Source organism: Magnolia sinica, chromosome 19 (genome assembly GCF_029962835.1).
Source record: "Magnolia sinica isolate HGM2019 chromosome 19, MsV1, whole genome shotgun sequence".
NCBI lineage: Eukaryota > Viridiplantae > Streptophyta > Magnoliopsida > Magnoliales > Magnoliaceae > Magnolia > Magnolia sinica.
The window spans coordinates 17,172,452-17,233,399 of NC_080591.1; the positions used below are offsets into that span (position 1 = coordinate 17,172,452).

A 60,948-nucleotide genomic window follows, 5' to 3' on the forward strand; every position below is an offset into this window, starting at 1 on the left:
GAAACTAGGTGACTCAAAAAGAGAAAAGAAAAGCAAAATGGAGCATTAATGGTTCTTCATTGCGATAATCAGACAATGACACACATAGCCAACAACCAAGTTTTCCATGAAAAAACCAAGCACCTAGAGGTGGACTGTTACTTCAATTTCGTTTTTACTATTTATTGTAATTTTTAATTCGATTATAACTCTTGATCCTTTGAGCTTTAGGAGTCATGCCCAATATCAAAAAGGATTTTTAAAATGAGGAGAATAACGTGGTTAGGCCAAATTGGACACTTAATATTTTTGGCCGAAAACCATGAAAGAGTAGAAATCATGACCGTCTATAAATAGTTAGTTTACCATTTATAGTAAGCCACGTTTTTAGGGAGTTTGAGTTGGAGTTTGATTATGAAACTTCTTCCTAAGTTTGATATTATTATTTAAAGGTTTGTAATTTCGTTTTTATCATCAATCCATCTAGTTTCGAATTTATTAGAATTTATTTCTATATTCCTATTTTCCCTCGTGGATTTGAGGAATCTCTGTGAGGAGTGCGGAGAAGTTCCGTGGATTCGGAGTAGTTATCACTGAGGAAGATGGTGATCGACCTCATCACGTTTATCCCTGCGGCAATATCTCATCCATATTATCAATGGATAAGACTTATATTGGTTTTCTAGGCATAACTCCACGCACCACCTCTTCTATTTGCATGGGATTTTTAAGCAAGAGTTTTCTAGGCATAACTCCACACACCACCTCTTCTACTTGCATGGGATTTTTAGGCAACAGTAGATGCCACTGACAATTGATGAATGTGGATCCATTTGGATGCATGAGATAGACGAATTAACGTTTATAGACTTTTTATATGTAGAGCATACCAAAGTCCAGGGTGCTAAGACCACCATACATTGCTTCTCAAGTGAAGCCCCAATTTCCTCCTATATATGATCTTATCACCATGGGGAAATAACATTACAGTCACATGCCCCTCCTTCCTTGAATTTTCCATTGAGGCGAGAGAGGAAAAGAGAGAAAATAGAGAGAAAAGAAGAGGGAGAAGAGAGATCTGATCCCTTCCCTCTGGTTCCATCATCACTGTGGTCCATTGAGAGAACAGTTTTGGATTTCTTCTCTCTACCAGTCCTATAGTTTTGCAAGAAGAGGACTGTGAGCTCATCCCTTTTATTGGTGATAGAACAAACAGAAACTTTCTTCATCAAAGAAGGAACAACAATGAATCAGTGCAAGCTAGTGGACTTATAATCTCAACCATCCATTTTTCTTGTTTTTAGAAACTTGGTAACATATGCATGCAAGAAAATCTATGGGTTTAAATCTGATTCGTAGAATTTTAATGTTTATGCGTCCACCTTTCAAACAGACTTCATCGTGTGAGACTTACCATGTGGCGATCCGAAATGCTATTAACCTTGTGGCAAGCATAGGAGAATACCTATTCAGGATGTCATATCTATTCCTGAGAAGTATTCTTGATGTCTGTAAGTTTTCTTAGTTATAAAAGGTTTACAGGTAACTTACAGGTGGTGTTTGGATAGAAAATTTCGCCTATAAGTGAGTTTCAAGCTGTAAGTCACTTCCAACATTTTGGTGCATTTGAAATCCTGAGTAAAAGAAGCGATTTCACTTGCCTGTAAATAACTCAACCTCAAATTCACTTTCAGGTGTAACTTGTTTCCAACTTCAAAGTTACAGGCATCCAAATGACTCCTTGGGAAGGGAGATGGCTCAGTCTGCTTTTTCCGCTAACTAAAAAGAGAATTGTAGATGAGATAGAGCTGTTCTAAAATTCTTACTCTTTGAAAGGGCCACAGCTTCTTCTTCAAAGTCCTTCCGGTCTTTTTCTCCCAAAGTGAGATCAAATCCAGCTGACTAACGATGTTTTGTGCAGGCTTGCAGTTGACAATATGATTTTGGCACCTTGGATCATTAATGGCCATGATAGTGTAGGCAGCAGTATCTTCCCCAAAATTCAGCACCGCTGAGTCAGTTTGTGCAATCATTAATTAGTAAAAATAGAATATAAAGGCCATTATTTTCAATTTTCAAGATCTTAATGAGAATGTTACTCTTGGAAATGTTCATTAGCTGTTGGGAAAGTATCAAGGCGATTAGTTTTGTGCCATTGGCACAAAACAATGTACATTCATGGTGAGCTTGGTGACTTGATTTAGTTTTGTGCCAATGGCATATTCTGGTGGACCCCACCCAGTATACAGGCTGGATATTGCATTATTTGTGCTTGATTTCCTTTTCTATACATGTTTGCCTTGATCACCTTGGCATTTCTCATTGGGAATGTTTGTAAATACCTTTTGTTTCGCCAGTGCCATAGACAAGAACATCTCTTTTCTCAAGGGGATGTAATAGAACATCAACAAAGTATGCCCCAAAGCAGTTTGCATATATGAAGGTGTACGGGATCCCAGATGCTTCAGTGGCTCCTCGTACCTTCTTCCGTTTATCGAGGACAGCTTGGAAGGGAGGGAGCGCAGATGCTCGATCGGTTTCACAACCAAATTCTGATGGGACAAACCTCTATCAGGCAATAGTCAGGAAAAAAGAAATGAGAGGGAAATATTTTAGTTTAAGTGATAAACGTAGTGAGAAATTTACAGTGCACTTGGATGCACTTAACAGATGAATTATTAGTTTAAAAAAGTGTAATTTCCTTAGAATCTTCCAAAATGGGATTATGTTTCTTTCAAGTTGGACATGGAAGATATGTAATTGGAGTTCGAAGGCTACTTCCTCATTATGAATAGAAAACATAATCACAGTTTTTTCTTGATTTCCTCTTGATTAATTCTAACCTAGTCCTAACCTGAACCACAATCCACTGTAAGCAATACTTGTAGTAGAAGTGTTACACCAAAACATCCAATTACAGTCTTAAGGTCAAAATTATACCATAGATGTTCGTTTTGGGTTATGGTCAGCCAGTTTAGGTCATCTGGCCTGGCCCATTGACCCAAGCTCAATCCATTTATCTAAATGGGCTCATTTTCTAGCCTTGAGCCTGAATTAAATGTAGCCCAAACCCAGCTAAGAAGCAGGTTAGGTGACGTGGGACAATTAGCCACTTTCTCTAAAAGCTCGAACTGATAGAGCATGGCGAATCAATCACTTTATCTCGTAGCCCAGGCCCTACATCTCATGGGTTAGGAATTCGGCCAACCCCCCCTCGTGTGCCCCACATCACATGGGTACCACCTCACATAAGTCATTCACTTCACACGGGTGAGACCTGACTCCCACATGCCGCCCACCCCGAGTGTGCCCTTGTATCCCGTAGGCAACTCCACTCGAGCCCAATGTGAAAATACTCTTGCATTATTGGGCCATGGGTTGACCCAACCTTGCCATAAGAGGTAATCCACAACAAATGTGCCAACATGGAACAACATGGCAACAAAATCAAAGCCTGTTGCCCATAGTTTCATGTGCCTAGTTCCAAAAGTCAGGCCAGTCCACTCATTAGATGATCTGTACGCAGGCGAAAGATGTAACAGCAAGAGTCAAGTTAAGGGTGGGGGGGTTCATGATTTAATGACTGGGCGTGATATTGCCAACACGTGACATATTCACATGTGTTGCCTCTTAAAAATCTCATTGTTTGCCCATGTAGCTCTCTAGACATCATGAGTTACCTTAATGTTACCAGCCTCCTTGATGGCATCTATGATTTTAAGTTGTTCTTCATGCTGAGGAATTGCAAGCGCAGAGATCACGATATCTACTTCTTGAATCACAGAGACAAGCTTATCGTGCTCATCCAAATATCCCTATTCCAGAAAAAAACAGACGAACAAAAAGTTCTTAGAGAAAATATGATGGAAAAACTAAATAACATACATATGGGTATGTCAACATCGAATGGTAGATATAGCTTAAAGGTATTTCTTCTAGGGTGCGTTTGGCTGCAGCAAATATCACGAAAGTTCAGGATACCATGCACAAATTAGACTATATAATCATTGAAAATATCATGAAATCTCATAATATTCGGTGAAACCAAATGCACCCTTGAACAGTTTCCATACAGGTACAAGTCATTATTTGAATTCCTCTTAACCTGAAAATTGTGCTCTTGGCACATATGATCAGTTAGTCCAGTTCTCTACGGTGCTTGTAGAATAAGCTTATTCCACAACGTTGTGTATTGGTCCCACTTTGGTGTGTGTATCCTACACTCCACCCATCAAGTGTACCTGATCTTTAGTCTGCGTCACCGACATCAGGCCGTTTGGGTGGGCCTATAAAATTATGCCTAAAATCCATAATCACGTGTGGACCACCTGTATGAATCCTAGATTTTTAAAACGTACATTCATCCCAATGGATTGGATGGCGTATACATAACACAGTGGGCCCTACATACATTCTTGATGGTTTTTAATATTTGGCCTCCTCTCCCAATGTTCCCTGTGGGGTGGCCCATCCGTGTTTTGGATTGGATTGATTTTTTAAGACACCCTAGGAACATGAAGGGCACACCTAGTGGAGAGCGGATGTGGGCCCGACGCATGATGTTGTGCAATTAGCTTAGTGCAAGGAAAGGTTTACTTCTTTTATGGGGCTACTAGCTATGTTTATGCCAAAACTAGCATAGTTGGGCCACACCATTTTGTAAACTAATCTATATGCAAAGAAATCACTTGATGAAGGCAGTTCGATCGTATTGTTCAAAACAACAAGCACAATTTTCAACCATGATGAGAAGATCAATGATGATGATTGAGGATTGATAAATGATACAATGATTTGGTGAGTAACTGAGCAACATATCACAATAATAAAGTGAGATGGTTACCTTTCTCATCAATAGAAAACCCAAGAGTCTAAAATTGTTGGTCATAGGTAGGGGTGTACATCGAGTCCAACCGAGTCGAGCTGGCCTCAGCTCGACTCGGCTTGAATATTGGCTGACCTCAGCTCAAACTCGGCTCGACTCGGTCCTCAAGCCTGACTGGCCAGCTCGGCTCGGTTCGGTCAGCAGCTCGGGCTAGCTCGGGCTAAGTTCGAGCCAAGATCAAGTTGAGTTCGCCATTGAGGCATTTCCACAAACACCTAAACTGCAACTTAAAAAACCCACTGTTTTACAAACAGAGGCAATGGTTTTACAAGTGTTTTATCAAACACCTTCTAAGTAACATAAAAACAAAAAAAAAAAAAAAGAAGAGAAAAAGGTATTTGTTTAATGTACATACCTTGCTTGCCACCGGCCAAACCGTCCTTGCCACCAACCAAACCTTCCTTGCCACCAGCCACATTCGTTGAGTCATTTTATCAAATAGTTGGTGAGCAACATCAATGGCAAAGTAACCAAGTCACCAAACTAGTTCAATCCGAGTTCGATTCAAGTTGGATTCGATTTGAGTCGAGTCGAGCTGGGGCCTGCTCGAACTCATTTTTGAGCTTAAAAAATCAGCTCGAGCTCAGCTTCGAACCGAGTTGATCGAGCTTTTTCGAGTTGAGTCGAGTGAGCTAACCGAGCTAGCTTGGTTCATGTACACCCCTAGTTATAGGCATATAGGGCCCACTGGTGGGCAATCACTAGAGTGGGTGGGTCCCATGATTTTAGGCCTCTTTTGGCCTCTTCCGTTAAGAGATAATTTTTGAATTCAAGTTTGAATAAGATGAGGAGATAGGGATAAGACCGAATAACTTCTGGTCTCATCCAATCTCTCATCCCTTCTTATAAATAGGATGAGTGTCTCTCGTGAAAAAATCATTAAGGAATAACGAGAGTAAAAGCATAGGAAAAGTGGTATACTGAAATTTGTACATTTAGTTTGTCCATGGGATGATCTAAGCCATAGATCGTAATTCGGGGCCATATATACCGTAGAATCAGAGAGATGATTAGAGCCATCTGCTCCAGTAGTGAATAGGTGGGCCACTGGATCTGGACCGTTCATCTTCAGTTTTGTGGAGGTTTCATATCATGTAGACCATCAAATCTTGAGGGCTACAACTTCCGCACATACTAACAGTGGTATTAAAGCATAGTATACATTAAGCTCCCTACTGCGCTTGCATAAGGTACTGAGGACACAGCAAATTTCTCGGCTTTAGTTTGGGGACATGATTTTTTGTCTAACTTAGTAGCTTTATTCATGTGGGTTTCAACAGCTTTTGAATTTTTCATCCTGAACTGCTCTAAAATCTTTTGTATATAGGTGGCTTGAAACAAGCCTAAAAATTTCTTACGGCGATCCTTGATGATTTTTACCCTAAGAATATAGTTGGCTTCAGAAAGATCTTTCATCTCAAAGTTCGAGAATAGTTAATCTTTAGTCAATATCAACAATTGCAGGTCATTACCAGCTAGCAAGATATCGTCTATATATAGAGATAGTATCAGAAAAGATTTTCCAGACCATTTCATGTATATACAATGATCTTCTTCACTCATTGTGAATCCAAAAGTAGTGATGGCTAAGTGGAACCTCATGTACCACTATCTTGAAGATTGCTTCAGCCCATAGATAGATTTCAAGAATTTGTAGACTTTCTTTGGATGCCTTTTGTCCACATAACCCATGGGTTGTTATATGTATATATTTTCATCTAAGTCACCATTTAAGAATGCGGTCTTTACATCCATTTGATATAACTCTAAGTTTAAACTTGCGATAATGGACAAGATTATGCAGATTGAGGAGAACTTTACAACAGGTGAAAATGTCTCCTCGTAATCAATGCATTCTTTTTGTATAAAACCTTTAGTAACTAATCATGCTTTATACTTGTCCCCTATACTATTTGTCTTTCTTTAGATCTTTAGTACCCACTTATTACCTATTATTTTATGATTGGAAGGCAAATCAACCAGTTCCCAGACTTTATTCTTCTCCATTGAAGTAATCTCTTCGTCCATAGCAGTCATCCAATCGGCCAACTTAGAAGATAATAATGCATCTTGATAAGAATCGGGTTCATCACCATCAACCGCAATACAAGAGAATGTTTGCCCCTTAATATCGAAGTATTTTCGGGGAATCAATTCTCTTTTGCTTCAACGTAACTCAGGAGCCTGCTGAGATGCCCTCCCACTGTCGTGATGAACTATAGGAGCATCATTATTTTAAGAAGCAGAACTCCTACTCTCCTGAGATACATCAGATATTTCAAAGAGTTCTATTGAAACTTTTTGCTTCATTCGGATGGGGTATCTATATTCAATGAAGGTCACGTCATGAGATTCTATTTTAATCCATCGTCCATGGTCCTCATAAACTAGAACGTATCTCTTTAAATGCATATTGTACATTATGAACACGCATTCAATGGTTTTATTATCAAGTTTACCTCTATGCGGAGTAGGTAGCAAAACATATCCCAAAGATCCCAAAGGGCGTAGGTTGGCTAGAGAAGGAATCCTCCCAGACCACATCTCATATGAGATCTTATGAATAGATTTAAATGAGACTCTATTAAGGACGTAGATGGCTGTTAACAATGCGTCTTCCCTGAATGTGGTAGAGAGATTGACTTGTGCCATCATCGCTCTAACCATGCCCAATAGTGTCCTATTCCTTCTCTCTGCATCACCATTTTATTGTAGAATGTAAGCCATTGTGTACTGCTTAAAAATGTCAATGTTTTCACAATACGATTTAAACGTTTCAGATATATACTCGTCACCTCTATCAGATCAAAGGATTTTAATATTTTTCTCAAGTCGATTTTTCACCTCAGCTTTATATTTAAGAAAACAATATAAAGTCTCAGATTTATATAAGATGAGATACACATATCCATAGCGCGAGTAATCATTAATGAAAGTGACAAAGTATCGACATTCATTTCGGGCATGTACATTGAAGGGTTCGTAGATTTTTACTAAGTTTGGGTGTTGTACCGAGCGTTCGTCAGCCTATATCGCTGAAGATAAACAATACTTCTGCCATTGACTTGGCAAAGGACCCTAAACACCACCAGAAGTCCAAGCACATTGATATCAAGTATCATTACGTCCGTAATCAAGTGAGAGATAAGAAGGTCGTCCTCAGCTACATTCGTACTAAGGAGATGATGGCTGATCTCATGACGAAACCTATAGCCAGAGATCTATTTCAGGTTCACGTCAGGTAGATGGGATTGAGGAACGCTTGAGTGATATGCTTGTACTTAGTACCTTTTATCTTTCATTAATGAATAACACATTCCATTTATTCAGTATTGAGTACTAATATAAACTAGGCATGTAGATCATCAGCATTTACCTTGAGATCATGTAGGATTTCTATTTTTATCGGCAGGCCGGTCACCCACTCGCATAGGTTGACCAACCTTGAATATACAAGAGAAGTACATTTGGGGTTATGTTCATGCATTGAGGTATGAACTTCTCTTTATTATGAATAATAAAGGATAAGGATATGAGTGAGTCATATCCACCTGCAATCTTTTAAGATTGAAGATGAGACTGATTAAGTCGAATAACATAGTTGCACCATTCTTTTTTTTTTTTTTTAATGCAATCAATGTTATGTCCTAAATTTATAGCCAGGTTATGAGATGAATCGTACCTCATGTAGAATGACCTGCATATTGTAGACTTAACATACACCCAGTATTATCTACTTTACGACGTGAATTGTAGCCACGTGCTGAGACCTTTTACCTACATATTGCTTTGATTCGATCTAATCATTGCAACATGTGAGTAGCCAGTCCCGTAGGTGATTCTTTGTGTCCTTAGCTACCCTCTTCTTGTGTATAAGAGGATAAAAATGAGTGTCACTACTTTAGTGTACTATGATGAAATGTTCTTGATTGGCCAGACTCAGTTACACTAGGAAAGCGGATTGATTGATTCCAAATTACACATTTGTGTGGGGAAGATCTCGTGATAGCTACACTAAGTTTCTAGAACTATAAATACTCACTTGAGGACTTATCCACCGGCAGTATCGAGTTATTTTTATTAGACTTTTGCAAACAATATTTTTTCTTAAAAATATATACATAAGTATTGCTTTAAATTGGTTTTAGTCAAAGTTTGTGAAAAATCAAGTTTTCAGAATAACTCCATAAGTTGGATAAGTGCATATGTTGGCTGAGTACTCTAGATCGGGAGTTAACTCCATCCATTATGGTCATGCAGACTAGGACAAGCATTGCAAAGCTTGAGTTATTGAGTACTAGTTCGGTGGTCACTTAGTACTTTAACACCTGCGAGAAGATTACAGTGATCCAGCTAGTCCCACGCCTCTGATTCTTTTGATTGTGATATTTGGTTTTGATTATTATTAGGCGAGTTAAATGGATAGATTTTTTTTTGCTTATCCCACAATGTAATTAAGTGGAAGATGTTGGTCATAGGTCTGTGGGGCCTACTGGTGGGCAATCACTAGTGGGTGGGTCCCATGAGTTTAGGCCTCTTCCGACCTCTTCCATTAAGAGATAGTTTTCAAATTCAAGTTTGAATAAGATGAGGAGATAGACCGAATAACTTCTGGTCTCATCCAAACTCTCATCCCTTCCTATAAATAGGATGAGGGTCTCTTGTGAAAAAATCATTAAGGAATAACGAGAGTAAAAGAATAGGAAAAGTGGTATACTGAAATTTGTCCATTTAGTTTGTCATTGGGACGATCTAAACCATAGATCGTAATCCAAGGCCATCTATACCGTAGAATCAGAGGGGTGATTAGATCAATTTGCTCCAGTAGTGAATCGGCGGGCTGCTGGATCTGGCCCGTTCATCTTCAGCTTTGTGGAGGTTCCATATCGTGTAGACTGTCAGATCTTGAGGGCTCACACTTCTACACATACTAACAAAAATCCAAGGGATATAAAGCCTTATCTGTTCGTTTCACAAAAATGAATGAAAATGAAATTTTATGAAATCAATTAATCATAGGTTACCTGCATATGATAGTCCTTTTTATTCACAACAACGAACATTTTAAATAAACAGTTAATAACGCTTAACTAATGAGTAATAATTTTTAAATCTCTCAACTAATCAAAATAAAGCTAACTACTAAGAAAAGAGGTAAAAACTATAAAAGACAAAATTTTCATATCTTTTGCCTATTTATGTAGCTTTTTAATAGCTTTTCGCTACAATAGTTGTAACTTGCTGATCATAAGCACTGAAGGAAGACCAATTCATGTCATTTCCGTGGGATTTGATCCCTCCAAAAGTAGGTTACATGTTTCCTAATGGGATTTGGATATATAGTTGCATTGTGGGTCCACAAGCATAATGTGGGATCTGCATGGGTTGAAATTTAATCTCAAGGTGCATGAGATGGCAGCACACCTTGTGAAAATGTTCGTTGTTATGTTTAATGCTCCAGGCAAGCCAAAGCAAATTAGCAATGTAGACCATCAATATGCTTCTAGATGTTCTTGCTTGATGTGGGACCAATCGTGGGAAAGTCACTGACAAATATTTTAACATCCATGTATCCACTGGCAAATATTTTAACATCCATATATATATATATTGTGTGCGTGAGAGAGAGAGAGAGAGAGAGAGAGAGAGAGAGAGAGAGAGAGAGGAATGCTCACCTGTGCACTAGTCTCAGGAGTTCTTGTGAGAACTTTTTCAAAACTCGTCTCCCATTATATGAGCGTAAAATCTGAACCATCTATGTGGTGCAGTACCCATGAAACCCCTAGTGCCCAACTTCTCCCAGATCCAAAACTTTGGTGGGCCATGGACAAAGGAAACAATTTCCTCCCTTGATTTGTCTCTCTCCTTTGCCATGGCCAACCAAAGTTTTGGATAAAGGTGAGCGTTAGGCCTTGGGAGTTTAATGGGGTGCTTCTGCATGACATGGACGGTTCAGATTTTGCACTCATATCATGGGAAATGAGTTCTGAAAAAGTTCTCATGAGAAGTCATGAGAACTGGTGCATAGGTGAGCATTCCTTATCCGTATGTGTGTGTGTGTGTGTATATATATATAAAATTGAAATTTGAGAGAGAGAGAGAGAGAGAGAGAGAGAGAGAGAGAGAGAGAGAGAGAGAGATCTGTATCTCTCCTCGTCTCCCATCTCTCCTTATCCGTTATCTTATCTCCCCACATATTTTTCTTAATTGAACTAACTCTCCTTCTTAAGGAGAGAGAGAGTCCTATCCTATCTAAAAGAAACAATGAAAGAAAAAAAAAGAGATTCTATGCAAAAGAGAGGGAGAGAGGAGAATATCTTTGACATAAGCTTATTAAGTTGGTAATCTTGTCCCTTACTTTATACTATTTATGGTAAATTGAGCCTATTCTAATAAATGATGAATGGCTTGAATTAGCTACCCATCCATCATGGGTCTTAAATCATATACTTATTATAATTTCTACGCAACGGCATTAGGCTTTCTATGTACGAAATTATTTCTCATAACCTGGATATAGACGAAGTGATTCATGTGGTCCATTAATTTCGTCGGAGTAGATGTATTATGATAATCTCAAGGATTTGAAATCATTCAAGCACTTGATGGGCCACATTGATTAATAAAGATCCATGATTTCCTTATAGCTATGAATAAGGTAGAGTAATTCTATTTGATAATAGTATTGAACGATTCAGATTAATCGGATAATTCAAGTATTAATGTATTGATTATAAATTGAGAAATATATAATTCTCTACACAAGCTACAACTTAGTGCAAAGAATCGCATGACCTAATCTAAGACACGTGATTAAATGATCAATGTTTAGCAGATTCTTAAGAGTAAAATTAATTAACACCCTAAATTCTAAACCGATCGGACCATTGGATGGGTTGCATCAATCTGAGATAATAATAGACAACGAATCATGTGTTGATTTATTGTATTGAACCATTGTATGGTTGAGATGTAACTAGATCTGAACCGACTATCAAAATCCGAACATCAGATGATGACGAAGACATTCAGATTTGATGATCGATCTGACCATCTACTGGGCCGCATTGACCAATAAATGTGATCATTAAGAATTTTAATAAATTAATATATGAATGGTCGGATCAAGATCATTATTGGTTGTCCCTTGAAATTGATCAAGTGACGATCAATTATTATCCATAATCCATCTATCAAATGTGATTTGAACCCTAAATTATCGAAGTATATAAATTTCCAAAATTTCATATAAATCATTACAAAGTGTGTGAAAATTAAGAATTTCAGGACTAAAATAGACCATAGTGGGCACCACACATAAATGCATTTTTGGCAGCCATCCTTTTTGTTCCATGTAGTATGGCCCACCCAAGTTGTGGACAATGTTGATATTACCCTAGGGGCTTACATATAGGGGATGTTTGGATCGTAAGTTGTTTAAGATAAGCTACTTATGCCACATGTTCTCCTCAAGCGGCCTCGCATCAGAAGTATGGAACCACTTCCAGCCCATATTCCAAGTCTACTTCATTGCCTCCGACTCAGCATTCGGCAGGGCCTTTAGATGGTGGGCCTCGGCTTGGCAAACGGATCACAGTCATATTTTAATGGGCCTGCTCCCCATGTTCATTTTCTCAGAAATTTGGCTTTCCAGAAATGAAGCAAGATTCGAGGGTGTCGTGCCTTCTGCTGCTAAAGTTATTTCCCAAGTCCTCCAGTGGATCAACTAGATCGGCTCCACGCTTCCCCCCACCAATTGTGCAAACAGAGCTTCAATTGCAACTATCGTGGGGCTTCAATTTTTCGGCGATATTCCTCATAGGAGGGCAGTTTAGGTGGTTAGGTGGGCAAAGCCAAAACTGGGCTAGATCAAGTTGAATGTTGATGGATTGGCCTGGGGAAACCCAGGCCTGTCAGGAGGAGGCGGCGTCGCTAGGGATTGCTCAGGTTCTATCCTCTTCGCCTTTGCTTTGGGGTATGGTTTTGGGACAAATTCCCGGGTGGAGATTAGGGCGATTTGGGAGGGGCTGTCATTTTGCATGGAGAGGCGTTTCTCAAAGGTGGAGGTGGAAAGCGACTCCAAGGCGGTGGTGAATATGATCAAAGGGGCATCCTCTCCCTCATGGATCCATGTTCTACCGGTGGGCTAGGATTAAGAGCCTCATGCTCTGGTTGGAAATATCCATCACTCACTGTCCTAGGGAAACGAACGGGGTGGCCGACGACCTGGTGCATAGGGGTAGTAATGGCCAAGCCCATTGGCTTATTCACTCCTCGGCGAACCTCCCTCACATAACAAGAGGCCTGCGGTTTCTTGATCGTGTGGAGCTGGGTAATCCGAGGGAAGTTTGATGATTGTTTAGGGAGCGATGCTTCTAGTTTTCTTTTTGTGTATCTCTCACGATAGGCGGGCCTTTCCCCCTTTTTGTTGTGGGGACCGCCCGAAGTCCCTTTTGTATAGCTCTCTTCTAGAAGGAAATAACTTTGGTTTTTTAACTTTTTAAAAAAGTAGCTTATATTAGTTTCTACTTATGAAGATAAGTACGATTGATAAACATCATACTCATTAGTTTCTCCTCTCTTTAGTCCCTCTTGATTCCCCTCTTCAGCCACTTATGAAAAGTAGAAAAACTAAACTAAAATAAAATTAACAACTGAAATGATTAAGTACTTCAAAGTAAAAAATTTATTTGTAACTAATCCTAAACCAAACTTATCTGAAATTAGTCATTTATCTACTGTTGTAAATAGAATATATATATATATATATCTTATTTGGTGGTATCCAAATGGGCCCATAAAGTCTCCCCTTATGGGCTGAGCAGCTGTGGCATGTAAAATATAATGAACTCAAGGCTCAGGTGTTGCACCTTGTGTTTATAAAAGGTGTTGTGGGGGATTTAGTTGGAAACTTCTCCTCTATTGTCCCATTTGTTCGAGGGAAGACCTCAATTTAATTAATATTTGAGTTCTTTGCTAGGATAAGGACTTAGAATCCAACACTTTTCATTACAACTACGGCTCGCATGCTTTTTGATCCATTGATTAGAACATACCACGAGAAACAATGGGGATGGAATGCCAACCATAGGTTTGTGTGCATATCTAGATGATGTCTGTATTTCATCAAACCCATTTATCTCACCAAGATTATTGGAACATAAAAAAATCAGCCTGATTCAAACTCAGACGGGCAACAACACATGAATAAGATGTCTGTTACCATAGATGTCGCTCATCTTAGGCTTTTATTAGGTTGAAATGTGGTTCTTGTTCGGCAAACCCCTCTTTAGTCCTAGGGATGCCAAGCATGTAAAGTAAGGTTGCGGACTGCATGATTTCTTTTTACAGTAATATACAGGTTATCACTATCACCTGATGAATAAAGTGTATTCCCGTGTACCACATGCTGACCGCATGTTCTACTTGCTTTGGTTAAACTAGTGTTGTAGAAGATTTTTTATAGCTCTGAATAATTTTTTTTTTAAAAAAAAAAAAAAAAAAAAACTATTGATGCTTAATTGTAATTTTTCCTTTGTAAACGGTGGTCAACTATCATAGAAGTGGACCGCTTACACTATATTGTACAAGATATTGAGATGCTTTGGACAGTTTAATGTGTACCCAGAAATATAGTCTACATGATGGGATGGTGATAATTATTGGGGCGTCTCACTTCCCATTAGACCTTAGTGCCAACTCATTGTATGATGCAGTCAGATCACCATGAGGCGAAGCCTAAAAAGGCAACTGAACATTTTAATTCCTCTTTTGTTTTTCTAAGTTGAAGATTAAGAGAACACGTACTTGAAAAACCTTCACTCCCATGGACTCGAGTTCCTGTAATAACTCTAGCCTGGAAGAGTCGGTAGTGGGGCGTGAATAAACATATGTACGATGGCCCATCGAGCCAGTTGCTCCAATGATCAGGATCTTGCTTTAAGTGGCTATGGCCCTTACTTTGTTCTTTCTCTTCTAGGAGGATAAATATTTCAAGGAGGGAAAGGAAGAACGACTACTTATAGGATGTGGACTGTCACCCGGTGTATTTTAATGCCCTCAGCTCGTGGGATCCACCATTTGGTTGGCCATCACTAGTGGTTAACATAAAAGAACTTTTCTCACGTGATCGGAGCCGCTGGTGATTTTTATGCCATTATCAAAGAGAGGCCCACCAATTATTGAAAACTAGAGAAGTGGGCGTGCAATGCATGGATAGACGAATTTAGATTGAGAATTTTGGGAGAGTGGGATGGAGAAGTATATGTACAAAAGTAGGTTTTTTTTTTTTTTTTTACTCTAGGATAGTTCAGGGCTTCTTCAACCATACACATGGCATAGCTGGATGGAGTAGAAGCCTAAAAGGTATAGACGCAGATTGGGTAGTACACTACCTCAGTGGTGGTGAACTGAGGTGGCAAGTTTTAATTGGCCACCCGTATGTGAGCCCGCAGCCTCTTTTAAAAGTTTTCCTCCCAAGTATAAACTCAGTTGCCTGACAGTGCATACTGACCTGGGAAGTGGATTGGCTGGTGTACCACACACCAGGTATATGGCTGGTGTGGGTATGTGTCGTGCGAAGACGAGCGTTGCATCTCTTTGAGCTCCCAGTTGTACGAACGGTTGAAAAGAGATCAAAGTTACATGGGCTCCAAAATGATGTATTTATTACATCCAAACCGTTCATCCATTTTGTGAGATCATTTTAGAGCATAGTACCAAAAATTATTCATATCCAGAGCTTAAGTGGACCACACCAGAAATAGCAGTGGGACAATGATTCTCACCGTTAAAACATTCGTAGGCCCACCATAGTATTTATCTTCCATCTAATCTGTTCACATAGACTTGGATGAAGGCGAAAAACAAATATCATACCGAACCAAAACTTCTGTGACCCCAAGACGTTCAATCCCCCACAACCTTTTGCAGTGTGGTCCACTTGATTTTTAGATTTGTCTTATTTTTTGGTTCAAGCATTAGACAACACAAGTAGCTCATGATGGGACCCACGAAACTTGGTGAAGTCAACACACTAGCCATATCGCTGAATTGTGGTACACCAGCCAATCTTATTCCATAGCCGGCAGCCTCTTTTAAATGTTTTGACTAGAGTATATACTCAGCTGTCTGAGAGCGCGTACCACCTGCAGATCTGATGTAGAGCAGGTCGTGGACACTTTCATGGCTAAGATAGGTCAGAAAAGGCCTGATCAACAATAGAAATGATCCGCACCATCAGAACTCGAACATATTTTACAAATCAGAATGAGCTATCGGATGTACCATATATAACTTTGGGGTAGGACGAGCTACTTTAGCCACCCAACCTCACTATGCTAGGTTGTGCACGCTGAATTTTCAAAATACCATCATATCAATGGTTGAATTCTTGTTTTAATTTCATTTTTACTATTTATAGTAAGTTTTAGTCTAAGTATAATTCTTCATCTATTGGGCTTTAGGAGTGAGTTGCGCCCCATATGAAAAGTTCTTAGAATAATTAGGAGTATATCATGGTTGAGTAAAATAGGACACTTATTATTTTTAGCCGAAAATCATGAGGTAAAGTAGAAATCTTTATCGTCTATAAATAATAAGTTAACTATTTATAGGAAGTCACGATTTCTAAGAGTTTTAGTTATAGTATGATTCTGAAAGTTCTCCCTAAGATTCGTAGCCTTATTTAAAGAGTTGTAAACTTTTTTATACATCATCAATAAATTTATTTCAAATATTTTAGAATTATTTTTAATTAAGGATTCTATAGAAGTTATGTGGATTTAGAACAATTACCCTAATTGGAGATTTCTCTGTGAGGAGTCTATAAAAGCTACGTGGATTCAGAACAATTACCCCCACGGCTTGACCTCGAGTCCTTCCTTGAATCAATACCTTGTCATTTCACCACCAGTTGGTGGTGTGGGCTTCGCTGGACGTAGATTGGCTACTGATGTTGCCCCTATGTGCGCCCCAGTTCCATGATATTTGTATATCATCCATTCCATCCATCCATTTTTCCAAATCATTTTATGTAATGAGGCCAATAATGGCGCAGATCCAAATCTCACACGGACTACATCACAGGAAATAGTGTTGATTGAACGCCCACCATAAAAAACTTCACGGGGGCGTAAAAGATTTTTAAGAAGTTGATATTTGTATTTTCTTTTTCTTTTTCTTTTTTTCCTTAGACCATGTTGTATGACCTAATCAACAGGTTAGATGTCAAATAAACATTACACTGGGACCTTAGGAGGTTTTTAATGACGACATTTAATTATTACTGATTTCCTATTGTGTGGTCCACTTGAGATTTATATCTGCTACATTTTTTATATCAAGCCCTAAAATAATTTTGAAAAATTGATGGATGGCTTGGATAAAGCACATACATCATGGTGACGTCACAGAGCACCAGCATGGCTACTGGTAGCGTCACTAGCCAAACCTCGTCGGGCTTCACTCCTCAATCTGCATCTAAAGAGTACAAACTGGTTCGGATATTTACCATGCCATCTGATCATGCCCATGGAATTTGAACGACTCAGTATTTTACTTCTATCAATCCATTATGATAGGCATCGATTAGATGCCTAAGATTGCTCGATCCGTGTGATTTTTAGAAGTGTGCCCTGTCCATAGTTTGGGTGTGCGGACTGATGCATGCGAGACTCGGGTGGAAGGAGAGAGTTCTCCAGGAGAAGGAGAAGCAGTTTCCTAAAAAGAAAATTTCTTTTAAAAAAAAAAAAAAACCAAAAAAAAAAAAAAGAAGGTTGGGCTCTTTTGTGTAAAAATGTGCTTGGCAGAGGTTTGGCTTCCCAAAGTTTTGGATCAATATGATATTTAGTTTTTCCTCTTTTACCGTATGAATAGATTAGATGGAAAAAAAAATTATGATAGCCCTACGAATGTTTTGATGGTGAGAATTGTATTCCCCACTACTATTTGTGGTGTGATCCACTTGAGCTTTAGATATAACTCATTTTTAGGATCATTCTCTAAAATGATATTTCCAAATGGATGAATGGTGTCGGTATAATAAATACATCATTGTGAGGCTCATATAAGTGTGGATATAATAAATACATCATTGTGGGGCCATGTAACTTTAATCTCCTTTGAACCGTTCATATGGCCGGGAGCTTGAGGAGCATCGGTGCTAGTTTTCGCACAACACATGCACACCAGTTAGGTCCATGGTGTGTGGTACACCAGCCAATCCGCTCCCCACTTTTATGGTACACCAGTCTTTTAATAATGAAAAATTATTGTCATTGAAAACCATTCCAACAAAATTTTACCTCATGCTGCTCGTTTTCTGTACACACCTTTACTTGCACTCACATGCAGCATTGTACCCAAATCTAGACCTATTTTATTTTTATTTTTATTTTTCGTGCTTACTTGTCACTTGGATGAAACATCTGATCCATGAAAGCTAGTGATCATACCATGAATTCCACTTGGGGCCAAAATTAGAAATTTTAAGTCAAAGTAGGCCACACACATGTTTTGATTTATATCAGTGGCTGACATTGATTTCAGTGGTGTAGCCTACCTAATGGATGATGATGATAATGGACTATCCTGATTCTCGCCATTCCAGATATCATTATTGCCGTTGCTGTCATTGGTATAGGCTTGGATATGTATAAGCAAGTGGCTTGTCTGTGGAAAGCAAGCCTATATACTTTAAAAGTCTTGCACCTGTTGCATGCGAACGTTTTTCTTTTTGAGACCTGATTCACATGAGGCTCCATTAGAAATGACATTTTCTACCATCTCTCTTTACTATTTGCATTTGCAAGTTGGATTACTTTACATGTTTGAATCATGTCTTTTCATTGTGCACTTTTACTTCGTGTGGCCCACCTGTGATGGTCATCTAGAATCTAAACCGTGCATACGGTGAATCACCTCATCTTCACCGTGCTACTCCCCCTGCCACTAGCCTGGTGGCTGGTGGTCGGTGCTCTCTGGGCCCCAACATCATGTATTTGTTTCATCCATGCCGTTCATCCATTTTTAAAGATCATTTTATGGCATGATCCCAAAACTGAGAGGAATATAAATCTCAGATGGACCACACCACAGGAAAACAATACTGATTTGATATCCACCATTAAAATCCTCCTAAAGCCCACTGTACTGTTTATTTGACATCCAATCTGTTGATTAGGTCATACAGCCCTAGATGAAGGGAAAAAACAAAGATCAGCTTGATCCAAAACTTCTATGGCCCCTAAAAGGTTTTTAATGGTCAACGTTCGTTTAACACTCTATACTGTAATGTGGTCCACTTAAGATTGGTATATACCTCATGTTTGGTCTCATGACCTAAAATGATCTAGAAAACTAGATGGATGGCATGGATGAAACACATACATCATGGTAGGACCCAGAGAGCACCAACCACCAGCCATTGGCTGGTGGCAGGGGGAGTAGCCAATCTCCCTGGCTTGGCCACGTGGCCTGCCTCAGCGTTTGCTGATGAAGAAACTTCTTGTGAAAAACGACTCACCATATATATGATCCTCAACTTGAGGACATACATGGTTCCTCCCATTTTTAGTTAGTATAACTGGAGCCCAAGGTTTAGTGGTCCAGGCAATTGGTTGATTGGACTAGAAATACTGTGGATGGACCATGGTCCAAAAAATAAGTTCAATAGGACAACCCTAACACACCAACGAGATAAAGGCCGGACATTTTATTTTATTTTTAATCTTTTACATAGATAAGTTGAGCTTGTAGCGAAAACCATATTGTCAACTGATTGATAGAGCCCATCTGACCAGAATCATACATCACTTAACCATGTGGTTCACTTATAAAGACTACAAAATAGAAGATAGTATACATATCATCAGGCTCAGATCATATGATATTGAAGAGCGAGGTCATGCAAATGCAGCACGCTGAGTTTTGGGTGGATCCACGGCGCAAAGATTAAGGTATTGATCAATGGAAGTGTATTTATATTCTGAATATAAGTTGGAAGCTTCCAAGTCGTTTTCTTCCAGCTCAAAGCTCATCTGATCGCCCTTGATGAAAATGCTGTGAAGGATGGCCACTGGAATGTTGTGAGGATGCGGTAAAGCTGCCAATCACGGATATAAATACAGTATTGAATGTTAAAAATATTAAACTATGGTGATAGCATGACTTCGGTAAGTTGTGTCGTCTTATCTACCGTACATGTGCATGTCATAGATTCATGCCAATCTATATTGCTCAAATCATTGAATACATGGCAGAAGTGCAGCCCGGAAATCACATTAATTTCCAATAGGTCTTGTTATATTATGAATTCAATGAATGAAATTAGAAGGTCCAGTTTGTTTGGTCCATGGCCCATTTTTATGTTCATGAATGCCACAGGCCAATGAGACACCATACCTTAAAAATAACAAAAATGGGCCATCAGTTGGTCTAGTCTTGGAAAGAAGCGGATTAGGTGCGGCCCTAGCCTCACCCAAAATGATGCGACCCTTACCGTGGGGCCCAAATGGATATATTTATCCTAGATACATTTTCAGGGCATGAGCTCAAAAACGAAATAGATATCCAAATATCAGGTGGACCATACTATACTATAGGAAACAGTAGTAATTAATGTGTCATCATTAAAAACTTCCTAGGACCCACCATTACGTTTTGGTAATACTTATTTGCCATCCTAACCAGTTGATAAGGTTGGAAAAAAAAAACTTTTGTGGCCTGCAAGAAGTATTTAATGGTCAATGTTGCTATTTCCGATGGTGTGGTCCACTTGAGATTTGGATCTATCTCATTTTTGGGCTAATGCCTTAAAATGATCCTGCAAAACATATGCATGTATGGATGGTGTGGATATAGAATAGATACATCAAGGTGGGCCCCACAAGGCCTCACTGTCTTGGGTGAGGTGGGGGCCACACCTAATCCGCTCCCCGTATGGGAAACCTTTTTTTCCACTGGGATCCGTGCAATGAGAGATGGAAGAAAGGTACCATTCACAGCCAATGAGCCAACATGGTGCACATGTGCGAGATTCAGGTTACCCATCAGGTGGCCAGACGTGTAGATTTAATATAAATCTATCAACCAACTTTTCCTTAAGCATATCTCATAATTATGTGGCCCACCTGGTGAGCTGGCCGGCCAATCTTTTGGTGGGCCACACAAAATGAACAGTCTTAGATAATGCTTGCACATGCATACCACTTCAATTATCTCTGCCAAAACAATTTTACATAGAACAATAATCTAAGACTCTACAGAAATGAGAAACAGTATTCATGTTCTTACTCTCACTGAGCTTCACCGCTTCTTCCTCAGGGATGTAAGTCTTCTTAAAAGTTCTTCCAGTCTTCTTCTCCCATGAAGAGATCAAATCTAGCATAGAGATGATGTTTCCTGGGGGCCTATAGATGATCAAACGATTGCATGTCCTTGGATCGTTCGCAGCCATGATAGTGTAAGTGGCCACATCTTTCTCAAAATTCAGCACCGCTGGACATGACATTTTGTTGGTTTTATTAGACATCAATCATTGAAGAGTATCATTCCATGGAGGTGAAGAATATATGACCTTTTGCATATTTACATGGAGGTAGAAAGTATATTACCGAGGCATGTTTACTACTTTTGGGATTGGAATACATGAATTTTTGTTTTGATACCATGTTAAACAACCACTTTCTCTAAGAGCTCGAGCCATATCCTTTGACATGCTGAGCTTTTAGATCAAGTGGTTGTTTGACATGATCTATCCATTCAAGAAGGTTCCATACAGCATTGCATGTAGAACATGGACAGTTCCCATCATTAGGCCATCTCATAATGTGAGCCCCTATAGAACAAGAGATGCTCCTGATCCTGAGTTGATAAAGAACCTCTTCCAAGATTGTTAACGATGGAGATGATTAACCATGTGAGATCTTTTATTTCAAGATTAAAGACCTATGAATCATAACCTGAAAGCTTATTTTCCATTTCAATGGAAAGGGGTTTAGGGTGTGATGCAGGGATGAACGTGATGAGATGTTCCATTGGGGTTTGGGGTGTGACGCAGGGATGAACGTGATGAGATCGATCACCATCTTCTTCAAGGATAACTACTCCAAATCCATGGAGCTGGACTCCGAATCCACGAGAAAAAAGTAAGAAAAATAGAAATAAATTCCATAAAATTAGTAATTTGATTGATGAATGAAAACCCTTTAAATAGGGATACTAAGCAATGAGAGAAATTTCAGAATCAAACTACAACTAAAACTCCTAGAATTCACAACTTACTATAAATAGAAAACTTACTATTAATAGACGGTCGTGATGTCTACTAGTGCGCAAGGTTTTCGGAAAAAAATAGAAAGTGTCCTATATGGCTTCACCACATTATTCTCCTAATTATTCTAAGCACTTTTCATGTTGGGCGCCACTCCTAAAGCCCCACGGATGAAGAGTTATAATCAAACTAAAACTTACTATTTATAGTAAAAACGGAATTAAAAGAGAGAAATGACAGTGGATCTGATGGTATTTTGCAAATCTGGCTGGCACAACCTAGCACAGCGGGGTTGGATGGCTAAAGTAGCTCGTCCTACCCCAAAATCATATATTTTTCGTCCGATGACTCATTCCAAATTGCGAGATACGTCCGATTTAAGGTCTGACAGTCCAGATCACTTCTGTCGTCGACTGAACCTTTTTTGATCCATCTTAGCCAAGAAACTGTCCGCAACCCACTCTACATCAGGGTGCGTTTGGTTTCACCCAAGAATCCTTCCCTCATTCACTTTCCCCAGAGAATTGATTCTCCGTCAAATAGCTGTTTGATAAGTAAACTTTCATATTTTTTTTAGACCAATACTTCTGGAAATTTATTTCTCTCTCTCTCTCTCTCTCTCTCTCTCTCTCTCTCTACATTGTTACCATAAATATATAAGTGGGCATACAAGATGGTGGCTAGATCCATGAATAAAACTTCCTGATGTAAAGATTAAGACTGTTGATTTTGTTGCCAGCTGATTGGTAAATTAGGATTGCCAGATCAAAGTGATTCTTGGGAGGAAAAGGAAATTAAAGATGGGACCCACGGTATGGACGTTCTACATTGTTAAGCACGTCCCTCGCATTGTAGACGACGTCCCCCTCATTGATGAGAGCGTCCTCTTTATAACTCAGAACATTCCTTGTTGTCCGTGCCACCATCTCGTTATTGACCATATGCATGCTAAGGTTGTGGTGTCGCTGCTACCCCTCTCAAAACTTAACCGTGCTCGAGAGAGAGCATCTCCTGCTCCTATTTCCCCAAGCGCATCCGTACTCATGGAGATGCACTACCATCTCTTGCCCGTGCAGGCAGGACGGGCATCCCCAGCTCCTATGACCACAAGCGCGTTCACGCTCATACGATGAAAATCCCATCTCCTACTACCATGCGTTGGGAATGCGTTTGATCCCGCGGAATAATGTCCCCACCCATACCTCCATAAGTGTGTCCACCATAAACATGCTTGTGGAGGAAACCTAATATTTCATCATAGGTAGGGCAGAATGTAACATGAAAGTGTTCATAGAGTGCCTTTAATCTGGTGAGGTATTATTTGGTTGACCAAGAGATTGTTTGGTCAACCAATGCATGCTACAATGTTTTTGGTCAACTGAGATCTATTTTAGTTGACCAAGAGACTTTATTGATATCTCAATCGACTGAAGGTGCGACCGAGCGGAATGCGTAAGTGGGAGTTTTTGATTATATAAATTGGGTTAATACAAGATTAGGTTGAATCTTCAAGGTAGAATGAAAGGAGCTTAGCACGTTTTTAAAAGTTTTTTTAAATAGAGAAGCTACAGTTTTTCATCTGTAAGTTATTCTATCTCTTTTAAATTTCTGATTATAGTTGATTGCTTATTACTTTGTCCCATGGTTTTTTCCTCAAAAAGATTTTTTCACGTTAAATTTATGTATTCTATATACTTACAAGTTGTGTTAGGGGTTGTCCTGTCTCCAATAGAAAGAGTGGCAGAGGCACTCCTGCCTGGACAGGAGAAAGATGGAAGTCATCATTGCATCTATGATCGTTCTAACTCCACTGTATTTAAATATCTATTGCTACTTTAGTTCTTGAATCTTATTTCAAAATCAAAGGTTTTTTTCCCCTAAAAAGGAATTAAAGGCTCGTACTCAATCACAGTCCCAAATGTACAAGAATCCAAATTTATAAATCTGTCAATTGGGTGATTCTTTCGTTATGTATATTTGTGAATATGTATGTATGTGGAAGGATACAAAACCCATAATACCAAAAGCAAGCCTAGAATATTTCTGCAGTATTTCCATTGAGATACCATTACTTTTACCACATACTTCCTCAGGTGAAGATTAGTAAGAAAATCATTCTCTACTTTATTTTCTAATCTGAATTTATTACCAAACACGCCCTTTAGTCTAAGTGGTAGGGAAAATTGAAATGTTTTTTTTTTTTTGCTTTTCTTTTTTCTTAAAAATAATAATAATAATAAATGCCAAACATACCTACTCTTTAACTGAATGTCCAAAACCTACTTGGGAGTTGGGAATTTACCAATAGGTACTGGCATGCTACAAATATTCATCCGACCCAGCTCTTGATTTGGGAAATATTTTCCAAAAACAAGTAGATTTTGTTAAAAATATAATTCTTAAATTAAAAGGAAAGATTTGGTAATTTCAAGTTTTGAATACCTTTTGCTTCACCACTTCCATAGACCAAAACTTCATCTCCTTCCTCATGTGGATGCAAGAAGTAATCTACGAAGTATGCGGCGAAGGAATTTCCAGAAACAAAAGTATGTGGGATTCCCGCAGCTTCGGTGGCCCTTCTGATCCTTTTCTTCATATCAAGAACTGCCTGGAAGGGAGGTAGTGCAGAAACCCTATCGACTTCGTTGCCATACTCCGATGGAATGAACCTCTGTAAGAAAACAAATGAGAGATTTTTTATTTTTATTTATTAGTAGTAATATTTATTTATTTATTTATTTAGTGGGATACTTGTAGGAGAAGTATCATGTTCCAAATTCAAGTATTAAGTTATTAAGCAATTCATCTTAGTAAAACTTGGCATATATGCATGAGATTTGTTCATTGATTTGTTGGGCTATACCATGGATGGGCCATATGTGAAAGTACACAGATCAAATGATCATCTTTGCCCATCGTTGGAGTCTCTTTTTTTCCTGCCGACCCATTTGAAATCCTACGATCGAATTCCTACAATCAGCAACAAGTGTACACCCATCCATGTACACCCAACAATTAATGAGCGATCCAGATCTCTTGAATATTACTGTCACATGTGGATTTCTGTTTCCGACAGAAGCTAATAATAAATCTGCTATTCCTAGATTCACTGGTAATTAGGAACATCTAAGCGGTACATTATGGTTTTTGTTTTTTTCAAAAAAAAAAAAACCATGCATCATGCATGTCCACCGTAAACAACTGAAGCAGGGAAGGGTGTGATGAAGAAGATCGCAGTCTACTTCAAGTGTGTAAAACCTTGAATTCACAAGAAATTTTTTTTATTAATTTTATTAATCAATAATATATAGTGTCCATGATTTCTAAGTGGGTTGTGGCTAACAATGGGGGTACTAACAATGTGGTGTGCACTAAGAAGCTAATCCAAAAAAAAAAATGTCTATCATTTATCAATTACCCCACTATTCAAAAAAAAAAAAAAAAAACCCCTAATTCATATTACCAAAAATAGAAAAATTCTTACTTTAATAGAAGTTGCCCGAAATAATAAAATTCATCAAAAGTATAATTTGCGAAGAATAAAAAGTTTTTAAAATAGCAAACTCCCAATTAAAGACTATTACTAAGTAGAGTCTAACACTCGTTATTAAGCGAAAGTAGAAACTTCTAAATAAATAAAACATTAAAAATACAACAAAAATTGGAATTACAAAAATTCTGTTTTTAAACTGGAAGCTTGTCTTCTCACGAAATAGACTGAAGCAACCCAATATGTGGGTCGGTTGACCCTAAATGGCTAGTTATGGTGAAGATTTATAGGTCATGCATTCCAGTTACACGGATCAAAACCATTAGCTGATTTATGATTCACACTTCAAATAACAATTTTCCCCCATCTGCAATAAATTTCATCAAACCAAATGCACTTAGGGCCTATTTACCATATACCCTATGTAGGACTAGACTTGGATATGGCGGATTACTTCCGCTTCCATTTGGCCTTCTTTCGGTCCAACCATATCAATAATATATTTGTGCAACGTCCTTCATCAATCCCTTACACTTGAAAAGAATGTGTCCTTGAGTTATCAATGGACTTGGCTCATGATACTTATAAAAGTCTGTCATATTCCATCGAAAACATCTCCTTGCACAGGTGAACTATTACATTATCACCCATTTTAAATACCTTCCGGCACCAATGTTTATCATTCTCTTCCATGGCATTAGACTTTTGTAATTTTTTGGGTGTTAATAAGGTTAGCACAGCACATAAACTCATGCTCTCCTCCATTAGACCCTTATAGATCAGTTCTTTCACTCATCCATATAAGATCTCGTATGCTTTCAAACTCATATGATAATATAGGCAATTAGGCAAACTTGCCCCTAGGACAATATCAATGTGGTGTTGTATATCTCGCATGAGAGGCAACTTATCGAGAAGTCGTTCATCAGGCATGATTGCCTTGAATTCCTTTAATACGGGTTTCAATTTCTCTAGAATATTCGCGACCCCTACTTCTTTTCCCGTTTCAACTAATGCATTGATCTCTCCTTTCTGCTTAGATTATTTGACGATATTTGTGATGTTTGTAGGTTCTACATCTTCTCTTCAACTAATGCATTTATCTCTCTCGTCTCATCAAATTCTTTGACAAAATCTTGTACAATTATTAGAGACCGTCCTTCTCCTTTAAAAGTCTTTGATTAGTTCTTTGTTCTCATATGGGCTAGGATAATCTTTCAACAATCTTTAATAAAAATAAAAATATTCTTCAGTCCTATACAAATAACATCAACATGTTGTTGCTCTAATCAACAAAGTAATATGTAACAAGCTTTTATATCGACAACGTCACACATTACTTCGTCCTTATAGTATGGAAAAGGATATATAATATCATTCAGTTACCTTTGTTTCACTGACTCCCTTAATGCATCTAATCACGTATGGAGAGTACTTTTTTTGCTTCAGTTATAGCTTTTGCACCATAATATTTGACATTAGATTACTGTTGCTCCTACCATCTATAATCATATTATAGATCCTTTGGTTCATAGTGTACCTTGTTTGAAAGATATTATACCGCTATATATCTATTTCATAATTTGGCATGTACAACAACTTTCTCAGTATCAGAGTGGTGACCTATGATTCACCATTATCGAGTAATGGCCTGTGATTCATCACCTATATCACACCACAAACATGATGATCATAAGCTACATCGCCAATCTCATATTCCTCATTATTATGAACACAAGTTTTTCCTAAAGCTTTCGTCAAACGGTTGATCGCTGCCTACAGTCCTTGCATAGCTCGCAGATTATTCACTCGTTCGAAAGCTACAGATAATGCCTCCATATAATTATTCTTTAAATCACTGTCTATAGGATTGTTGCCTGCATCATTATTAGATGTCATCTAATCAAGGAAAGCCTCTCTCTAATACCAACTGACATAGAGAAGGGTGTGACGAGAAAGATCATCATTTACCTCGAGTGTGCAAAACCTTAAATTCACAAGGTTATTCTTGAATCCATAAGGCAAAATAATAATAATAATAATAATAATAATAATAATCATAATAATAAATAAATAAATAAAATTTACTAATTAATAATGTGTAATGTCCATGATTTTTCAATTACACTACTACTAAAAAAAAAAAAAATCTTAATTCATAATTACTAAAAATAGCAAAATTCTAATCCAAATAGAAGTTAACCAAAATAGTAAAATTCATCTAAAGTCTAGTTTATTGAAAATAGAAAGTTATTAAAATAGCCAACTTCTAATTAAAGATTATTACTAAGTAATTTTTTTTCTAAAACTCATTATTAAACAAACGTATAAATTTCTAAATAAATAAAACTCTAAAAATACTACAAAAATCAGAATTACTAAAAATAGTCTTCTTCTTTTTTTTCCCTAAAATTTCATTTTTGAACTGGAAGTTAACATATGTTTTCTCATGAAATGAATAGATGGGGTCCACTTTGTAGGTCGGTTGACCCCAAATGGCTTGTTACAGTAAAGATTGATAGGTCGTAAATTCTGTAACAATACCCATATAAAAAATTATGATTCACACTTCAAATGACAATTTCTCTCTATGCGGAATGAATTTGTTTGAACCAGATATGTTTGGGTTCCAATTACATCATGCCTCACGTAGAATTAAGCCCAAATATGACATTTCTTCTACTTTCATTCAGCCTACTTTTGTCCAACCATGCAAGGAATGTATCAGTGCCACGTCCTACATCAACAACTTGGCTGGCCACAATTTTATGAAACAACTGACATTCTAAAAACATAATAATAATATTGCCAAAGTCAACACTCAAGGTACATTTGTGGCCAACAATAGCAGTGGGCCGGCCTAACTTTTTACCCGATCAGCAAAACGGTGAAGTTTGGATGTTTCCACACCTGTAAGTGGTACGTGTGCTGCTGCGTGTAGAGGTGCACGGTGTAGCTACCAAAACCTAAAAATGATTTACCTTAATGGTCCCAGCATCTTTGATGGCATCGATGATTTTGAGTTGCTCAAGGTATTGAGGAACTGGGAGCGTAGAGATCACCACGTCTACTTGTTGAATTACAGACACAAGCTTATCGTGCTCATGCAATTCGCCCTATCACACCAAACAATTAGTTTCAGCAAATAATTAAAAAATTTATAAGATTGAGGGTGCTTTTGGTTGCACCAAATATAATGAAAATTTTTGATTAATTAGTCCAATTTAGTGCAAAATATTGTGAGATTTCATGATATTTGGTGCAACCAAATGCACCTTTAAATTAAATAGAGAAATTAATAGAGAAATACAGCAACATTCTCCTCCATTTTAAGCCTAATGCTTCTTCCTAGCTAAAGTTTAAAAATATCTGGGCAGAACTTGACAAAAATCTACTAGACGAAGCACTGCTTGACATTATAGATAAAATTTTTATAGTTGCAAATATTTAATAGTACTGAAAAAACTCAGAAAAACTTGTATAACTTTTCAAGGAACTCAACTGGGTGTTTGAGTTGAATTGACTCAACTAGACTCTAAGCCTGAGTTTTGTATTTTTTAACTATGTCATAATCCAATGTGAAATTAATTCGAAATCCTTTGTTGTGTTTTCTCATCCATAGAGGAAAATACTAATGTCACGTTAGCAATGGTTCCAAAGCTTTAAACTGACACATGTACCACTCACATTTGCCTGAACTGTCTATTCAGTCCATATAACTGAGCAGAGGCTATGGTCGGAAAAGCTAACCGATCTAATGATCTTAACGTTTGAATTGGCCTTTGTTAAATGATTACCTGTCCTTTCTTTTCTTTTTCTTTTTCTTTTTTTTGGAAAGCAAGAAAGAAGCTTTCTTATCACTAAATAAAGATTTTATTATTACCAACTAAGGACAAAATCTGAAAGAAATACAGAGAGAAAAGCACAAGGTCCATACCTTATAGTTAACATCGTTTATCTAAAGTGCTGCTTTGAAATTTAAAAAGAATCCTGGTAAGACTATTTTATGGATTCTTCAAGGTGAAGATAATCCTATTTTGTTATTTCTGGTTGATTTTAACTGTTCATGTTTTTATTCTATAGGTTGGATGGTCAAGACCACATTTCTATTACTTGGGGGCCATTTGGATACCACCAAGTAAGTTACTTTTTTCTGCTTAAAGCAGTAGATAAGTAACTTATTTGAGATAAGTTTGGTTTATGATTTATTTTTAGTAGTTTTTTTTTTTTTTTTTTTTAAAAAAAAAAAAAAAATTATTTAGGAGGCATTTGGATCCTAAGTTACTATAGATAAGCTACTTATGTCATAAATAGCTTATTTTAGTTTCTACTTAATTAGCAAATAAATATGCTTAGCAAACAACAAATTTGTCATCCAAAAAATAGAAAATCATATTTGGTTTCCAACATCATAATTAATTATTTCGAAAGTTTGTTTGGTCCCCCTCACATTCACTCTACCATCATGTAGGGCCAACATTTGATGCGAATTGTTCATTGTGTAAGCCCCACCTTTGATGTGGGCAATCCATCATCCAGGGCCCGCCTTGGTTGTCGGTCATTCATCATTGGGGGCTGACCTTTAATGTGCACAGTTCATTAGGTAGGGCCCACCTTTGATGTAGCTATCCATCATATGGGCCCACCATCAATATTATTGTTCATCATGTGGGGGCCGATCATCAATATTATTGTCTATCATGAGGGGCCCATCTTCAATATCAACTGTCCACCATTGATGTGGACCATCTATCATGTGGGCACACCTCTGATGTGGGTCGTCCATCATGCGGGACCCACCTTGGATATGGCCACTCATCATTAGGCCGAACTTTGATGTGTATTGTCCATCATGTGAGGCCCACCTCTAATGTAGGTCATCCATCATGTAAGGCCCACCATTATTAATTACCCATCATGTGGGTAAACATGATGGGTCCCACCTTCAATGTGGGTTGCCCATCATTTGGGGCCTGCCTTGAATTTGGGCCATTCTTATTAGGGTGAACCTTTGATGTGAGTAGTCCATCATGTGGGGCAAACTAGATCACCCATCCATTTAGTAAATGATTTTCCAATCTCATGAACTTAGACGGTTTATGGCACATCCAGCGTGTTCCCTTAAATAATTTCTTAAGTTGCTGTATTACGGGAGAAAATAAAGGAAATAAGTTACTTTTGGAAGTAAAAAAGCTATAAAAAAATTAAAAAATTAAAAATTTTAAAAACAAACCAATAAAAATAAATTATTTTTTCTGAAAAAGCTACTCATTTGAATTTAATAACCAACTAACTTATTTAACAAAAGTACCTTGTTAACTTACATCAGTTAAAAAAAATAATAAAAAAAAAAACTATTTATTTGGTAGTATCCAAACGTGCCCTTAAAGTTAATTCATCACTTCAGTGGCTAATCTTAAGTAATTTATGATCCAAACGCCCCTTTGTTGGCTCGACTCAAAGCTCCACCCACTCAACTTGTCTCAGTGAGATTTGAGATTTTGAGCAAGTCATGAGGAGACTCAATTTAACTCCGTGTCAACACGATGAGCCTTGTCAAGGCAACTAATTAAATTGATAGGGTCATATGGTTAGGATGATTTAAATCGAGTCACTCACCTGTTTGTTCTTTTTCAGTACAAAGATGAGGGAATGGTAATTTCATGCAGACGTGTTTGGCTATCAACCATCACATCTTACAAAGTATAAAAGGTTCTCACCTGCAATATTGATGCAGCAGCATTTGGATCCAATCATCCTTCGCTGTCAATTTCTGTGGGGCCTGCCATTGGGCCATTCAAGGGGCGAAGTTACGGTGGAATGATGAAAGAATTGCCATCCATGATCCTGGTGTACCAGACGTGTCTTCAACGGTCGGATCCACCAATGGTGGGGCAATCATCATTGTCCTCAACCAAGTGGGCATGCGGATCAAAGGGAGACCTGCCAACGTAACTAATTGACAGTCATTGCTGATCCAACGGATCAGATCAAAGTACGACCCAAATTCCTTGGTAAGATTATGGAGTTTGGATGGTTGAAGAATCTAGATCACAAAAGGTACACTGTCACTGCAGTGTCTTCTAACTCATCAAACTAAAAACTAGCTCGTTCCTCGTTTGATCACCATCTGGTTTCCCATAAGCTCCTATGCTGTCAGAAGCTATGTGGGGCCCACAAAGATGATAGTAAGAAATTCATTCCGTCCATTAGTTTATCAAGCTCATAACAGGATTGAAGTTAAAAAATCAGGCAAATCTAAAACTCAAGTAAACCACACCACATGAAAGAGTTGACATTTAATGCCCATCATTGGAAACCTTACGGGGCTACAGAAGTTTTGGATTAGAGTGATATTTATGCCTATAGTTTATCCTAATAGCAATAACATTAGGAAGGTTTTGGGTGGTATGTAAGCATCATGGTAGCCTCCACGAAGGTTTCAACGGTGGACATTTCCATTCTCACTGTTTGCTGTGGTGCAGGGCAGTCCACCTAAGTTTTGGATATGCCTAATTTTAGTTTTTTGTCCTAATAAAACTGATTGACGGAGTGGATTTCTAGAGGGCATCTATGAAGACCCCACATAGCTTTTGACCACTGGAACTTTCTGTGGAAGAGTCATAAGCAATTCCCGTCCATGCAAACAGAGCTGACCATGAACTGAAATAACTCAGTTGACTCACTCAATTCAACTCCGAAAATCCCGACTTGACTCAGCTCGAAATTGGATTAGATTTGAGAGAGGCTGATTTTTTGAACTCAAAAAAATTTCAAGATGAGTCCGAACTTGACTCAGATCTTAACTCGAACTTAGCTCGGTTCAAATCGATTCTACTCGGATCAAATTAACTTAGTATAAATATTTTGTATATATTTATATGTTTATACATTTAAATAAATTATATATTATTTATAATATAATATATATTATATATTATATATATTAAAAACTATAAAATCAAAACTCGAACTGACCTCGTGGGCTCAAACTCAAACTCGGCTTGAATTTGGATCCATCTAGCCCGAGTTGAACATCTCACTGCATCTGGACGTCTCCCGGTTTCTCCAGCCGTTGTGTGATCTTGATCATGGTCGGATCCATGATCTTGACTGTCCAAACTCCAGGGAAATGGGTCTCGACACTATCCAAGAAGGCAAAACAAAAGTTTGGGACGATTAGCCGTCCCAAAACTCGTTCCAGCGTAAGACCGTGCGTCTAGGGTTCTTGTTGCACAAGAAGTTTCCAAAAACTCCTTGTTGCGGAAGGTTTAGAGCGTGGAGAACGGGTGGGGGTGGACGTGTGGATGTGAAGTTTTTGAGAAAGAGAAGGATGACCAGCCAGCTTCATCATCAAGAGTTCTTTCTTCCTTTTACTTTATTTGTTTTATTTTTCTAAGAGGATTTTAGCTTGATCAGGTCTATGATTGGCTAAACCTCTTAGCTAGGGCTAAGAGGTGAAGCTTGTAGCATGATGGGTCAATTTCTATTGCTTTGGTTCATGTGTTGAACTCTCTTTGATATTAGTTTGATTATAAGAAATACTTTTAGGTTTTAATGGTTTGTTGTAACTTAAATTACAATGGATCTGCGATAGCTTTAAGTATGTTCTTTTCATTATTGAGATTGTGATCTTAGGAAATCTTGTTGTTTACCATTGTCCCCTAGGCATGGTTGGATAATGGAATCCTCCCTAACCTTCACAATTCTCTCAGATTGGTTGTGGATTGGTAAATTCTGTTGTTTACTTTGTCTCATGGGCATGGTTTTGTGATGGAATCAATTCTAGTTCTCATACCTCTCATCTATTGAGGATTAGATCAAAGGAAGTTCATATTTGTATTTTAATGATATATCTTCCAATTAGATGAAGATGAGACTCTGATTCCAGTTGTGTTATTGAATTAAGCATAGATCTCTCGATCTCTACAAGAGAATCCTTGGAAACCCTAGTTTCCCACCTTTGAATTCATAGTTTTTCATTAAGTTTATTTACAATTATTCTCTCACTTATTCAGATTTAGGTTGTCATCTTCTTCTAGTTCTAGTTCTAGTTACTTTCAGAATACATACGAGATTAGTCCATGTGGATTCGACCTCGGTCTTATCGAGATTATTACTACATCGCAGCCCTACACTTGGGGTTGTGAACAAGTTTTTGGCGCCGTTGCCGGGGATTGACGGTTGTGTTTTTTCTGAGATTAGCTAAATTTGGAATTATTTTAATATTAGGGTTTTTCTATTTTTAGGATAGGTTTTGTTTTTTGTTTTTAGAAACTTTCTAATTCTAAGATTTTTTTTTTAATAGAAACTAACCGACTTTCTAATTCTAGGTTTAGAAACTTTCCTTTTTAGAAATTAACTCCTCTTTTTATTTTTGTTTTTAGAAACTTTTTCTATTTTAAAATTTCTGTTTTAGAAACTGACTTGTTTTGTTTTCTTTTGCAGGATCCTAACATAGATCTCCTCCAATCTGGTAACTTCCTTCTAATCTACTTACTTATATATTGTTGTAGGATTTTTCTTTTATTTTTAGGAGTAGATTTAGAGTTAAGGTTTCACCATGCAAGAGTGGGAACGTTAGTATGCTGAGATATCTAAGAGATGTTGGGAAGGGATGTATAATGATTATGATAGAAATCAACCTATGTCTCAATTTTTTTTTGAAACAATCATTGAGAACCGACCTGAATATAATGCTTTACTAATTAAGAAGTCCTTATGCGAGTAGGAGAATAATTACACCCCATGGATTAAGAAGACAGTACGTGTGTGTTGAGGTTATCATAACTATGAGAGTGAGAATTATTATTACCCATCAGACAAGAAGAAAATAATGAGAGATTATATTATGGGTGATAATATGTATCAACAACCATCAAATTCTCTCACCTATGATCTGTATGACTATGATCAGTGGAAACATCAAAATTGGAAAGATGAACCAACAACATGTTATAATGATTATTCTCTTGGATCCCCTACCTTTGAGATCCAACCAGAAACGATCCAAGAGGATTCATATCAGAGTTACATCGGCTGTCTTGCAGAAATTAGAAAAAACATTAGAAGCGCTTGATTTGCACATTGATAGGATAGTGGTGGCTCATTCGTCCCACCCACAACTCAACCCATAAACACAATACGAGGAAAGTGATCCTAACTTGCTTGTGAAGAGTAATGAAATTGAGAATGAATAGTTGGATTGTGTTAATGACTATATGGTTCAATTTCCCGAAGAGTCGATCTCGATGATGATCCAAAGGAATGATGAAGAGATGTGGATGTCTTTTAAATATAATGATAATGACACACTTCACTCACATGACACACTTGGTTTCAATGATGAGGAAGGATTAGTTTATTCGAACTCAACCTAATGTAGGAATAGAATGTGAGGAATGTGATTTCATTCCAAGTGTGTACTACACGAAATTAGAAGATGATGAGCATTGGGATGACGATCATGAATGTTCACCCTAAATTCCCCTGGAATCAATCTTAAGTTTGGTCAAGGTCAATGATCAAGAAGTACACGAAGTGATCGGTAATAAGAATCTACTCGACTCATTTGACATATCTGATTTAAATGTGGAGGATGAACCCCTTACAACTGGCCCTTCTAACTCTTGTGAGACATGTTAAGACCACTCCCCTGACTTGAATGATGATATGATTCAGAGGAGGGATGAGTTGCTTGATATGACTCTGGAATTTGAAACCACACAGTTGAGGCCACCATCTGAGCTATACACTTTTGACGATTCAATGCATCTACTGAGTAACTTTAATGAACAGAGTGTTTACATCAATGCTACTCCTATTGATTTTCAATCTGTCTGTGCAGGGCAAGAGCAAGAGAGCGTGCGTCCATCCACTTCCAGCGACGATGAAATCCTTCAGCAGATCATCACAAGCTTTAATGTGGAAAATGAGTCACTCTCAACTGAATTTTCTAACTCTTTGGATGATTGCTTGACACACTTTGCAGATTCAAATGACTTGATAATACAAGAAATAGTGGATGCCTTGCAAGACAATACATCAGTAGTTGTCACTAACCGAGAGAACCCTTGTTTTGAAACCCCTCCTTCCCTAGATCATGAATATCTACCATTAAAGGAGGAAGAGCTGACAATTGAATCGAAGTCTGAAACTTCAGAATGTGTAGAGACTACATCATCTGCTAAGAATTTTTCTAAATTTTATCTACTTGTAGTCTTTGATTCACCAAGGGGTACTAACTCTAAAACTTTATCTGTCACAGGTGAATCATATATACTTTGGATACCTCTAGCAATTCAACAATAATTTTTTACTGAGGTCCAACAATTTTTCTAGAAATTCATGTTCCAGAGCATCCAAGCCTATTGTAAAAACGGCTTTTGGATGATCTTGTTGAGAAACCTACTGAGAAATTTATCAAGATATTGGTTGAAGGACGAACCTTGCAGCATGACAGTGTAGCTTTTCCCATGCTTTTCTAGTTTAGGATTAGTTTATTACTTTCATGTTATGTCTAGGATAGTCGGCTTTATGCTATTTAGGATAGTTTTCCATTTGTTTTAAGATAGTTTTCTTTTTGTTGGTTTAACTCTTGGGCTAACTCACCTTCACGCTAAGATCCTTTGGAAAAAGCCGTATAATTTCCTCGTCAGGTATTACCTTTCCATCACTTCTCATTTTACTTTTGATGTCTCATGTGCATTGCATGCTATATATATATATATATATTTACATTGAAGACAATGTAGATATTAGGTTGGGGATAAGAGATTAACTTACCTAATTAGTGTTTTCTCAGTCTTGAGTAAAAAATTCGAAAAATTAAAAAAAAAAAATTAAATTTTTTTTTTGTGAATTTGATTGATTTTGAAGGTCATTCTTGATTTAGAAGTACAAGATACTTAATGTTGGTGATTTATAACTCTTGGATTTGGTTACCTGTTAGATTTCACAGTTAAATTTGAATTATTAATGCATGATTAGAAGTTTTAAACATTGATTGAGTCATGATTTTACATGTCACATCTAGCTTACACATTAAGGTTTCCGTTCGATATTGAATTGTTAACTTAATAATCATTAAGAATGAACGGAACTAACATGTCCATCATGTTCACTGAAAAAAAAAAAGTTGTTATCGAAAACAGTTACCTATTAAAGATCTTTAAAAAGGTTGACATCGCATGAAGTTATCGATGAAAAAATCAAAAGCTGGAAGAATAAAAGGGTTGAACTATAAGGCAAGTTTTGGTTTAGGTTTGGTTATCTGGAATATTGTTTTTGATTATCGATGCTATCATGAAAATTGAGAATTGAATCCTTAATTGTGATAAGTCGAGGTTATATTCTGCACCCATGGAACTCAATATTTAGAATTGTTCTAATTGATGAATTAATGCTTTGAACTTGACCATGAAGTTTACTAAGCACTCAAGTTTAGGAGAAAATACGACTCAACATTAATGTATCTTAGAATTCTATTATCTGCATTGCTTTTCAAAAATCACTTGAGTTTATATATATAAAAAAAATTGTCCTATAATTCTCAAAATATTTTTCGCATACTTTGTTCGGGACTAGTAAAATGCTAGTTAAGAATTGTGTTGAGGGTCAAATATTGTATATTAAACCCCAGTTATTACCTGATTTTACGAACATGATAATGCTTAACGCTCTAATTTAATCACGTTTGTGTTGAAAGGTGAATTTAGGAGCTTGGACTGAAAAGAGTATTAAAAGCATGAATTTGATGCTCAAGAATCATTAAGGCAAGGGACGGATCTTAGGAAATCGAGATTGAAGAATTCACACGCCAAAGATTCGAGAAAATCAAGTGATTGAAGATAAAAGAAGCCTAAAAATTGTCCTCAATGCAAGATCACAGGGTTCCTACTATCCGTTTGGCTTGAAACTTTATATCTGATCGGAGGATCATAAAGTAACTGTACATGTAAAAATTCAAACATTGGATCTTTATGGAAGTGGCCCAATGGAAAGATCAGCTACAAAACCACAATTTGAGACCCACCTAATCTCTAGATATGTTTTAAACTTAGGCTCAACCCCTTAAATTAAATGGGTCAATGAATGGACGATGTGGATTTACTGACCCAACATACAGTGGGCCCCACTTACAACGCGTGTACCTCACTTGCGTGCACTAACGGCGCATGGAACCAAGAGTCAGGTCAAACTTGACCCGACTAACTTCTCTCATTTTCCCAAGCAACGGACGTGCGTCCGCTACGATGAGCTGTGACCCACCATGATCGTTCGTCCGGACGATCCGAACCGTCCATTGTGTCCGGATGATGGGGCGGACCATAACCATGATGTCCATCCACTGCTAAGCATACACACACAATAAAATTAAGTTTAAATGTAGGATGGACAATAGGAAAGAAAACTCTCGTGGGCCACACCAAATCTGAGATGTATCAGGTCATCTTTGACCAAAATTTCGTTAGGAATCCAATGGATGGAGTGGATTTCTCTTTTGATGTGGACCAGGGGCTCACCGAACATCTCACCGCAACTCCCATGCGCAGGAACGTGCCCAAGGCAGCGTCCGGATGTCGCCCGATTTCTCCAGCTATTGTGTGATCTTGATCATGGTTGGATCTATGATCCTGACCATCCAAACTCCAGGGAAATGGGTCCCGACACCGTCCAAGAAGGCAGAAAGAAGTTTGGGATGATCAACCGTCCCAAAACTCTTTTCAGCATAAGACCGTGCATCCGGGATTCTTGCCGCGCAAGAAGTTTCCAAAAACTCCTTGCTGCGAAAGGTTTACGCACGCAAAAACCCCATCCGACCTACTCTTTGCTATAAAAGGAGAGAGAGAGAGAGAGAGCGGGGGGGGGGGGGGGGGGGGGGGAGGATGGCCGGCCAGCTTCATCATTAAGAGTTCTTTCTTCCTTTTGCTTTATTTATTTTGTTTTTCTAAAAGGATTTTAGCTTGATCATGTCTATGATTAGCTAAACCTCTTAACTAGGGCTAAGAGGTGAAGCTTGTAGCATGATGGGTCAATTTCTATTGCTTTCATTCATGTGTTGAACTCTCTTGGATATTAGTTTGATTATAAAAAATAAATTTAATTTTTAATGGTTTGTTGTGACTTAAATTACAATGGATCAGCGATAGCTTTAAGTATGTTCTTTTCATTATTGAGATCAGATTGTGATTTTGGAAAATCCTGTTGTTCACCATCGTCCCATGGGCATGGTTGGATGATGGAATCCTCCCTAACCTTCACAATTCTCTCAGACTGGTTGTGGATTGGTAAATTCTATTGTTTACTTTGTCTCATGAGCATGGTTTTGTGATGAAATCAATTCTAGTTCTCATACCTCTTATCTATTGAGGACTAGATCAAAGGAAGTTCATATTTGGATTTTAATGATATATCTTCCAATTGGATGAAGATGTGACTCTGATTCCAGTTGTGTTCATGAATCAAGCATAGATCTCCCTGATATCTACAAGTGGATCCTTGGAAAACCTAGTTTCCCACCTTTGAATTCATAGTTTTTCATTAAGTTTGTTTACAATTATTCTCTCACTTATTTAGATTTACGTTTTCGTCTTCTTCTAGTTTTAGTTCTAGTTACTTTCAGAATACACACGAGATTAGTCTCTGTGGATTCGACATCGGTCTTACCGATATTATACTAAATCGTAGCCCTACACTTGGGGTTTTGAACAACAGCCCAGTTGGGTTATTTATTACCTAAAACTTAACATGTTCAGATCATAGAATTTTTATTAACAATGGAGGAAAATAGAATACAAATAATAAAGAACATGAATTTAAGCAACAAAATTGTAAAATTGTGATGCATGTGATATTTTCCATGAATTCTCATAAATAATATATATCATTTCTTACAACACTATACCCAAGTTGATAGCCACGTTGCATTAACGCGCTCCAGTTATACTTCTGACGTATGTCCGCACACACAATTGTACTCATACGCTGTATATAAAGGAGACTCCAAAAGATCTAGTGGATTCTAAGGTCTTCACTTAAGGGACACAATTGCCCTACTTGCTGGCTTTAGGGTCTCTAACCCAATGGACATGATTACTTCACTTGCTAGCTTTAGGGTCTTTCACCCAAGGGACACGATCGCCTTACTTGCTTACGTTACATCCAACATATCAAAATCAATGCTCAATAAATGCTAGACATGCATGTAAGATGAATCATCGTTTCGCAATCAAAAGGATCAACAATATATATTTTTTTAATTTCTAATTAATAATTCTAGATATAATTTTGTTGAAACTTTAATAACTAAAACATTTAAAAATATAATAATATATTATTATTAAATTTAGAAATTACTGAAATGTATAAGAAATGTATTTTAAATTTTATCTTTAATTAAATCAAAATTTCTTTTTTACTTAATTAATATCAAATATTAACATAATGATATTTATTATTTTTTTATTCACTAAATTTAAAATTTTTATTTTAATTATCACTTCAACTTAACAAATACACACACACACACACACACACACACACACACACACACACACATATTGTTCTGATATTAAATTAAAAATTAATAAATTTATACAAATAAAGTATTTTTACAATTTAAGAATTAAGTTATATTTATTTATTATTTTTATTCACTAAATTCTAAAATTTAAATTTTATTTTAATTATCACGTTAACTTAACAAATACATATATATTTTTATTGTTTTGATATTAAATTAAAATTTAATAATTTTATATAAATAAAGTATTTTTGCAATTTAAGGGTATATTTATATTTTTTAAAAAAAATTAATTCACTAAATTCTAGAATATAGAAATCTAATCAATTTAGCTTCAACTCCAAAATTTTAAAATTTTTCTTAAACTTGAGTTCATTTAAAATTTAAATTAATTAACTCTTTAAAATTTTAGAATTAAAATTCATAATTTAATATTTACAGAAACAAAATATTACACTGATTCCATAAATTTATAAAATTAGCAATGTAATTAAACTATTATTTAATAATTTAAGTTAATCTATCTTAAATTAATTAAAAATTTTAATTTAATTATTTTAGATCAAATATTCTCTATGAAAAACTGCAAGAAACCTTTTAAATATATATATATATATATATATATATATATATATATATATATATATATATATATATATAAATTTAATAAATTAAAGGAAGTTATTAATTTGGACTTTGGATACTATTATTTTTATACATTTAAATTTTAATAATTATTATTATAATTAATTCTGAGTATTATAAATTATTGGAATTTAAATTTTTGTTTATTTTTTAACTTGATTTTTTTAAAAAAATTGGATTAATTACACAATTAAATTTAATAATTAAAAATATTTTAAAATTAATTCAAATTTACTAATTTAAATAAATTCATTCATTCACAAACTTATATTCTAAATAGATTAACATAATCATTATATTTCATATGCCCATCAACAAAATATATTTATCAAATAAATATGAATTTCTTGAAAATTTCAGAGGGAAAATAAAAGATTTTTTTAAAAAGGAAAAATAAATATAAATAAACAAGTATTAAAAAGGTTCACATCTGGGATTGGATCACCCACATAATAATTAACTGAAAATAATATTCCTAACAAAATAATTAACAATAAATATTAAACTTCAAGTTAAGATCACCTACTTAAAAATCTGATAATCCGGCCCTACTCCAATCTCTCTCTCTTGATCTACAGAGTTCTCTCTTTCCCTCTCTGTCTTTTTTTGCTTAATTGTTTCTTTATTTATTTCTTTCCTTTAAAAAGAAAAAGAAAAAAGATGTGAGTAACGGAATGGAAGAGTGAGGATTATGGCACGGTTTCGATTTGGTGGGGGGTTCTGTGCCCATTACCATACGAAAAAGAAGGAAGGAATGAGAGAGTAGGTTAGTCGGCGGTGACATGTGGAAGATAATTCATTCTTTTAAAAAAAAAAAAAAATTAGATATGGTGGATCCTACTAACAATGATATAAATCTACTATGTCCATCATCTTGGCCTGGCCATGAAAGGATATAAGGTAAAAAATGAGGCCGATCCAAAACTCAGGTGGGCCACACACAAGCGGACGGGGGGGTTGGTTCCTACAAAAAAATAGGTTGTTAGAGTTCGGGTGGGCCTATAAAATTATGCCTAAAACCCATAATCACATGTGGACCACCTGTATGAATGCTAGATTTTTAAAATGTACATTCATCCTGTAGGGTGCATCTAGGAAATGGATTATATATATATATATATATATATATATATATATATATATATAAGCAAATTAGCAATGTAGACCATCAATATGCTTCTAGATGTTCTTGCTTGATGTGGGACCAATCGCTGGAAAGTCACTAACAAATATTTTAACATCCATGTATTTTTTAATATATGTGTGTGTGTGTGTGTGTGTGTGTGTGTGTGAGAGAGAGAGAGAGAGAGAGAGAGAGAGAGAGAGAGAGGAATGCTCACCTATGCACCAGTCTCAGTGAGAACCTTTTCAAAACTCATCTCCCGTGATATGAGCTCAAAATCTGAACCATCCATGTGGTGCAACAACCATGAAACCCCTAGTGCCCAACTTCTCCCTGATCCAAAACTTTGGTTACCATGGAAAAAGAAAACAGTTTCCCTCCTTGATTTGTGTCTCTCCTTTGTCATGGCCCACCAAAGTTTTGGATAAAGGTGAAAGTTGGGCCTTAGGAGTTTAATGGGGTGCCGCATCACATGGACAGTTCGGATTTTGCGCTCATATCATGGGAGATGAGTTATGAAAAAGTTCTCATGAGAACTCATGAGAATTGGTGCATAGGTGAACATTCATATGTATGGGAAATGGTTCTATGTGGTGGAGCTCAAGAGAACTTCCCATGTGGTCAAGCTATGTGGGCCCCACCATGATGCATGTTGAATATCAACACCGTGTATTTGATAGGTCCCCTTTAAATGATGGGATATCCTAAAAATCAGCCATATACGGAACTCAGGTGGGCTATACCATCTAAAATCATGTGAAGACATGCCTAAAACATATAAAAGCACTTGGTGGGGCCTACCTAAAATTTGGATGCATCTGAAACTTGGTCTAATCCCTCATTCAAGTGGGACACACATAATGGATGGCTGGATTTGTGAACCACACCTCTATGGGCTCAATTAACAAATGATTATGAATGTTTTAATAGGAAGGTAACCCCTCTCAACTTTTGTATGTGGTGTGGCCCAAAAAGTCATCAATTGACTTGATTTTAAGCCCAAGGCCCACCATGGAATGGTGCATCTGACTGATGGGGTTGATGTTTGACATGCATCACGGTGGGGCCCACACAACTCAACCTCATGGGAAGTTCCCATGAGCTCAACCCCATAGAACCGTTTCCATATATATATATATATATATACATATATATATATATATATATATATATGTATGTATATATATATATATATAATTTAATTTTTAAAATTTGAAATTAGAGAGAGAGAGAGAGAGAGAGAGAGAGATCTATATCTCTCCTCATCTCCCATCTCTCCTAATTCCATTATCTTATCTCATCTCCCCACATATTTTTCTTAATTGAACTAACTCTATTTCTTAATGAAAGAGAGTCCTATCCTATCTAAAAGAAACAATGAAAGAAAAAATGAGATAGATTCTATGCAAAAGAGAGATGTAGAGAGGAGAATATCTTTGACATAAGCTTATTAATTTGGTAATCTTGTCCCCTTACTTTATACTATTTATGGTAAGTTGAGCCTATTCTAATAGATGATGAATGACTTGAATTAGCTACACATCCATCATGGGTCTTAAATCATATACTTGTTATAATTTCTGCGCAACGACATTAGGCTTTCTTTGTAGAAAATTATTTCTCATAACCTAGATATAGATGAAGTAATTCCTGTGGTCCATTAATTTTGCCGGAGTAAATGTATTATGATAATTTTAAGGATTTGAAATCATTCGAGCACTTGATGGGCCACATTGATTAAAAGAGATCCATGATTTCCTTTTAGTTATGAATAGGGTAGAGTAATTCTATTTGATAATAGTATTGAACGATTCAGATTAATCAGATAATTCAAGGATTAATGTATTGATTATAAATTGAGAAATATATAATTCTCTACACAAGCTACAACTTGGCGTAAAGAATCGTATGACCTAATTTAAGATACGTGATTAAATCATCAATGTTCAACAAATTCTTAAGAATAAAATGAATTAACACCCTAAATTCCAAACCGATCGGACCATTGAATGGGTTGCATCAATTTGAGATAATAGTAGACAACGAATCATGTGTTGATTTATTATATTGAACCATTGTATGGTTGAGATGTAACTAGATCTGGACCGACTATCAAAATCCGAACAACAGATGACAAAGACATTTAGATTTGATGATCGATCTAACCATCTAGTGGGCTGCATCTAGTGGGCTGCATTGACCAATAAATGTAATCATTAGGAATTGTAATAAATTAATATATGAATGATCGGATCAAGATCATTATTGGTTGTCCCTTGAAATTGATCAACTGATGATCAATTATTGGGCATGATACATCTATCAAACGTGATTTGAACTTTAAATTATCAAAGTATATAAATTTCCAAATTTTTATGTAAATCATTACAAACTGTGTAAAAATTCAGAATTTCAGGATTAAAATAGACCATGGTGGGCACCACACAGAAACACATGTTTGGCAACCATCATTTTTGTTCCATGTGGTATGGCCCACCCAAGTTGTGGACAATGTTGATATTACCCTAGGGGCTTACATATAGGCGACGTTTGGATCATAAGTTGTTTAAGATAAGCTACTTATGCCAGGTAGCTTATCTTAGTTTCTACTTATGAAGATAAGTATGATCGGTGAACATCATACTTATCAGCTTCTCCTCTCTTTAGTCCATCTTGATTCCCCTCTTCAGCAACTCATGAAAAGTAGAAGAACAAAAAATAATAAAATAATAACTGAAGTAATTAAGTACTTTAAAGTAAAAACTAATCATAAACCAAACTTATTTGAAATAAGTCATTTATCTACTGTTGTAAATAGAAAAAAAATATATATCTTATTTGGTGGTATCCAAACGGGCCCATAAAGTCTCCCCTTATGGCTGAGAAGATGTGGCATGTAAAATATAATGAACCCAAGGCTCAAGTGTTGCACCTTGTGTTTATAAAAGGTTTTGTGGGGGATTTAGTTGAAACTTCTCCCCTATTGCCCCATTTGTTTGAGGGAAGACCTCAATTTGATATATGAGTTCTTTACCAGGATAAGGACTTACAATCCAACACTTTTCGTTGCAACTAAGGCTCATATGTTTTTTGATCCATTCATTAGGACATATCACAAAAAACAATGGGGATGGAATGAAAACCATAGGTTTGTGTGTGTAGCCATGATGATATCTGTATTTCATCAAACCCATTTATCTCACCAAGGTTACTGGAATGTACAAAAATCAGCCTGGTTCAAAACTCAAGCAGGCAACAACACGTGAATTAGATGTTTGTTCCTATGGATGTCGCCCATCTTAGCCTTTTATTAGGTTGAAAAGTGGTTCTTGTTAGCAAACTCCTCTTTAGTCCTAAGGATGTCAATGGAGCATGTAAAGTAAGGCTGCAGACTGCATGATTTCTTTTTACTGTAATATAAAAGTTATCAACTGATGAATAAAGTGTATTCCCGTGTACCACATGTTGAACCCATGTGCTACTTGCTTTGGTGAAACAAGTGTTGTAGAAGATTTTTTATAGCTTTGAATAAAATTTTAAAAAAATAATAAAAAAAGCTATTGACGATTAATTGTAATTTTCTCTTTGTAAATGGTGGTCAACTATCATAGAAGTGGACAACTCACACTATATTGTACGAGATATTCAGATGATTTGGATAGTTTAATGTGTACCCAGAAATATAGTCCACAGGATGGGATGGTGATAGTTGTTGGGGTGTCTTACTCCCCAAACCTCAGTGCCCACTCACTGTATGATGCGGTCAAATCACCATGAGGCAAAGCCTAAAAGGCCAACTAAACATTTTAAATATTCCTCTTTTGTTTTTCTAAGTTGAAGCTTAAGAGAAAACACATGTACCTGAAAAACCTTCACTCCCATGGACTCGAGTTCCTGCAATAACTCTAGCTTGGAAGGGTCGGAAGTGGGGCGTGAATAAACATATGTAGGATGTCCCATCGAGAGGCTTGCCTTCAACATGTATTTTCCAATATACCCAGTTGCTCCAATGATCAGGATCTTGCTTTGAGTGGCCATGGCCCTTGCCTTATTCTTTTTCTTCTAGGGGATAGATGTTTCAAGGAGGGAAAGGAAGAACTAGTAGAAAAAACCATGTAAAAGAATGACTACTTATAGGATGTGGACTGTCACCTGGCCATATTTTAATGCCCGAAGCTCTCGTGGGATCCGCCGTTTGGTTGGCCATCACTAGAATAATGTACTATATTAATTAACCAACCAACATAAAAAGAACTTTTCTCACGTTATCAGAGCCGCTAGTGATTTTTATGTCCTTATCAAAGAGAGGCCCACCAATTATTGAAAACTAGAGAAGTGGGCGTGCAATGCATGGATAGAGGAGTTTTGATCTGCAAATTTTGGAAGAGAGGGATGGAGAAGTATATGTACAAAACTAGTTTTCTTTCTCTAAGGATAGTTCAGGGCTTCTTCAACTATACACGTGGCATAGTTGTGTACCAGCCAATTAGTTGTGGATGGAGTAGAACTGTAGAAGCTTAAAAAGTATGGATGTTGATTGGGTAGTACACCACCTCAATGGTGGTGAAATGAGGTGGCAAGTTTTGATTGGCCACTCGTATGTGAGCTTGCAGCATCTTTTAAAATTTTTCCTCCCGAGTGTAAACTCTGTTGTATTTTGTTTTAAAATAAATATTAAAATTTGATTTTCAAATTTTTGGTTTCCCTTTACATTTGGAATTTTTGGTATTTTTGAGTTGTGGGTTTTATCCCACATCGAATTTGACAAAGAAATATATCTTGTATATAAGATAGGCTTTTTGCCTTGGGGCTTGAGCCCCATTCAAGAGACATGTGAATTTGGTCCTTCGGGGGGGGGTATGCTAATAACTCTAATCTACACGCGCGTGCTGAGCCGAGTTCGTGTGTGCGTGCGGGACGAGACGGGACGGACTGGGCGCGGGTGCGGGTGCAATGCGAGTGTACTCGCATGGGTGTGTGTATATGGGTACTCCCGAGACTTTAGTTGCAAGAGTGTAATCACACTTACACCTTTTCGTTTTAAACCAGAGAAATGTGTTTGTTCTAGTTGATCGCATTTGTTGAGTTTAAACCTAACGGACCTAATCTTTTCTAAATAGTGTTTAATGCACCACTTCAGAGTCTATATAAGGACTTTCGTTCCAGTTTCAAAAATATGAAAAATTATTTCTCTTATAAAACTCTCTCTGATACTAGTTTATGAATTTTAATTGCTAAGTTCATCGCTGAGTTAACTCAGCACTTTTGGGATAAACTGTAAGTGGTTCGAGCCCGCGTACAGTGAGTGCACCGCTGGGACCAGGTCATAGTTGTTGTATCCTGGAGGTCAATTGCTCTGGAAACCTGTTGCACTTGGGACATTGTTTAAGGGAAGCAAATTCGATTTCAAGCTAAGTGACTCACGTCACGCCTCGACTCAAATATATAAGTTTTCTATCTCTAAAATTTAATTTCTTTTTTTGGTTCTCAATTTTAATAGTCTATTTAATTCAACCAAATATTCTAACAATCTTGAAATCAAATTGTTGAATTACATAAACTATGACTACTGTAACAGTAAATGTTTTTACTGAGTTAGCTAAATCGAACCGTTCGCTGGACAATGTTTTAAACGGTGGAAACAGAAACTGATGTTCGCATTAACTACCCTTAAAGTTTCATACATATTATCTGAATCATTTGCTATATATCCATCAAATCAAACCGAAGTAGTAGATGAAAATAATTGTAAAAACTATATTCTAAACTCTTTGTCCAACGAACTATATAACATGTATGCTTCTTATGAATTTACTAAAGACATATGGACTGCTTTAGAAAAGAAGTATATATTGGAAGATGCAGGTGCTAAGAAAAATATAATTGCTGATTTCCTTCATTATCAAATGACAGACGATAAACCTCTCACAAATCATATTCATGATTTTCAAAATCTAGCTCATGAACTGTTGACAGGAGGAATTAAGTTGGATGAAGTGTTTTTGTCAGGAGCGCTAATCGAAAAGTTACTGCCCTATTGGAAAGAACATAAGAATAGAATAAAACATAAAAAGAATGGTATTTCTTTGAAAACTACTATTGTATACATACAAATAGAGAAGACCAATAGAATCAGGGACCAAAAAGAAAATGGAAATGAGATAGATTTAAAGGTAAATCTTGTATAATCAAGTCAGAAAAACAATAAGAAAAAAGGCAGATGTCATAATTGTGGCAAACCTAGACATTATGCAAATAAATACAGGCTCAAAAAGAAGAATGCAAACAATCAATTCAAGAAAAAAGAAAATTGCTACAACTGTGGAAAGCCTGCGCATCATGTTAAAACCTATAGGCTTAAGAAATACAAAGATAAGTCGTAGGCTAATTTTATAGAAACAGGCAATGAGTCTGAAATGGTAGTAGCTGTGGTGTCAGAAGTCTTCCTTATAACAACTTGGAGTGGGTATTAGATACTGGTGCAACTAGGCACGTGTACAATGATCGTAGAATGTTTACCTTCTACCAAGTATTAGGAGATGATGAACAGGTGTTCATAGGTAATGCTAGAACGTCTCCAGTTGTAGGGAAATGGAAAGTACTTATGAAACTCACTTCTGGAAAGACTTTAATATTGAATGATGTCCTACATGTGCCTAATATTAGAAGAAACTTGGTCTGTAGGTCGCTCCTTAATAAGGCTGGTGTCAAGTTAGTATTTGATTCAGATAAGCTTGTAATAACTAAGAATAAAACTTTTGTTGGTAATGGATACTATAGTGATGATTTATTCACTGTAAATGTATCTAATGATAATAATAAGAAGACATTCAGTTTTGTTTATATCGTTGAACCCTTTTATCTATGGTATAGTAGATTAGGTCATGTGAATGTAGTGTCTTTGAAGAAAATGAAAAGATTAGGTTTATTACCTAATATATTTAATAGAGAATTTGAAAATTGTGAAACATCTGTAGAATCAAAATTCATTAGAAAATCCTTTAAACGAATAAAAAGGTCATCTGTTCTATTAGAGTTGATAAACAGTGACTTAGGTGATTTTAGAAATCACATGTCTAGAGGTGGAAAATAGATATTATATAACTTTTATAGATGATTACTCTAGGTTCACTGGAGTCTATCTGTTAAAGAACAAAGATGAAGCTTTAGATATTTTTTCTAAGTATAAAATTGAAGTTAAAAATCAGTTAAATATAAAAATTAAAAGACTTAGAACAGATAGAGGAGGTGAATAAGAATCTTCTTGATTTAGAGAGTTATGTGAAAAGAGTGGAATAGTTCACGAAACTACAGCTTCTTATACATAAGAACAAAACGGAATAATAGAACGTAAGAATAGAACTCTAAAGAAGATGATGAATGATATGTTAAATAGTTCAGGCCTACCCTCAAATATGTGGGGAGAAGAAATTCTGTCTGCTTGTAATATCCTAAATAGAATTCCTTCTAAATCTTCTGAACAAACACCTTATGAACTTTAGAAGAATCATGTTCCTATTTATAAATATATTAAAGTGTGGGAGTGTCTTGCTAAAGTAAGATTACCTGAAATTAAGAAAAGAAAGTTAGGCCCTGAAACAACTGACTGTGTATTTATAAGGTATGCACAAAACAGTGCAGCGTACAGGTTTCTAGTTTTAAAAACTAAGGATAATATTCTAGATCCTAATACAATTATAAAAGCTAGAGATGCAGAATTCTTTGAGAACGTATTCCCTATGAAATCTAAATCTATAGGAATAGAGAAAATTAATGAATCAGATATCGGGTCTACTAGTAAAAGTACTTGCGAGTAAATAGTAGAAGAGATACAACAAAGAAAAGGTACTAGAGTTAGAAGAGTAACTAACCTAGGAGATGATTTTTTCACCTTCTTAGTAGAAGATGATCCTTCAACATATATAGAAGTAATTAACTCTCCAAATGTAACAATTTGAAAGGAAGCAATAAATGATGAGTTGGAATTTATTATATTTAATAACACTTAGGAACTTGTATGCCTACCACCTGAAAACAAATCAATAGGTTGTAAATGGGTGTTTAGAAAGAAACTAAAATCAGATGAGACTATTGATAAGTTTTAGGCTAGGTTGGTAGCGAAAGGCTTTAAACAAAATGAAAGAATAGATTACTTTGATACATATTCCTCTGTAACTAGGATTACAACTATTAGGGTCTTAATAACGATAGCCTCCATATATAAACTGGTGGAACACCATATAGACGTTAAGACAGCTTTCCTAAATGAAAACTTAGAAGAAGAAATATATGTGCAGCAACCTGATGGTTATAAGATATCAGTAAAGAAAATAAAGTATGTAGACTAATTAAATCACTATATGGTTTAAAATAGACTCCTAAATAATGGCATGAAAATTTGATGGTGTTTTAAAATCAAATGGTTTTCATATAAATGATGTAGATAAATGTGTATATAGTAAAATTTCTGGAAATGATTATGTTATTATATATCTTTATGTTGATGACATGCTTATTTTTGGAACTAATATTAAATTAATTATTGCGACTAAGAAATTCTTGTCATCTAAATTTGACATGAAAGACTTAGGAGAGGCTAGTGTAATCTTGGGTATTGAAGTAATTAAGAAAGATGGTATTATTATATTATCACAATCTCACTATGTTGAGAAGTTATTAAGAAAGTTTAACCATTTTGACTGTGTACCTGTCAGTACTCCTTATGATTACAGTGTGACTCTCATGAAGAATACATAAAGTAGTATGTCTTAATTAGAGTATTCAAGAGTAATTGATAGCCTCATGTATCTAACAAACTGTACTAGACCAGACATAGCTTTTGCAATATGAAGGCTAAGTAGATATAGACATAACCCTAGAAAAGAGCATTAGAATGCCTTGTCTAAGATTTTGAGATACCTAAAGGGCAGTATGGCCTCTGGTTTACATTATAATGGTTTTCCTTCTGTACTAGAAGGATATATTGATGCTAATTGGATTATTGATTCAGATGAAATAAGATTCACTAGTGGATATGCATGTCTTCGCTTTGGGTGGAGGAGCAGTCTCTTGGAAATCTACCAAGCAAACATGTATTGCTCGGTCGACTATGGAATCCGAGTTTATTACCTTAAAAGGGGTTGGATCAGAAGCCGAGTGGCTTAGAAATCTCTTAGCTGATATACCATTGTAGGCGAAGTTTGTATCGGTCGTGTCTATTCATTGTGACTGTCAAGCAACTATTGCAAAAGCAAAGAGTAAAATATATAATGGAAAGAGTAAACATATTAGACTCAGATACAATATAGTGAAACACATGTTGCGTGATGGAGTTATATCTATTGAATTTGTGATGTCAGAAAAGAATCTGATAGATCCTTTGACCAAATGACTATATAAAAGGTTAGTCAATGATATATCGAAGGGAATGAGGCTGAATCTAATATATGAGCTGCCAGTGTCGGGAACCCAACCTATACAAGTGGAAAATCATAAGATAGGTTCAATGGGTAAACAACATGACACGAGGTAGACAATTGCACTGAGTTATATGAACCCCTTCTATGGTTTACAATGCAAGCAGCAACACAGAAGGATAAGTTTTTTAAAACTCTTAATGGATACATAGCCATATATTTGGTGGTGTATACAGTTGTTGCATACACTTAATGGAATTCACTTATATAGGTATAGAGGTGGAGGTCACTTCATATGAGAATCTAGGTAAATTCTCTAGAGCACTTATGAAATCCAGATAATGGTATATGGCTGAAACGCACTGAACCGCAGAATCACTTGTAGATGAAGAGTTGTATGAGTGGCATATATTTGTGATTTAAATTAAAAGAATTTAGGTTTAAGACTATTGTGTCACCTGATTCCTGTAGACCTCTCTTACTTACTCTAATGACGGTTCAAGTTTATGGTGACACTGGTACCATTGCACAACTATTACGCTTTAACTCGAAAGAGTTTTATTTTAAAACATATAGGGGATTGTTGTATTTTGTTTTAAAATAAATACTATTATTTTATTTTAAAATTTTAGGTTTCCCTCTACATTAGGAATTTTTTATTTTTTTTGAGTTGTGGGTTTTGTCCCACATCGGATTTGACAAAGAAATATACCTTGTATATAAGGTAGGTTTTTTGCCTTGGAGCTTGAGCCACACATGCACACACGCGCCGAGCCGAGCCGAGTCAAGCCGAGCCGAGTCCGAGTCCGAGTTGGTGTGCTTGTGCGCGACGAGACGGGCTCGGCTCGGCATGGGTATGGGTGCGGGTGCGATGCGAGTGTACTCGTGTAGGTGTGTGTGTTTGAGAACTCACGGGACTTTAGTTGCGAGAGTATACTCGTAATTACGCCTTTTTTGTTTTAAACCAGAAAGATGTGTCCATTTCGGTTGGTCGCATCTGTTGGGTTTAAGTCTAACGGACCTAACCCTTTCTAAAGAGTGCTTAATACTTCGGAGTCTATATAAGGACTTCTATTATAGTTTCAAAAATATAAAAAAATATCTCTCTTATAAAAGTCTCTCTCATACTATTTTACAAATTTTAATTGCTGAGTTCGTCTCTGATTTAACTCAACACTTTCGGGTTAAATCGCAAGTGGTTCGAGCCCTCACACAGTGAGTGCACCGCTGGGACCGAGTCATAATCATTATATTCTGGAGGTCGATTGCTCTAGAAACCTGTTGCACTTGGGACACTGTTCAAGGAGAGCAAATTCGATTTCAAGCCGAGTGACTCACGTCAGGTCTCGACTCAAATATATAAGTTTTATATCTCTAAAATTTAATTTCTTTTTTTGGTTCTCGATTTTAATAGTCTATTAATTCAACAAAATATTCCAACAAACTCAGCTGTTTGACAGTGCATACTGGCCCGGGAAGCGGATTGGTTGGTGTACCACACACCAACAATATGGCTGGTGTGGGTACGTGTCGTGCGAAGACGAGTGTTGCAACTCTTCGAGCTCCTAGTTGTACAAACGGTTGAAACGATATCAAAGTTACAGGGGCTCCAAAATGATGTATTTATTATATCCAAACCGTTCATCCATTTTGTGAGATTATTTTAAAGCATGATACCAAAAATTATTAATATCTAAAGCTTAATTAGACCACACCATAAATAACAATGGGACAATAATTCTCACCATTAAAACATTCATGGGGCTCACCATAGTGTTTATTTTCCATCCAATTTGTTCATAAGGTCACACAGACTTGGATGAAGAGGAAAAAGAAATATCATATGGATCCAAACCTTTTGTGTCCCTAAGAGGGTTTCAATGGTAGGCGTTCAATCCCCCACAACTTTTTGTTGTGTGGTCCACTTGATTTTTGGATCTGTCTTATATTTTGGTTCAAGCCTTAAGAAGACCTTGCCAAATGAAAGGACGGTTGGAATATAACACATACCTCATGATGGGACCCACAGAACTTGGTGACATCAACACACCAGCCATATAGATGTCGTACACCAGCCAATCCGCTTCCGCTGGCCTACAGCTAGGGGTGCACACGAACCGAGCTAGCTCAGTTAGCTTGCTCGACTCGACTTGAAAAAGCTTGATTCGACTCAGTTCGAAGTTGAGTTCGAGTCAAGTTGAGTTGATTTTTTGAGCTCCAAAATGAGGTCGAGCTGGCCCCAACTCTACTAGACTCGGATCGAATCTAGCTCGAATCGAACTCGGATCAAACCAGTTCTGTGACTCAATTACTTTGCTATTGATTTTGCTCACCAAGTGTTTGATGAAATGACTCAATGAAGTGTGGCTAGTGGCAAGGAAGGTATGGTTTTTATGTTGCTTAGAAGGTATTTGATAAAATACATGTAAAACCATTGCTTTTGTTTTACATTAAGTGGGATTTTGAAGGTGCAGTCCAAGTGTTTGTGGAAATGCTACAATGGCAAAGTCAGCTCGATCTTGGCTTGAACTGGCCTAAGCTGCTGACCGAACCGAGCCGAGTCGAGTTCAAGCTGAGGTCAGCTAGTGGTTGAGCCGAGTCGAGCTGAGGCCAGCTCAACTCGGTTCAATTCGATGTACACCCCTACCTGCAGCCTATTTTGAAAGTTTTGACCAGAGTATATACTATGCTATTTGAGAGCTCGGACCACCTGCATAGCTAGTCTCCAACACTTTCATGGCTTCATTAGATTAGAAAAGGCCCAGTTAACCACAAAAGTGATTTGGACCTTCAGAACATAAAAAACGAACATATCTCGCAAACTGAAATGAGCTATCGGACGTACTACATATAATTTTGGGATAGGACAAGCTACTTTAGCCACCCAACCCCACTATGTAGGGTTGCGCACTCCAAATTTGCAAAATCCCATCATATCGACAATTGAGTTTCTGCTTTAATTTCGTTTTTACTATTTCTAATAAGTTTTAATTTGAGTATAACTCTTCATCCATTGGGTTTTAGGAGTTGTGCACAATATGAAAAGTAAGATTAGGAATATATATAGCATGGTTGAGTCAAATAGGACACTTACTATTTTTGGCCGAAAACCATGAGGTCTAGTAGAAATCACGACCATTTATAAATAGTAAGATTACCATTTAGTCTATAAATAGTAAGATTACTATTTACAGTACGTCGCGATTTGTAAGAGTTGTAGTATGATTCTGAAACTTCTCCATAGGATTCGTAGTCGTATTTAAGGAGTTGTAAACTCATTTTTCATCATTAATAAAATTATTTTGAATATTTTAGAATTATTTTTATTTTTTTTCGCTCATGGATTGGAGGTTTCTATGTGAGGAGTCCACATATTCAAAACAATTAGCCCCCTGAGGAAGACAATGCTCAACCTCGTGTCCTTCCCTGTGTCAATACTGTTATCATTTCACCACCAATTGGGTGGTGTGGGCTTCACTGGATGCGGATTGGCTATTGACGTTGTCCGTATGTCCGCCCCACCATGATGTATGTGTTTCATCCATTCCATCCATCCATTTTTCCAAATCATTTTATGTGATGAGACCAATATATAATGAGGCAGATCCAAATCTCATATGGACCACATAACAGGAAATAGTGTTGATTGAACGACCACCATAAAAAACCTCGTGGGGCCTATAAAAGATTTTTATGAAGTTGATATTTGTATTTTCTTTTTCTTTTTCTTTTTTTCCTTCGTCCAAGCTTATATGACCTAATCAACAGGTTGGATGTCAAATAAACATTACTCTGGGACCTTAGGAGGTTTTTAATAGGGACATTTAATCATTACTGATTTCCTATTACATGGTCCACTTGAGATTTATATCGGCCACATTTTTGTATCAAGCGCTAAAATTGATGGACGGCTTGGATAAAACACATACATCATGGTCGGGTCACAGAGCACCAGCATGGCTACCGGGAGCGTCACTAGCCAAACCCCGTCAGGCTACACTACACAATTCGCATCCAAAGAGTACAAACTGGTCCGGATATTTACCATCTGATCATGCCCTAGTGGGGGTGGCGAACGGTGAAGTGCGAACTGATAGTGAGGTCACTGAGGTGTACTAACAAGCTAACAGGAAAACGAAAAAAAAAAACCAGTACAATTTTACCTCATGCTGCTCGTTTTCTGTACACACCTTTCTTCTGAGAAACGTTTACATGCATTCACATGCAACATTGTACTCAAATCTACACCTATTTTATTTTTATTTTTATTTTTCCTGCTAGCTTGTCACTTGGATGAAACATCTGATCCATGAAAGCTAGTGATCATAGTATACCACTTAGGGCCAAAATTGAAATTTTTAAATCAAAGTAGGCCATACATGTTTCGATTTACATCAGTGGCTGACATTGATTTCAGTGGTGTAGCCTACCTAATGGATGATGGATGATGGATTATCCTGATTCTCGCCATTCCAGATATCATTATTGCCGTTGCTGTCATTGGTACAGGCCTTTATTATTATTATTATTATTTTTTTTTTTTTTTTAAAAAGCTCGTTTGTACACCCGTATGGGCTTTTTGTTAATTTTTAGTTTGTTAGTACACCCCCACTGTCAGTTCACACTTCACTGTTAGCCACCCTCGTTGCTGTCATTGGTACCGGCTTGGATATGTAGAAGCAAGTGGCTTGTTGGTGGAAAAAAAGCCTATGTACTTTAAAAGTCTTGTGCCCGTTGCATGTGAACATTTTTTTACTGTGACCTGATTCACATGGGACTCCGTTAGAAATGTCGTTTTTCACTCTCTTTACTATTTGCATTTGCAAGTTGGATTACTTTAAATGTTTGAATATGTCTTTTCACGGTGCACTTTTACTTCATGTGGCCCACCTATGCTGGTCATCTAGAATCTAAACCGTGCAAACGGTGAATCACCTCATCTTCACCATACATTTCAAAAATCATGCTAACTCAAGATTCGATTGTCTCACATCACATGTGGAAGTCTCTGTGATAAGCATCACCCTTCCCAATATTTCCATTGTTCCCTTTGGAGAGGTCCACCTGAGCAATGGATGCTATTGGTTTTTGGAACGGATTGCGTCCTACCCGTTCGGCTCTAGCCACAAATGGGCAGTTCTGCAGGCAAGCCCACTGTGATTTATCTGTTTATCTACACTGTCTATTCATTTCTCATATCATTTTATGATATGTGCAAAAAAATGAGGTAGATCCAATGCACAAATGGGCCACATCAAATAATAAGCTTAGTTGCATTAAATGCAAGAGTCATCTATGGTGTGGTTCACTTGAGCGTTGGATCTGCCTTATTTTTGTACTCATACCTTAAAATGATATGAGAAATGGGATGGATAGCTTAGATAAATAGATAAATCACAGTAGGCCCACCCATAGAACTGCCCATTCGCGGCCAAAGACTTGCAGGTAGGACACAATCACGGAACATATGCCTGAGATGTTAGGAAAATTGATGGATTCAACCAACGAAAGACGGTTAGACCCACCCCATGAATGAAATTAAGAATGTGCGTACGTTTGGAGATGATCTTGCAGTGGGCCTTGCTTCATTCCCTTTGTTGACCAACCATCCATCAGGTCAATTGGGTTCGTCGTTGATGATCAAGCCCATTAATAATCTTGATCGGGCCCATATATGATGACCCAAATCTTCAACATGGGATGAGTGGGCACATTCATCATCTTGATAAGACTTCACAGAACAATTGAGCTCTACAAGGGATGTGATTGGTCTGATCAACTGAGCCTGTTTTCCTGAAAATTGCTAGATTAGCCTCAATGTAACGTGGCCACCATGAATTTCTGGTTCTAATCAGATCCAACGCTACTGATGGGTGACTGGTTAAGAGTATGCACAATCAGGGACGGTCTGCATTGGTCGCATCTTCCAATAGGTCCCATCTAGCAAATAGATTTTTAACCGTTGGTGTGGTCCGGCTCACTCACATTGGGGATGGTTCAAACTGGGAAATGGATTGGCTACTGACCCTGCCACTAGCCAATGGCTAGTGGTCGGTGCTCTATGGGCCCCACAATGATGTATTTGTTTCATCCATGCCGGGCGTCCACCCATTCTTCCAGATCATTTGATGGTATGTACGTAAAAATGAGGGTGATCCAAATCTCAACTCGACTGTACAGTGTTGATTGAACGCCTACCATTAAAAATTTATTGGGGGCCACAAATGTTTTGGATCAAGCTGATTTTTTTTTTTTTATTATTTTTATTTCCTTCATCCAAGTCTGTATGACCAAATCAACAGGTTTTACGTCAAATAACCATTACAGTAGGCCCTAGGAGGTTTTTAATTGCGGACATTCAATTACTACTGTTTTCCATGGTGTGGTCCAACTGAGATTTATATCTACTTCATTTTTGGAATCAAGCCCTAAAATTATCTTTCAAAATGGATCGACGGACACATACATCATGGTGGGGTTCACATAGCACCGACTACTAGACATATGGTTAGTGGCAGCGTCACTGGCCAAACCGCGACCTTCACACTTAGGCCTGCTTGGGATCTTTTCCAAATTTGGGCGTCAGATGGTGATCTGGCCCCGTTTGGCTGGATCATTGTGAAGGATTGGCCTTTACATTCCGTGGCGATGACATGTGACTTGATTTGACTCTGTTAACACCAAAATGGGGAAACGGATTGGCTACTCCACCTGCCACGAGCCCGGTGGCTGGTGGTGGGTGCTCCATGGGACCCAACATGATGTATTTGTTTTATCCATGCTGTTCATCCATTTTTAAAGATCATTTTATGACATGATCCTAAAACTGAGAGTGATATAAATCTCAGATAGACCACACCACAGGAAAAAAAATAGTGATTGGATATCCACCATTAAAATCTTCCTAAGGCCCATTGTACTGTTTATTTGACTTCCAATCTGTTGATTAGGTGATACAGCCCTAGATGAAGGAAAAAAACAAAGATCAGCTTGATCCAAAACTTTTATGGCCCCTAAAAAGTTTTTAATGGTCAACGTTCGTTTAACACTCTTTCCTGTAATGTGGCCCACTTAACATTGGTATATACCATATGTTTGGTCTCATACCTTAAAATGATATAGAAAACTAGATGGACGGCATGGATGAAACACATACATCTTGGTAGGACCCACAGAGCACCGACCACCAGCCATTGGCTGGTGGCAGGGGTAGTAGCCAATCGCCCTGGCTTGGCCATGTGGCATGCCTCAGCATTTGCTAATGAAGAAACTTCTTGTGAAAAACGAGTCACCATATATATGATCCTCAAGCCCGCGTACAGTGAGTGCACCGCTGGGACCAAGTCATAGTTATTGTATCCTGGAGGTCAATTGCTCTGAAAACCTGTTGCACTTAGGACACTGTTCAATGGGAGCAAATTCGATTTCAAGCTGAGTGACTCACGTCATATCTCGACTCAAATATATAAGTTTTCTATCTCTAAAATTTAATTTCTTTTTTTGGTTCTCAATTTAATAGTCTATTTAATTCAACCAAATATTCCAATAATCTTAAAATTGAATTGTTGAATTACATAGACTATGACTACCGTAATAGTAAATGCTTCTACTGAGTTAGCTAAAATCAAATCGTTTGCTAGACAATGTTTTAAACGGTGGAAACTGAAACTTATGTTCGCATTAACCACCCTTAAAGTTTCATACATACTATTTAAATCATTTACTGTAGATCCAGCAAATCAAACCGAAGTAGTAGATGAAAATAATTGTAAAAACTATATTTTAAACTCTTTGTCCAACGAACTATATGATATGTATGCTTCTTATGAATCTACTAAAGATATATGGACTGTTTTAGAAAAGAAGTATATATTGGAAGATGCAAGTGCTAAGAAAAATACAATTGCTAATTTCTTTCATTATCAAATGACAGACGATAAACCTGTCTCAAATCATATTCATGATTTTCAAAATCTAGCTCATGAACTGTCGATAGAAGGAATTAACTTGAATGAGGTGTTTCTGTCAGGAGCGCTAATAGAAAAGTTACTGCTCTATTGAAAAGAATATAAGAATAGAATGAAACATAAAAAAGAACGGTGTTTCTTTGGAAACCACTATTGTACACATACGAATAGAGAAGGCCAATAGAATCAGAGACCAAAAAGAAAATGGAAATAAGATAGATTCAAAGGTAAATCTTATGAAATCAAGTCAGAAAAATAATAAGAAAAAGGAAAAATGTTATAATTGTGGCAAACTTGGACATTATGCAAATGAATATAGGCTTAAAAAGAAGAATGCAAACAATCAATTCAAGAAAAAAGAAAATTGTTACAACTGTGGAAAGCCTGCGCATCATGTTAAAACCTGTAAGCTTAAGAAATACAAAGATAAGTCGCAGGCTAATCTTATAGAAACAGCAATGAGTCTGACATAGTAGTAACTGTGGTGTCAGAAGTCTTCCTTATAAACAACTTAAAGTGGGTACTAGACACTGGTGCAACTAGGCATGTGTGCAAGGATCGTAGAATGTTTACCTTCTACCAAATATTAGGAGATGATGAAGAGGTGTTCATGGGTAATGCTAGAACGTCTCCAGTTATAGGAAAATGAAAAGTACTTATGAAACTCACTTCTAGAAAGACTCTAATGTTGAATGATGTCTTACATGTGCCTGAGATTAGAAGAAACTTGGTCTCTAGGTCGCTTTTCAATAAGGCTAGTGTTAAGTTAGTATTTGATTCAGATAAGCTTGTAATGACTAAGAATGAAACTTTTGTTGGTAAGGGATACTATAGTGATGATTTATTCACTGTAAATGTATCCAATGATAATAATAAGAAGACATTCAGTTTTATTTATATCGTCTCTTTTATCTATAGTATATTAGATTAAGTCATATGAATGTAGTGTATTTGAAGAAAATGAAAAGATTAGGTTTATTACCTAATATATCTAATGAAGAATTTGAAAATTGTGAAACATGTGTATAATCAAAATTCATTAGAAAATCCTTTAAACGAATAGAAAGATCATTTGTTCTATTAGAGTTGATACACGGTGACTTAGGTGATTTTAGAAATCACATGTCTAGAGGTGGAAAATAGATATTATATAACTTTTATAGATGACTACTCTAGGTTCTTTAGAGTTTATCTTTTAAAGAACAAAGATGAAGCTTTAGATATTTTTTCTAAGTATAAAATTGAAGTTGAAAATCAATTAAATATAAAAATTAAAAGATTTAGAACAGATAAATGAGACGAATATGAATCTTCTCAATTTAGAGAATTATGTGAAAAGAGTGAAATAGTTCACGAAACTACGGCTCTTTATACACAAGAACAAAACGGAATAGCAGAACGTAAGAATAGAACTCTAAAGGGAGATGCTGCATGGTATGTTAAATAGTTCAGGCTTACCCTCAAATATGTGGGGAGAAGCAATTCTATCTGCTTGTTATATCCTAAATAGAATTCATTCTAAATTTTCTGAACAAACACCTTATGAACTTTAGAAGAATCATGTTCCTATTTATAAATATAATAAAGTGTGGGGGTGTCTTGCTAAAGTAAGATTACCTGAAACTAAGAAAAGAAAGTTAGGCCCTA

General features: G+C 36.8%; 2 protein-coding genes across 3 annotated transcripts; both read right to left on the reverse strand.

The window, feature by feature from the left end:
• Nucleotides 1–2,298: 2,298 nt before the first annotated feature.
• LOC131234534 (isoeugenol synthase 1-like) lies at nt 2,299–14,768 on the reverse strand. The gene is made up of 3 exons (XM_058231475.1): nt 14,672–14,768; nt 3,660–3,794; nt 2,299–2,547 (listed from the first exon to the last, which is right to left on the reverse strand). The coding sequence occupies exons 1-3, from the start codon at nt 14,690–14,692 to the stop codon at nt 2,299–2,301; spliced, it is 405 nt and encodes a 134-aa protein (XP_058087458.1). The 5' UTR covers nt 14,693–14,768.
• A 4,790-nt stretch (nt 14,769–19,558) lies between these two features.
• Nucleotides 19,559–46,036, reverse strand: LOC131235253 (isoeugenol synthase 1-like). Of its 2 annotated transcripts, none has more exons than XM_058232394.1 (5): nt 45,780–46,036; nt 28,608–28,742; nt 24,579–24,807; nt 21,158–21,361; nt 19,559–19,967 (listed from the first exon to the last, which is right to left on the reverse strand). In XM_058232394.1, the coding sequence occupies exons 1-5, from the start codon at nt 45,954–45,956 to the stop codon at nt 19,768–19,770; spliced, it is 945 nt and encodes a 314-aa protein (XP_058088377.1). In that variant the 5' UTR covers nt 45,957–46,036; the 3' UTR covers nt 19,559–19,767. The 2 variants fall into 2 exon arrangements, with proteins under 2 accessions (XP_058088377.1, XP_058088378.1); XM_058232395.1 differs by lacking the exon at nt 19,559–19,967 and adding an exon at nt 20,921–21,042 and having other exon boundaries at nt 21,130–21,361.
• Between the last annotated feature and the right edge of the window lie 14,912 nt (nt 46,037–60,948).

Coding starts and splice junctions, on each gene's coding strand:
- LOC131234534 (XM_058231475.1), bottom strand. CDS start 14,692: ATGGGAGTGAAGGTTTTTCAA. Junction 3,795..14,671: donor TGGGAGTGAAGGTTTTTCAA/GTACGTGTTCTC, acceptor TTTCTGGAATAG/GGATATTTGGATGAGCACGA. Junction 2,548..3,659: donor AGGAGGCTGGTAACATTAAG/GTAACTCATGAT, acceptor ATTGCCTGATAG/AGGTTTGTCCCATCAGAATT.
- LOC131235253 (XM_058232394.1), bottom strand. CDS start 45,956: ATGGCCACTCAAAGCAAGATCCTGATCATTGGAGCAACTGGGTATATT. Junction 24,808..28,607: donor AAGATGCTGGGACCATTAAG/GTAAATCATTTT, acceptor GTTTTCTTACAG/AGGTTCATTCCATCGGAGTA. Junction 19,968..21,157: donor AGCGGTGAAGCTCAGTGAGA/GTAAGAACATGA, acceptor CGTGATTGGCAG/CTTTACCGCATCCTCACAAC.